At 34.8% G+C, this 72,089-nt stretch overlaps 1 pseudogene; it reads left to right on the top strand.

Annotated features, from left to right (window-relative positions):
• The first annotated feature begins 37,169 nt into the window (after window positions 1-37,169).
• On the top strand, window positions 37,170-65,288 carry LOC132520302 (malate dehydrogenase, mitochondrial-like; annotated as a pseudogene).
• Window positions 65,289-72,089: the final 6,801 nt, after the last annotated feature.

Genomic DNA, 72,089 nt, shown 5'->3' with positions numbered 1-72,089 from the left:
TTTACAGAACTCTTCCAGGACTTTTCTATAGTTTGTGTATCCAATTTATCTCCTCCTATTCTCTTTTAAACTCTGTCCTGTCAGATAATTCAAGAATTACAGCTAAAGTCCCCAGTGAAATTTAGTTGTTAAAGTAACTGGACAATTATTTGCCTTCATCTTAATTATCAGAAGCAAATGGCACTGCTGATCATCCCTTTATAGATACAGATTCTTTACTTACTATCCAAGAACCAAGCCCTCCTAATTCTCCTCCCACCTCATCTTTCAGTCACTTTTGCTGATTCATTTTCTACATTTAGTAATGCACAGATCATTCGTCTTTTCCCCAGTTATATCACTTTTTCAGTGATTGCATCCAGTTTCATAGCTTTAACACTCATATAAGTGTTGAAAATTTTTTTTTTCCTTTGCCTGGATCTCTCATCTCAAAAAAACCTACTCAAAACATTAACTTTTGTGCTTCTGAGTCATCACAACCATAGCATATCTAAATCTGAATTTTTATTTTCACTTTTCCCTGAACTTACTTCTCCTTTAGTCATTCCCATTTTAGTAAATCACAATTCCATTTTTCCTGATGCTCATACCAAAACTTTGGACTCATCATGAACTCATTTTTTTTTCTCTTTTTAGTAATAAAAACTAATAATAATTACTATATGGTTATACTCTCCTATCTGGTAAACACATATACACACACATATTAATGATGAACATTTACAATAACTAAGGTAGGTAATACATTCATTTATTTTTGTACAGATAAGGTTTCACAGTAAGTTTAAGTAGTACCTGGCTGTATAACATAAAACTAGCAGTTCTGATTTAAACCAAAGTAGTCTGACTCCAGTGTACATGCTCTTGTCTGATATGCTTTCCAAATATAGCCTGACTCCAATTCAATCAGTTTTCAGGGCCTTCACAGTCACTGACTTGCTCTAAAACACTGCTGTCTCTTAACTCTAGTATTGCAGCCTCCTGCTAACTAATTTCCAGATTTTTACTCTTACCCTTTATAGTTCAAATTCAAAATGCTTTGTTTTTTAACATCCACATACTGTCATATGTCTCTTCTTAAATCCTTTCATTTCTTTCTTACATTTCTCTTTTTCTCAAAACAAACAAACAAAAATCCACAATCCTTAATCTACAGGCATTGCTAGATTTGTCTGCCGGATGCATTCTTTCCTGTGTGACTTCACACTCTCTCCAGCCTCCAGGCCTCCTTGCCAAGTTCACTCCTGCCTTGGTGTATTTGCATTTGCTGTTCTTGCAGATTGGAATGCCCTTCCCCTAGATACCTGCTTGTCTTGCTCCCTCTCCTCTATCAGATTGTTCAGATGTCACCTTAATTGAGAAGCTGTCCCTGATCACCTTGTGGAAAATAACAGCAATCTCTCTCCTCATTGTTTGACCTTGTTTTCTTCATAGCCAAGTTCTCCCTTATGTCAGGGTGGGTTTTAATCTGGGTTGTGTTTTCTCTTTTTTCCATGAGGAAAAAAAAAAATAATAATGTTTTATTCCTAGAAGAGTACCAGATATAAGTAGACACTCAACAAATATTTATTGAATAAATTAATAGTCCATGCATGTAGTGAAAATTTTCTAATTAGTCCAGATACCTTTGTAGTTAACCTAAAGATTAAGCAAAATTCATGTTGTCCATATTCTTCTTTTAAATGAAAATTGACAACATTAACTGCCTATCTGAGTGATAAAATATTGTCATTCTTTACTGCATACTTTGATATGAAGTCTTCCAAAACTTGTTTGCCATATGCTATCCAAAGAGAAAGGTAGAACAGAATAACCAGTCCACATCCAAGTGTGGAATTAGACAACTTCCTAATTTTCAAAAGCTGATTTACTAGATTTACTGCTCAGACAGTTTGGAAGTCTCTGGACACCATTCCAAAAGCTTGAACTATACTCCTCCTTGGCTATGGTAAATTTGTTCTCTGCATTCCCCAAATTAGTTGTCTCCAAATCAAGGTATATGTATTACTACAGGAAGTGAGCCACATAATCCTTTGGGATGCAAGACAAAAATATTATAATAAATAACATTTAAACATAAATAAATTAATTAATTCTACTAATATTTAAGATGTAGATGAATACTGATCTTCTCACTCTATCCCAACACCAGTTGGAGAATTGCCACATGTTATCTAAGATGTTCCTTCAGGGAAGGGTGGAAGTTCAACTAGGAGAATGGATTTACAGTGACAAACTTTGTTTTCTCCCCTAACAGGATGTCATGGGTTGTGATGTACCTGTCTCAGGGTCAGTAAATTTCTGGATAGCGTTATCTAGTTTTAACAAAACTAAGTCATAAAATGGACAAGCAGCTGAAAAATATCTCTACAAGAAACTATGGATTGAAGATATTGATAGTAGTACAAGCACAAGCAAACTAAACATAGCAGAGTGTACATTTTCTTACTTAGCAAAGTACATACATAAGCTCTTCATCAACAACTGATAGAATAAAAACAATGCCAGTATAATAAAATTTAAAGGTAACATGACAAAAATTAAAAGTCAGAAAACAATTGGAAAAGTGCATTGAATTCTCATCTAAGTATGTGTTACCCCTGGAGATTATGGTTGATGACAGTATTAAGCCATCATCATTAGCTAAGCTGTTAAGAACTAAGTGCTGAGAAAAGTGTTGATTTTTACTGAGCCATAAATATCAATAATTATTTTGTTGAGAGTTTTCTATGTCAATAATAAATGATATAAGATACCAAATCATGCAGAATTATTGCATATTTATCATTATTCTGTCTTCTAAATATTTTTCTACTTTTTATTTTATACTTTGTGGAAATTTTATAACACACATATGAACATATCAGTATGGCAGTATAATTATATAAACTGTAAACAAATAATATTCATATATTGGGAGTAAATTCAAAAATTTTAATGAGAGGTGCATGATTAAAATGGTTTGGTAATAACTGTCTTAGGATATGAATGGTCCATTGTCTACATATTGTATTCATACAAATCTAAAACCACTAATGGAATTTTTTTATTCAAGCAATTGGTTAATTTGATAAATATTTAAAATCCATTAAACAGACTGGCACCATGCAGAAAAAGAAAATGTTGCATTAATGCTAAAAGGCCTGTATTCAAAAATGAGAATTTTGATAAAATTTTAGCTAGTTTTTCTTACAACATATAGTTAAATTAGGCTAATTCATCACATTACATGGACATGAGCATAGGGTTCTAAATACAATTTGAAGAAGAGGCTTCCAAAAAATAAGAAAATAAAAACAAACAATAAGAATAAAAGAGTGTAGTAGCAGTTAAACAAATTTAAAAGAAAATAACAATTCTGCATGTATAAATGAACTTATATGGACTTGCAACTCAAAAAGCTTGTTTTCTGTGTAATAAATTGATATACTTAACATAAACAGACTATATAGATGATACTATAATTATTAAATATTTTAAATAAAACTGCTTACATCAATGTGAGTTACAATTGTTCCTAATTAATACAAAATACAAACATTTTTTATAGGAATGCAACTGTGTATCTAAATTATTAACAATATTGCTATTTGAATGTACAATATATATTAAACTTGTAATAAAAAAGTAGTGTATATTTTAAAATTTCTGCTCATGCTAATAATTCATATTTAAGGCTTTCAAATATAAAATTAGTTTATAAACTCAAGAAAATCAGCTCAGTTTTGCATTCTACTTGAAGTTAAATATTTAAAAGTAATTTAAAATGGGTTTTTGAGAAATAATTTATTCTTATATGTTTATTATTTAAAAATCAATGATATCTTTTAAAGAATCAAAGAAATAGCCTCAAGGATTCTAAATCATACAGTCACACATTATAAATTGTATTTACCCAAAAGACTCTTTAAATTCTCAATTAGAATTAATGTATTTTTTGTTATTTTTGATATATTTTTAAATGAAAAGAATAAAGTGGAGCTATTGTACTTTAGAAATATCAAACTTTTTAAAATGTCTTGGAAAAATTCTTATACCATGTTAAATATATAACATTTAAATTATGATTTTAATTCTTTATTTGGAAAACAGTAATTTATACTTTATTTGCAAACAGTGATTTTTATTTTGATGTTTGGGGAATGTTGGGAAACTTTAGGGAAAGAAGAATCTTTTGAGCACTTGTGAAATTTTATTAAATCCAGTCGATTTTTCTCCTTTAATACAGAAACTAAAAGTAGACCAAAAAAAAAAGAAAAAAGAAAAGAAAAGAAAGAAGGTAACTGCCAATCTCAAAGAAAAATGTTTCAAACAGAGAGACATACACAATAGTTCTATTTCCAACTCCCCAGCTCAATTGGTATTTCAATTAAATATGAGGCAGTCAAGTAGGGTAGTCAAATAAATGTAAGATAATGAAAAGATGAAGTGCTCTTAATATAATCATCTTCAATTTAGTGTGCAGATAATAAAGTGAGCTAACTGATGACAAACCCGAATGCAAAGCAGTCCAGGCATTAATATTTATCATGTTCAAGGGAAGTTCAACAATTGAAATAACATATATGTAGGGTGAAATTTTTTAATACTTTAGAGACACAACTTACATTTCTGTAAAAATGTTTGCAGTATCTAATAATCAGGAGCAATGATAATTCACATGGTTGTAAGCATTTGACTCTCAGAGGAAACTTGGCAATAAGGAGATGCTGTGCTTTGGGTATTAAGACATAATACTTCCCACATCCAATGTGCCATGTAAATGTGTCAGTTTTACTTCCAAAGCATCTGTCTCCATATCCCACCTTTCTTTCCCATCTACAGTATACTGTAGTTCCATTTAGGTGAGATGATAATATATTTCAACTTCTCTATTAAAATATACCCCTTATGCTTAATCTTGGGTTCACACCAGTCACCACTGACACAAACTAAATTTTATTCCTTAAAAACAAAGATGCTACTGACATTCTCTACTTAAAATAAGAAAAATCACCAAAAGCAAGCAAATCAGCATGCCCAAACAAACTTGTGTTAGCTACCTGTTGCTTACTAGATAGACTTATAATTCTGGCTACTTAACGTCTTTCAAAATGTACTACCCAATTTCCCCTGAACTAGCTGTTTAAAATTCATGACACTCGAAGCTCAATCTCCTCCCAGAGCATCCTATGATCCTGCTACTCTAAACTCTTTAATTGTCACTCCTGGTCACGTTTGACTTGGTCAATGCACTGAACCTTTACAGATTTAAAGGCTAAAGAAGCCTCTAAGAAACGTGTTATATATATATACATATATATGTATACAATCTAAATGCATCTTCATCAAAATATATATTTCTCTTACTATGGTGGATTTAACTGTGTCCTCACATTTGTTGATACTCCTCCTTCTAGGAGGTGGAGCTTAATTCTCTTCCCAATGACCTTTGATTATGTCTCCAGTTCGTGCACAGACAACTTTAGAAGCTTATGGACATTTACAGGAAGTTTAGGTATATTTGTAAAAAGACAAATTTAATTAGATCTTGAACTTCCTATAGTGTTCTAAAAATGTCTACCTTGATTTGAGTAAATTCAGCTTTTTCTATGTAATTTATAAAAGGCAAAATCATAAAGAGCTGTAAAGTTACTAGAACATTTACTGAAAACTCTCTTAGTTAATAATATATTTTTAAGGACTGAATTTTGAATTTTTATTTGTAGCAAGATAAAAAAGTAAAGCAATTAACATTTTTTTCTCCCAAATTTAAATCATACTTTGTAGAGAGGCTATTGACTTTAAAAAAGCATAGGGGAAGAAAGTTACATTATTTTACATTAATTTTCAGAGTAAAACAATGAAATTAAGTTAAGAAACTCTTGCAAATTTGTTTAAATCACAGACCCATGAGCACATCTAGTTTCCCTCCCTAACCTCATAAATAACCAGTCAGCACAGACAGATGCTCATCAATTCAAAAGACAGTCCTGTGGAAACTCTCGCAAATTAGTATGCAATATAGTAAGCTATATAATAGCTTATTTGTAGTAGATTTTAGAGTGTTTTTTCCCATTTATATATGAAAATAAAATTACAACTGTATTAAAGTCCATTTCCTATTGTTCAGTCATCTGGGGACATGGAAAACTGCATCTCCCTCCTAATTACTCTACGTATGACTCATTTCTATAATCAGATCAACTTTGTCCTTTTCTCTAAGCTAAACAAATTTAATTTATTTAATGTCTGTTTGCCAAAGGTTAATTATCTTTGCTTCTCTTTTCTGACCATCTCCTGTTCTTCTACTCTTTTTTTTTTACATTTTAAAGTTCAGTATCCAAAACTAGATACAATTATAGAAACCTGATTGATGTAGAACAGTGAAAGATTACACCTACTTCTTCCATAATTATTTTATTTAATATTTCTTAGTATTTATTTGATTATTTTTATCATGGTATTTCACTGTAGATTTCACCAATGCCATAGATGCCATCTTCAGTAACCCTTTTTTTCCCCTAAATCTTATAACATTTCCCCCAGAGTTTCTCTTCTTAATTCATTCATATATCAATAATTTTGAGGCTCTGACAGTGCCATCTACTTCTGTATCTATCCTCTCCAATCCATCTATCTTAAACCATTAGATTGGCCATCCTAAAGTAGTATTGCTTCACTACATCTTATGGGAAACCACTTCCTGTTAGCTGTCCCATTAACCCTTCTGTCTACTTTGAAGATGTTCCTTATTACATCTCTGGACATGAAGTAAGCTGGATATTCCTGATAATTTCTCTTATAATACTCTCTTCCTCCTCTGTCGTAGTATATATAATACTCTTTTGTAATTTTCTATTTAAATCTTTGTCTTCCCTGTCTTAATCCAAATTCATTGAGAACATTGACTATGTGATGCACTATTTATCTTGACAGCATAGCACTAAGACTGTCCATACATACTTGTTATCAGAATATGTAAATGAATTAACATGCAAATAATGTAAAAATATGAAATCAATGTATTTAAATACTTTCATAAATAAAATTTCTCTGCAGCTCATTAGACATGTCTGAATCTAAACTTTTTGTCTATCCTAGAAAAAGGACAAGGGTGCATGTTATCTTGGAGGGAGGAGGATAAGACAAAGCAGTAGCTCCTGGGTAAAGAGACTCTAGGTCTAGCAAGGGAGAAATAGGGAGATGAAAGAAGTCAGACCTGAGGTTCCTGAATACTCATCTGGGTTATAACTTCATAGATAAGGGACCATGAAACTACAAAATTCACCTGAATAAAGGAAACATTTGAGTCCAGTGGGGCTTTTATTTATCTTCTCATTAGGGAATCTGGACCAGACCCCTATTACTTATACAATTTTAGGAGAAGAGAAATAGTGCTTGATTTATTTAGAGCCAGAGAGGTGTTTAAGAATATTCCTCCTACACCCAAGTCAATTCTTGGGCACTATGGAGGGGTAGTCGAGAGCTAGTAGGTCAATAGCTAGTATTGAGAGAGGATGATGATCCCATGGCAAAGGCTACAGTTAAAGAGCCTAGGACAAGTAGTCAGACATGTTGGAGGCCCAAGGGTTCAACAGTACTAGCAAAAGCAGTGGTGGGGATGGGTCCACAAGGAGGGTCCAGCAGGCTCTGACTGTGACCAAGACACCGATGAGCTTTCACAGCCATAGTTTGCACCATAAATGGCAGAAGGACACCCAATGCTGAAGAGTATCAATGTACAATCCAGTAAGGACCCAGAAGACAGGAGAAGGATCTCATACAAAGCTTAGGCTCAAGACCTTGTCATCATGTGGACAAATAAGCAGTCTTCCACACATCAGGCATACTGAGGAGCAGAAGACTCCCTGGAAGACTGGGCATTTCCCTAAAGGAGACTGTTTCAAAAGTTTTTTTTTGTTTTGTTTTGTTTTGTTTTTTTAAAGGCTTCTTTACTTTTAAGTGTAATTTTCCAAAACTCCCTTGTCCTCAGCAGAAATGGAAACTTTGGAGCCTAATGAAAAGGCTCATTGGAAATAATCCTAATGTATTTTCTAGAATACCTAAGGGATGTTATGAAAAAATTCTACCCAGCAACAGATAAATTTCATTTTTATTTATAAACAGACCATTTGCCCCATCATCACTGGGTTGGATTCATGGGAATTTCTTGCTCCTTCACAAACTCTAAGTAAACATTCTGAAGCTGCATACAGGGTCAGAGTGCAAAACCTGCCCACAAATTTCAGCTCTAATGTATTGGTACAAACCTATTATCCAGTTGGCCTTAATACCTATGCCTCCCATTATGGATTGAATTGTATCCTCCCAAAATTTATATATTGAGACCACACTCCCAATGTGACTGTATTTGGAGATTGGGCTTTTAAGGAGGTAATTAAGGTTAAATAAGATCATAAGGGTGAGTCCCTAATCTGATAGTACTGATGCCCTTATAAAAAGAGTAAGAGACACCAAAACTCTCTTTCCCCTTCTGTACAGAGAGAACATCATGTGAGGACACAGGGAGAAGGTGGTGATCTATAAATCAGGAAGAGAAGTCTCACCAGGAGCCAAATGTTCCAGTACCTTAATCTTGAACTTCTTGCCTCTAGAACTGTGAGAAAATTAGTTTCTGTTGTTTAAGCCACCCGGCCTGTGGTATTTTGTTACGGCAACCTGAACAGACTAATATACTACTCTAAATAAATTTTCTGTAGTCATATCTATTTCTTCACTGTGTTGCATAGTTTCCCATTTTTGTGTATTTATTCATGAATCACCTCACTTTTTATTTTTTTCTTCTATTCCTGCTACTACTGATCTTTAATAACTAAGTCAGCTTCTGCCTTCTAGGTCCTAGTACTCATTTTTCTCTCTCTATGCTAGGATCTCAGAGCTACACAATTTAGCTCTTAATTGAATCTATATTGCTCATGTTTATTTATTAGACTTTATTCAGCAATTTGACTTTGAATTTCTTGGGAAAGTTGGCAACATTTATACTTCTTGAATAAATCCTACTGGAGAACTTTATTCTAAATGAGAAAATTCCAGGAATAAAAGAAAAAAATCCCATAACAAGAACATCTTATTTTCCCTCATTTCTCAATTATCTCTTTTACCCTTTTCTCTAGAAATTAAAGATGTTTAAAATTCAAAAAAAAAAAAATCCTACTACATCATACAGTATGTTTGACTATTGAGTACATTCTTTCAAGCTTATGGTCAATGTGGACCTTCCGGGTCTATTTTACTTCATTTGTAGTTTCATGAGGTTATTTTATTACCATACATTTTAATCCCATACTAATAATTAATTTCCTTTTAATGAATATAATTTTCTTATTGATTTTGTACTACATATAGTTGTTTAGACTAATCTATGTTTTGAGTTTAATTTTTTGCTTTTTCTTTTGTTTTTTGGCTTTAATTTTTATTCTGTGACCACTTATTCAAAATAGCCGTATCTCTTATATCTGAATATTGTCATAACATGTCTAAAATATTGTAGAAAAATCGAAAGTCATGGAGTCAGAAGACCATTAAATAATGATCTCTTTTTTTCCTCTGAGCCTCTTAGCATCCTCTTAAAAATATGGAAAATCCAGTCTCTATTTAATTATAAAGAAGAACTAAAAAAAAAAAGCTACAATGTATAAAATAGATAACTAATGAGAACCTACTGTACAGCACAAGGAACTCTACTCAGTGCTCTGTGGTGACCTAAGCGGGAAGCAAATCCAAAAAAGAGGGCATATATGTATACATATAGCAGATTCACTTTGCTGTACAGTAGAAACTAATACAACATTGGAATGCAACTATACTCCAGTTAAAAATTAATTTTAAAAATATGAAAGTGTTTTTAAACCATGAATAACAATAAAAATATGCTATTCTTTGGAAAGATCAGAAATTTTAAAATTATTTAAGTTCCAACTAATTGAGAATACTTTATAAATAATTTAAAACAAAATGCTACATCATATTTTGCATACTATTGCAAATGTCAAATGTCAAATTCATTTATCATGTTATTATTTGGTTAAAATATAATTAAACTTTTAAATGCCTAAATTAGCATGGCAATGATATTGATAGTTTTGATACAATTATTCTCAAGTAAATTTGCTATATGGGCCATAACCAGCTTATGGTACTTACATAGGTCTAAATATTCATCATGGTCATCTCTTTAGTGTCACTAAATCTGTGAATTTAATTTTGCTGCTTGTCTGTCTTCTTTTGAAATAAAAAGACTGCACTAGGTTTAAAAAAAAGTAAAAGATTTAGACATTGGATAATGGCATTGAGACCAAAATCAAGGGGAAAGGGTAAGCCGGGACGAAACGAGAGAGTAGCATTGACGTATATACACTACCAAATGTAAAATAGATAGCTAGTGGGAAGCAGCTGCATCACACAGGGAGATCAGCTCGGTGCTTTGTGACCACCTAGAGGGGTGGGATAGGGAGAGTGGGAGGGAGACACAAGAGGGAGGGGATATGGGGATATAAGTATATATATAACTGATTCACTTTGTTATACAGCAGAAACTAACACATTGTAAAGCAAGTATACTTCAATAAATATGTTTAAAAATAATTTACATAACAACGTTGCTGTGTTCCAAGGGAAGTTACAGTGAATGGTACAAAAAGAAGTAGTGAGGATCCAAGAAAACTACCACTGACTCTGGTTGGGGCATGAAAGAATGTGTATACACAGATATACAAAAACATGCACAAGTACACACACATGTACATATTTAATAGTTTCTTTTTTTTCCCTATGAATGATATGTATTCTACTGTCCTCAAAGTGAGGGCTCTGGGAGATCATTTATTCTGCCACCACCCTATCCCAGCTTATAACTGATACCAAAAAAATTCTTACCCTAAAATATCTGGTATCTCAAGCTTGATTTACATATTTCCATTTCATAACTATCCTCAGATAATCATATCTAAACAAGAGAAACTTTTATTATATAAGATTTATTATATTATGTTGCCTTTTCCTTTTTGTTTTTTATCATCTCTAGAAAGTCTACTTTTCATAACATATTTTTAATCAAAATAAGACATTGTTATGTTGTTCATAGAATACCCCCCAAAAAAAACCCCTCATTATTTAAGGCAATTACAAAGTGTAAGTATCATTTCTATCTGGCTATTAAGTCTCTGATCAATATGAAAGTAGCCAGGAAGCATAGGAGGTAATCTATTCACCAATAAACTGTACATGAAACTTTGTGATTTATTATATTTTTAGAATTTAATGTGCACATAAATATTTCAATTTGCTCATTTCAAATATATTCAGAAACATACTAATAGATATTTGGATAACACCAAAGTCATGAAGTCTGAGATTTTAAAATTGAATTATTATATTAAATAGAAATAACCAGTGATGAAAGGTTATTTTTCTTATAAAGTATCATACTCTCTAGTTTTAATCATCTTTTACTCATATAGATTTTCCCAACACTTTCCACTGTCCCAAATCCTACAAACCAGAATAAAGCATTATTTTGTAACTTTAATTTCTCATTGTACATTTTAATCTCTTTTCTGGCACACCACTGTCTGTCTGAATTATACTCATGTGCCCATATACCTATGTTCTGTATTAGAGTCTATAAAAAAGGTATTTGAGGATATAATATGTTTATTACAATTTATTTTTTATAGAATCTGATACAGTTTCTTACACAAAAGACATATTCAATAATATCTCCTGACTCAGTAAATCTGTAACAGGTTGTTAAAGGAAAGTTTCCTAACTTACTTTTTTAAATTTTTATTGGAATATAGTTGCTTTACAATGTGTTAGTTTCTACTGTACAGCAAAGTGAATCAGCTATACGTATACATATATCCCCTCTCGATGTTACATTCCAAAGTAGCTTGTAAGATATAACTCTAAGCAGACATTTTATGGTAGATGATTGAGAACTAGTTAGAGGATTCACCCATATCTAATATATAAAAGGGTCAGATTTGTCTGTAGAATTTTGTGAAGAAAGTATAATCGAAAAGATCTGCACTAAAATTTCAATCTCCAGCAAGGAGTAGAATGCAGGCCACTATCCCAAGTCCTCAGGATGCAGTACCACTTGAAAGCTTACTATGTGTCTCCTGCCATTGAGATCGAGGGAGCTGATGTCTGACAAAGATGAGGGTGAGGACCTGGCTGGAGCAGAACTCTGTCTGGGAATGAACTGTACTTTTCTCTCAAGCCAGTCAAAGGGGTGTGAATTCCAGTGACCTCTTTAAAAGTATTCCAGTTTCTGATGAACTCTGCCAGAGACTGAGATGTCCTAGGAGTCTATCTTCAGATGCCAAAGTAGAAAGGGGTTCGGGAGCGTGCAGATGAAAGCTGGGCCTGGTCTACATTGAGAGAGTTGAAGCTGAAGAGGCCCTATATGGGACATGTGATCACAGACCACAAAAGCCCCAAAACACTTTAAGATGATACCTATTTGGTAAAGTCTTTTGATTTTTCTTTCCCTTCCTCTCTTCTTTCAGACCAGCTCTGAGAAGGATGAAAATCTTTTATTGAAAGGAAAATATCAGATAGAAGAGAGCAGAAAGACCCCTAATCTACTTCTAAAACTGTAGGTTCTCACCTGCAACAAGCCTCAGCAGGAGGTGACGGAGACAATCTAATTGTCTTGTTTTTAAGAGCTTTCTTGAGATGTAATTGACATAAAATAAACTACACAAATTGAAAGTGTAAAATTTAATAAGCTTGACAGATGCATGCTTCTGTAAGACCATAGCATAATCAAGATAGTCAACATATCATCACCTCCCAAAATGTCCTCATGCTACTTTATAATCCTTTCCTCCTTCTTATCTTCACCCCACCTTGCCATCCCTAAATAACCACTAACCTATTATACTAGAGATTAGTTTGCATTTTCTTGAATTTTATATGAATGAAATCATATAGCATCTATTCTTTTGTGGGGAGGAGAGGTCCAGCCTCTTTTATTCCACAGAATTATTTAGAGGTTCATCCATGGTATTCTTGTATCAATGGTTCGTATCAATGGTTCACTCATTTTTATTGCTAATATTTCATTTTTTAGGTATACCACAATTTATTCACCTAGTAGTAGACACTTAGATTAATTTTGTCTAGTACAAATATTTCTGCTATGAATAAATGTACATTTTTTTGTAGGGATATATATTTCCTTTTTTTCTCTTGGGTAAATGCCTAGGAGCAGAATGGATGGGTCATACGGTTGGTATATGCTTGACTTTTAAAAAAGAACAACCCGGCAAACATTTCACAAAGTGGTTGTATAATTTTCTATTCCCACCAGCAGTGATTGAAAGAGTTCAAATAGCTCTGCATCCTCTTCAGTTCTTGACACGAACAGCCTTTTTTAATATTAGCCATTTGAATGGGCATGTCATGGTATCGCATTGTGATTTTAATTTTCCTTTCATTAAAAACTAATGATGTTGAGCATATTTTAATGTGTATATTTGCAATTTACCTAAAACTGAACATTTCAAATTATAGAAATTAGACAGATTTTATGACTTTAAGTGACTCCAGGTCTCTCTGTTCCTTGATTAAACAACATTCCAGTCATAATTAAATGAACTTTTGTTCAGCTTATTATTTCAATAAACACCTTCTGGTTTAGTAACTCAGTAAACCTATAATATCTTGTTTAATTAGTTAAAAGTTGTATAGGTGTTAATGTGGCAGACTGTTAATCAAAGAAAGCTGCTTTTAGGAAACAATAGGGTAATTTTTTATTGTTATGGTACTAAGCAAGGCATTTGTGGGAAATTAAGCATATTACCAAAAATAAATGGTGAAACTGCAGGGTGATGTGAGGTTCACTGGATGTCTTTTAAATGTCCCAAAACAGGTTTCAGACAACAGCTTCAGACTGGAGGCACCACACTGAACATCACCCAACTAAGAAATGAAAATTAAAAATTAAAATCAATAAAATATGACTGCAAAGTTGATTTCAAATTCTTCAGTGTGTATTAAACACCAATGTTATATCTAGTAAGCTATGATAGAGTAGAGGCTTCAAATCCATCACATATGTGTTTTAAACAATCTTATATATGTTCGATTTTTAAATCTGGGACAAGAAGGAACTTGTGTTACATAATCTTATATTTATTATATTTCATTCTATTAACCAATTTTCCATACATTTTTTTCCCCAAACTACTTGCTAACTTGACTCATAAAATCTCCTATAGTTACTCACTGATTCAATACAAATTTTTTTCAGTAGTATTTTTAAAAAATGGGTTGGGAAGTCGATCCTGACAAGCAGCCACAAGATATTTCCAGTTTTATAAATGCAATTCCTTTGACATTACATTAGACCTTTTGCATTATTGAACTAATGAGGAAGAGAAATATAAGAATGGTGATTTAATATTAACCCTCAAAAGTAAGGTTTCAGCAGCATCCTTGCTGTCAGTCTATAAGGATGGTTGTAATAAATTGGAAAGAAACATCACTCTAAGAGCTCTCTTCATAAAAAAAGACAAAATTGTCACAAACTTGAAGTTTCTTTTTCCAATGTCCACATACTCTGAGAAAGCTTAATTCATTTTTTATATAATTTTTAATCAATTTTTATTTTGAGAAATGGAAATGCTAGAAAAGAAAAATGAATCCCAGTAGTTAGAACATTCTCAGAATTTTTTTTTCTGACCTAACATTGTTCCATAAATTTTATTAGCAAAATATTCAAAATTGAGTATGAGTTACTCTTTTCGTGTGGAAATCTGAGAATCATTGTCTTGTAATTAGCTATAACAAGCTGATACTTCCCCTTTCAATTCCACACTGGAAGATCTATTCTACTATCCCCCACCCCTTTCCATTACTGTTACTCCCTTTTTCAACAGTGAAATACCTTGCTGTAATTGTCCACAATGCATAATCTCATTTGTCAATCCCAGAATACGTAGAAAGCGGTTTCAAATTTACTAATCCATACCAATACAGAAATCTTGCTAACTAGATTTCAGAACCTTTTAAAAAATATTTTTATCTTTATACTGAAGGCATTATAGGCAAAATACAATGGTAATATGTTTACAAGTTACTTGGGTTGTTTCTTTGTCCCACTCATCACTCTGGTTGTGCTATTCATTTGAAATACAGTTAGGTTAATTTGTTTTCCATTTTAACGTTTTTTTTTCCCAGCATCATTTATTTTATTTTATTGACTATATAAAACCTTAATTTGTATCCAAATGTCAGAACTATACCAAAGGAAGGGAGATCTGAGATGTTTTAGAGCCATCATTCTTAGGTTTTGATTTTTAAAAGTAAAAACATATAAATTTCCTATTTCCCCTTCTTTCTTATGCAAATGGTAGCATACAATATACAATCTGTTGCTGTTTTTTTCTGACCTAATATTATTAAGTGAAATTATTTCACATTAGTTAATATAGAGCTTCTTCAGTTTTTCTAATAACTGTATAGACTCCAGTGTGCAATTATACCATAGATTTTTCACCCAATATCCTATGTTTGTGATTATATTTTCCTCCAGTATCTTGCACTTATAAATAATGCAGCAATAAATAATTTGGTGCATGTGTATTTTCATATAGTTTGAGATATTTTTTCATTATAAAAATTGAAATTCCTAAATCCATATATTGTTTTAACATATATTAAAACATTATCTTTCTTAAGAGTTATAAAAGCTTATATTCCTAGCAGCAATGTTTGAATGCTTGTATTTCTGTGAGAGAAAGACAGAGACAGAGAGATTTGTTTCAGAGATTTGACCTTTGCAGTAATTTCAGTGGTTTGACCTTATTCAGAACTGGTTAAGCAGTATTTATAAATCTGTTTTCTTGTGTCTGATGCTGGATCTTGAGGTACACAGCGACAGGTAGCAAGGAGGGGAGGATAGATGTCATGTCAGGGTGAGAGCAAGAACCCAAAGCACAAGCTATATAGCCCAGGAGGAGAAGCTGAAACCTGTGTCACTTGTCGTTGCCTCTGTCCTCAGTGGCTTAGGTGTTCTACAGAAGCTGGGCTTTGTCACAGAGCTAACACATACCCAACTTAGGAGTTAGTGAAGCCAAAAAAGGAACAAAGGAAAGGTGAAGCAACTGCAGGCCCAGCTACAGCCTTATATAAAAAAGAGGAGTCAGGCCATCAGCAACAAGGTGTGAGGGCTACAAAATGGCTGCCGCTTCACAGCCATCCTCGAATCTCTCACAGAAGTCTCTTCTATAACCCACCCTAAACAGAAACATACAGGAAAGGAAATCATAGTGAATGTATTTCAGCATAGCCATGTTGACACGTCACAAGACAACATAAGGATTCTATACCAGCGTTTTCTATTTTCAAACTGAGTTCTCAAGTTCTGTGCTATGCAATTATGATCAGAAGATGATTAGAGACTTCTTTCCATGACTTTTGAGTGTAAGTATAGTAGAAGCTGCCATGTCCAGGCAATTGAGGAAAATGCATTTGCAAAGAAATGATGTCTAACCAGAATTAGTAATATCTAGCATGGTACTTAGCACAGTGGCAAAAAGTAAGCACTCAGTTAGTACAAATTAAATGAATGACTAGATTGGGGAAAGTGGAGAAAGGAGAAGAAACAGTGATAATGGATATGAAAGCAAGGCAAATGGTATCAGAAACTTTATGGTCCTGGAGAGCCAGAAGAATAGCTGAAAATCAAATATCTTGAAGTCATAGCTAAAAGCCTAGTGAATCAAACCCTGGATTTTCACATGGTACTTGTAAAGACCATTTTCACATGGTCTTTTTGTTTGTTCATTTTAAACTTCCTTTTATATCTTTATATTAACAGGAATGTTTACAAAATATTTTGTGGATTTAGTGTTTTCTGAAATATGCACTGAAAAATTCTTGTCTGTTTTCTACATCACTCATTTGCACAGATTTATAAAATACTTGCATTAGTCAAGAAATTAACTTTCTTCTATTCAGTAAACATTATGAAGCAAACAACTGTCCTTTAGATCTATTGCTTGAATAGCAAAGAACAAATATTTTCTGGAGAATTTTGAGTAAATTCTTAAATTTATAATTTTCTTGGCTTATATTTTTTAGAAAGATTTTTTTTAGAAATGACCCAAATACCATAGTTTGTCTAGGGAGACTTTCAGTACACATGAAAGCTGGTAATACTTAAAATTTTATTGTTAATATTAGATTACCACAATAGGATAGGAGATATGATCAGAGACCATGAATTGCTCTAACAGAAAATACTATGAGATATCATTTTGACCCGGATTCCTATTTTGATGAAGTGTGCAAACACCCTGTGTCAGAGCAAATTTATTTTAAAAGTCAATAGTGATAAGTGATGGATGAAAAGTGCAAATCTATCTTTGTGAGCAATAGAGTTTTAATAGAACTAATCTATATGGTCAAGGGAATAACACGTGTCCCAGTAATGGTTCATGCAAGGTGAAAGATGGGAATTAGTTTTTCAAAAATCATAAAGAAAAAAATGAAAAGTTAGTCATATTTTATCTTAAATACCATAAAGTATTCTATGCATTAGCCTTTGAAGTTTCCTGTTTCTTCATTGATTATTCAGTGTAATTATAACCATGCATTAAATAAGGTCACTTAGGATATAACTGAATATAGTAAACTTGAATTTAGCTTTGGAGCTTCACTCCAAAATGGAAATGAGTGTGGTTACTTAGAAAAAAAATTCTCAAACCAATTAACATATTCCCATTGTTTCCTTTATGACATCAATTGCCATTAAAACACTGTGCAAAATTTTACTGCACATCACATAATGGAATAGAAAAGTTCTTGCCATCTAACTTTAAGATGTAGAAGGATTATCATTATAAGTATTTCCAGCATTCTGAATCGTACCTTAAACATTTCTCACCAAATGAAACACATAAACCAGTTATAACTGCCAAGGCACCCTTTTATATCTTATATGTTGATTCCACGAGGTGAAATAGCAGCATGATTACTCAAAAAACACTCAGAGAACACTTTTGATCAGTTTTTGATCCTGTATCTTCATTCGGTGAGAACTAAGACGCTTACTTACTTTCTCACTTCAATTGTCCTTATTCTGGAATACCAAACTCCATGTGGGCTGCCTGTCCAATATTGGGACTTTAATTGTATGTCAGTGATGAAAAGCCATTTCACTCCTTAACTCTTATTATCATGTGGAACGTTTCAGCCTTAAACATTTCAGTCCTGTGGGACTCATGGATGCGAAACTCATTGGCTTTCAGAGCTGGATGTTTTGGGCACCCATACCTCAGGAGAGAGGCTTAAAAGTTTGGGCTCTATGTGTGTTGCCCAAACTCTTTATTCTCCAGGGAGAAACTGGGAGTTTGGGGTTCCCTCCTAACTGTAAGACTCTGTGCCAGGAGTGGGATTTATGGCCAAACTATCTCAGCCTTTCCTACCTGCTTCCATGTGGGTGTTTCCTAGTCATCTGACATGTAGGAGTCTTTCAGTTAGTTTCTGGATTTCTCTCAGAGAAGATTGATCAATGGGTAGTTGTATATTCAGCAGGTCTGTAGGAAGAGGGAAAATTAAGAGCCTCCTATCCTGCTACCTTGATACATGCCCAGAACAAAACAAAACAGCACAAAGCTTCCCCTCTCTTTTTTACATTTTCTTTGGTAGTGCCTTCCCACTCTGATGCTAGATTTGGCTGTGGGACTTGCTAATGCGATAATAACAAATGTGATACAAGTAGAGCTTTCCAATTAATTGCATTTGGCAACTCTCTCTTGTGACAATTGAAATCATTTTGACTAGTCTATCACATTCATGTAAACAAAATCAGACTAGCTTATTGGATGATGTGAAGCATGTGACCAGTATCCCCTGTTACCTTGGGCAATAGTCCACAAATCTCCAAACATGTGAGAAAGACCATTCAAGATAAGCCATCCCCCAGCCAACTCTCCAGCTGACTGCAAACACATGGGAAAGTGCAGACCAAAAAAACAGCAGACAGACATATCATAGATTTGAGGGAAAAAAATATGGTTGTGGTTTTAATCCACTAAATTTGGGGGTGGTTTATGAAGCAAAAGCTAACAATTATAGCAGAGAGGCTTCCCCTTACCATCCTAGAATAGTATATCTGATACTCTCTAAAATGTCACCTTGTTTTAAATTATCTTCATAGCTTTTGTAACCATCTGATTTTTTGTTTGTTTCTTTTTTCTCTGCATTTTCTCCACTATATTGTAAGCTCTCAGAGAGCATGATTTGACCTGGCTTTTTCATTCATATCTCCCAGAACCTATAGCAGTTTTTGACAAATACTAAGAAGTCAATGAATATTTTTTGAAATAATAAAGAAATGAAAAGTGTATTTGTAATCATAACACACTGTCAATACCATTCTTTAATACATTTGCTCATTCTATATGAGTTTTCCCAGAAAAAATTTTGAATCTTTTCCAGATATAATTAAGGTGTTTGATAAGTATTATTACCTTATTTTTCTATAGATGAATTAATTTTTGTTTTGAAGCCCAACTTTACCAAGTAGTGAACACTACAAATTTTTTAATTTGTGGCTCTTGAGCCTCTGCATTTTGAATAAGACTAAAGAAGACTAAATGAATTTGGGCAGTACAAAGTATTAAAAAGATATATTTACTACCCCTCTTTATCTTTCATTGTCCAAGCATCATCTGAGAAGTTCCTTTTTATATCTGATCTTCGGATACAAATCAGTGTCAGTCTCAGAAGCACCCTCAACTTCTACCATTAAATTCCCTCTCTTTCTCTCTTTTTCTCCCTTTCTACTTTCTCTCCTAGTTGTGAGGCACTCTAGAACTGCAGAAAATTTGAAAATTCAGCAGGGTTGTGTTGGTCTTTTTACCCTCCCCAGTTTTTTGGGATTTTTAAAAAATAATTTATTTATTTATTTATTATTTATTTATTTGGGGCTGTGTTGGGTCTTCGTTGTTGCTCATGGGCTTTCTCTAGTTGTGGTGAGTAGGGGTTACTCTTCGTTGCAGTGCGTGGGCTTCTCATTGCAGTGACTTGTTGCAGAACATGGGCTCCAGGTGCACGGGTTTCAGTAGTTGTGGCACACGGTCTCAGTAGTTGTGGCTCAGGGGCTCTAGAGCACAAGCTCAGTAGTTGTGGCACACGGGCTTAGTTGCTCTGTGGCATGAGGGGTCTTCCCGGCCCAGTGCTCAAACCTGTGTCCCCTGTATTGGCAGGCAGACTCTCAACCACTACACCACCAGGGAAGACCATACCCTCCCCAGTTTTACTTTGCTTTACATAGAAAATTATTTTATACCCTATGTAGTCATGCTGCTAGGATGTGCAGAAAATCTGTGAAGTTATCTAAGAACCCACTTTATGGAAACCCAGTAACAATGTCTATCCTCTTCCCTTGAGCCATGTTTATGTAAGCAAAATCTCTAGGACCATGCCATTATTTTGGGCATAAGTCTGTCTTGAGATTCAGTTTCCTCTGAGTTTCCCAGTTTCAGTTATTCCCTTGCAGGCTTAGCCTAATGGATAAAGTTCTGCTTAGGGACAAGCTTCTTTTCCAACTCTTCCATTTTTCTTATAACTTTCCCCTTACTCACTTAGTCCAGGGGTAAGGCAGATTCTCTCCTTTTATCATTCCAATCTTTGTGAATACACATTAATTAGACCCAAATCACCAAATATTCTTATTTTTAATATATATGTATGTATCACAGATAAAAATCAAGATCAAGCTAAATAACTTTCCTCAACAGACTACTAAGTCTTCAATCAATTCAGCCACTCCAAATATCATGATAGGCTTATCTTAACAAATTATCCAATCTAACTAAGTCATTCTCAATACCAATGCATCCCAGAAAATTATATTTACATTTATGTGTGTTGGAAATCACAGATACTATCAATGTTTCTCAGAGTACAATACCTGTTTCACCTGTAATCATCTGGATGCTATTTCAGAATGCAAACTCCTGATTCACACCCCAGAAATACTTAGTGAGAATCACAAGGATGAAGGAAGAGGGATCTGATTCTTATACACTTTAAAAATGAATGCATTAAAAAATGTACAATGTACATAAGAGTCTTTTAAAAATGTTTAGATGATGCAATTAGCCCACTTACAATTACACATGTACTTGAAGTTGTTTACATGTGGTATAAAGAATTCAATTCTATTCTCTCCTTCAAGGTAGAGCAATGGCTTGCCCTAACAAAAATGTTATCCAAGTATTAAGAATGCAATAACCACAGAGTGCAGAGATGCAGTGGAGCCTTCCAGCCACTTGAACATAATATCATATTGCTACTGCTCTATGGAATTTGTAATTTCAGACACTACTAATTACATCTGAATAATTCAGTTTAGCTAATATGGGAGTTCTTATTATTAGTGTACTTGACTTGATTAGTTTCAAGATCCTGACCTTGGCTTACTTCCCTGGACTTCATATTTTAGAAACAGATTTAATTTATAAACTTGTTCTAAACAAATCTGTGTTTGAAGTAACTCCTAAAATAGCTAAACAACTAATTCTTAAAGTAATTTGGTTAATTGATCTGTTGAGATTACCAAATGTTCAATATTTTCCAATGGATTTTTACATAAATTTTGGACAAGAATGGACTTTTTAAAGCATATTACACACTAAAGTTTTTTTTCAATTTGGTTAATTCATCTGTAATATTTTATGCTTGACTAGTAAAAAAATGTGTTAGTCAGAGAACACTACTAATACAATTATTTATGCTTTTTGTAATACTTAAAAACAATTACGTGCATGCAATCATTCAACTCCCTGAATGATTGACATTAAGCATCATTTTATTTCTGGAATTGTCTTAAACACATGTGAAATTCAGACAAAAGTCTTTGAATAAAGTAGACAGAGTAATTATGGAAATACTTGTTGAGCTTGCAATATTATTTATTTAGTCTCTATTACAGTTTATAGTCTAAAGCCAGTCAACACAAGCCGTTAGGAAATGGGTTTTGGATTCACACTTCCTTGTTGCAGATTTCAGCCATGTCACAGTGTTAAACTTCTCTAATTGTCAATTCCTAATACAGATGGTTTGAGGACAGAGTGAGTTATTAGTGAAACGCATAGTTAATGCTCACTCAATGATAGCTATTACTAGGCCCTGGAGGTGTTTTCCTATAGTTATATTCTTTATATATTCCAAAGTAGCTAATATAAATATATTTTTTTAATATGGACACTTCTAGCTCTCCCATTGTGTGTCACACACATATCTGAGCTTTCATTGACTATGTTCCCCTCATTTGATGTAATAAGAAACAAAAATGATGAAGCTGTAAAGATTTTTCGAAGGACAGAAGAGAATCTTACATAAGCCCATGACATCGAGTTTTTTAAGGACACAATGACTATTATTGGAAGTATAAGTATCATTTATATTTATTCAGGTACTTTAAAACATCTCAAAAAAAAAAAGCACCTCTGTTTGCTTCAGTTTCCATTTTACAAATGAATGCCTTAACAAATAATCAGTATCTTTTATAAGCAGAGACTCTGATCATCACAGCTGTGGCCACAGAGCCAACAGACACAGTGGGCTACTCTATTACCATGTGATGTGCATATTCAGGTGTAAAAAATCCAAAAGGTGAAATTCATCTAGCTTCCACTCTGAAGTGATGGTGTGTTATAATAAAGAAGAACATGATAAAGAACTACAGAACCTCAACCATCTTATTAACTACATTAAAGGGAGAGAATTGTAATATCAGGTAACAAGAGGAAAAATATGATATTCGTCAGTGAATTTGTATAAAATGTAGTAGTATGTATTATCATGTGAATGAGATAGGATTTTTTTTTTAAACAAAGAACAGGGCTTCCCTGGTGGTGCAATGGTTAAAAATCCACCTGCCAATGCAGGAGACATGGGTTCGAACCCTGGTCTGGGAAGATCCCACATGCCAGAGCAACTAAGCCCGTGTGCCACAACTACTGAGCCTGTGTGCCACAACTACTGAAGACTGCATGCCTATAGCCCATGCTCCACAACAAGAGAAGCCAGCGCAGTGAGAAGCCTGTGCACCACAACAAAGAGCAGGCCCCACTCACCGCAACTAGAAGAAAGCCCGTGCAACAGCAAAGACCCAACATAGCCAAAAATAAATAAATAAATAAATTTCTAAAAAAAAACCTAAACAAAATAAAACAAAGAACAATGTAGACTTCTAATTTTGTAACCTGTGACTTAAAGTAAAAGAAATCACATTTTTCATTTTCCTCAGGCTATTCCAACTAACTTCTTCTAATTTACCAGCCAAATTGGTTTCCCAAATTCAAATGTCTGCCTATGCTAACAGAATGTATAGAGTAATGTAATTACTTAATCCATTCATTATATGGGATAAAGATAGTACAGTTAAAATGTCAAATAGAATCAAGGCTATCTGAATGAGAAATACTTTCAATTGTAATTTTTCCTTTCCCAAAAGAGACATGAAGGTATAATTTCCTGCATGCATGAAATGTTTTATATTAGCTTCTGAAAATAAAAGTATCAGGAACCATTTCAAAGTACAAAGTACTTCATATTCGTGACTTTGGACAAGTTCTGTAATCTTTCAGGGCCTCAGTTTCCTCATCTCCAAAGTGAGAATAATAAGCCACTGTCCTCTCACCATATTATTAATCAAAAGTTTTATGAGTCCAGAAAACAATCAGTTTTTTAAGTAAGAAAAGATGCAGTGAGATTTTTCAATTTAATGAGATTGAAGCAATTACAATATTAAATTGATTGACCTTGAAAGCTGCAATTTAATTAAAAAGTGTTTTATAGAAAAATGGTAAAAACCAAAACTCAGTAAATATATTTTGCCCACATATGCTTGGAGCAACTCTGCTTTTGTCTCCTGCAGAAACTATGCATCTCTTGGAAAGCACGTGACCCAGCAGCAAGGAGGTGTCAAAAGGAAGACAACCTGTCCAGAGCCCATCCAGAAAGTTTTCAATAGCAATATATCCAGCCAGGATGGAGACTGGGAATGAGAAAGAAAAGTGAATCAACATTTTATCTGCAAAACACATACAAATATACACATACACACACAGAGTAGATGTGATTTTAGTAATCTCAGTAGGTCAAAAATAAAACAGTTTTCTGTAAAACCCATATAATATGGATAATTTGAAGACGAGAACCTAAATTTTAAGTGACACATAGTATTGATTCTTTCAACAGATATCTTTGAGTGTTTAATATATTAGACACTTGACATATATCTGTGAACAAAACACCAAAGATCCCAGCTCTTGTAAGGATGTACATTCTAGGAAAGGAGGTAGCTAAGAAATAAATAGTAATCACAGTATACAAATTATATATAATGTTGAAAGCAAATAAGTACTTGGAAAATAGAGGGAGAGAGGAGAGAGAGGAATGAGAGACAGGGAGAGAATGGGTAGATGAAGGGGATTGAAAATATACTTTCTGACCACAATCAGCTGCATGCAATATAGGCATGGAATAGTCAGGGAGGTAAATTTAATTAGGTTTTTCAAAATGTGTATGTGAAACCAGAAAGGGAAAGTGCTCTGGGGATGTAGGCAAAGGATGATTATCAAGACTGATCATAGGATTAAACTTAGTTAGCAAGACAGAGAAATCATCAAAGCAGCAAAGAACAGTTGAAAAAAAGTGTTGTGTAGAATCCATGAAATATATGTTTTGTAGATCAAGGAATATCATAAATGAGGGAATAATAGGGAATACACTGCTCTAAACCTGAATCCTTACATAAAATGAAGTTTGCATATATTGGTAATGTATAACATAATAAAGATTCTTGTCTAAAAAGTAAAATTGTTTGTATTAATATAAAAATAATAAAACAATAATAAAATAAGATAGTACACTACTATTTTCATTAGGAAAAATAAAATTATTAAAATCATGCCAAATTGAACCCAATACATGAAATAAACATTTTAGTATTTTATTTGTAATTTGACATTGGTCACTGAGATGACATTGGAAGTTTGCATTTGTTTTTCTTACTTATATTGGCTGGCATTTTGCAGATATGGAAACAAAGGCATGGATAAAGAAATGGCTTGCTGATAGAGATTCCAGGACTTAGACTCAGAGATTGACCCTTGCTAGTGCTTTCGAGAAAAAAAAAACACAAGTCCTCCCTGATAGATATGTTCAACCTCATCTCTTTGTATCACTGTGTGAGAAGAGCAACAGACATAAGAAAACTTAATTGTAGTGCCTAATGATAGGAGTTCTCCTATGCAGATGACTTAAACTATTATTCATGTTATTGTTTTATGTAACATTATAATTGTATGTAATATTTAAAGACATACCAAAAATAAATAATAGTTAAAAAAATTAACACCTTGAGGGAATAAAATTCTGAATATGCTATTGTTATTTTAGATGAGCAAAGAGGAACTCTCAAATACCTTGAAATTGACTTTTGATTAATTGCATTTTTGCCAATCTCCATAACAAAAAGTGCGATTTTTCTTATAGCAAAGATGTCAATGATTGTTTTCCTAACAGATGCAGTGGTCCAGCTTCATGCAATCCTGACACCCTCTCTGAATACAACACAATATATCATTTTTCAATTTTACTATAACAAGAATCCTTCAATGTAAGTTTTTCTTTTTGGAATGTGCTAAATAGAGGTGAAACTATTTTGTTTCCTAATCCACAGTGAGTTTGCATTTAAAAGAATAAAGATTAATATTAGACCTTCTGATTGAAATGCAGTTTAACCTTTGTGTCATATTTTGAAACATACTAAAATCTTCAGATAAAATTGATATAACTACATATTTTTATTCAGCCAAATAATTTTAAAAAGAAAAAAAGTAGTCTTTTTTAGTGCATTTCGAAAAAACTCTAAAATCATCAATGACAAGGTTAACATTTCAGGGCAGTCAATCTGTCTTCTGAATATGCATTGTCAGGCAAGCCCTAGATACCACCAAAATATGTTTCCCTAATAGTAAATCATCATCATGATTGCCATTATTGATCTGTAGAACCAGTAACTGAATCTATCCATGGGATTCAGCACCATCTATCTTGATATTATATAGTCCCATCCTCCTGCCTAAACCCATTAAACTGTCATCTGTGGGTTTACATCATTTTTATTTGAGGGCCCTAGTGAAACTTTACACTTTTCTTGTTTTCTAAAACACTTCTAAGACCAAACTGTCTCATCAGGAAAATTTCATTGTTTCCTGTTATTATCTGTTACCAAGATTGGAGGTCATAATAACTTTTAATGTAAGTATAACCATTAACACAACACAGCATGGTATATATAGTGTGCATGTTTATTTTCATGTCTATACATATACATATGAGTGTATAATGTGATGCTAATTTAACCTATTGGAACATGGGAAATATTACGTATATATCGAATCAATTAAGAATTGGAGAATACTATTTAAACACTGTAACCTATCTCTCCAAAACCATTAAATAGTAATAAAGGAAAGATATTACAGATAAGTTATGTAGTTAATACATTTTTCTGGAGTTAAAATAAGATATCATGGAGTATGAAATCAGGATTTTTCCCTTCCTTCATTTCCAAAGACTTTCAGGGATTCATTAATGGATTTCAATGTGTGCATGGATATATCGACAATGCATGCGAAAGATATTATCTATGTGTATCTCTGCTAATTGGTGAGGAAAAAATCAATAGTTTTCAATATCTCAGGAGAGATCATGATCTATAAATTATTAAGAGATACAGGATAACTAAAACCATTTTTAATTTAAAGGATAATTATAAAAATCAATTTGCTGAAAATTAAAATGTAGCATATTTTACTTAGTTTACACTAAAAACATTGAAAGCAATGACTATTGGTTTAATATCAAAATGAAACATAAAACACTGCACAGCTGTAGCCTAAAGCTCACTGCGTGAAATGTGTTAGAAGTGTTCAGAGTAAAACAAATAGATATTGCAAGTAAAGAAAAAGAAATGTATCTATATCTCTATATCATCTATCTTTCCATCTATCTACGCATCTATGTAAAAGTTAGTATAATATATAACCTTTGGCTTATGAGTAACTTTTTATGGTTTTGCCTATATTTTCTCCATTCCATGATTATAAATTACTTTTTATCCTTATAAAAGTATAAATATTGCCGCTACAATACAGTGCATTTGTCAATTATATTTCATAGGTGATGAAACTTTGAATTTTTATTTTATTTATTTATTATTTAATTCTTTAACATCTTTATTGGAGTATAATTGCTTTACAATGGTGTGTTAGTTTCTGCTTTATAGCAAAGTGAATCAGCTGTACATATACATATGTCCCCATATCTCTTCCCTCTTGCGTCTCCCTCCCACACTCTGTACCCGGCCACTCTACGTGGTGGAGTGGCCGTACAAAGCACCGTACAAAGCACCAAGCTGATCTCCCTGTGCTATGCAGCTGCTTCCCACTAGCTATCTATTTTACACTTGGTAGTATATATAAGTACATGCCACTCTCTCACATCATCCCAGCTTACCCTTCCCCCTCCCTGTGTCCTCAAGTCCATTCTCTATCTCTGCATCTTTATTCCTGTCTTGCCCCTAGGTTCTTCAGAATCATTTTTTTTTTTTAGATTCCAAATATATGTGTTAGCATATGGTATTTATTTTTCTCTTTCTGACTTACTTCACTCTGTATGACAGACTCTAGGTCCATCCACCTCCTTACAAATTACTCGATTTTGTTTCAATTTATGGTTGAATTAATATTCCATTGTGTATATGTGCCACATCTTCTTTATCCATTAATCTGTTGATGGACACTTAGGTTTCTTCCATGTCCTGGCTAATGTAAATAGCGCTGCAATGAAGATTGTGGTACATGTCTCTTTTTGAATTATGGTTTTCTCAGGGTATATTCCCAGTAGTGGGATGGCTGGGTCATATGATAGTTCTATTTTTAGTTTTTAAGGCACCTCCATACTGTTCTCCATAGTGGCTGTATCAATTTATATTCCCACCAACATTGCAAGAGGTTTCCCTTTTCTCCATACCCTTTCCAGCACTTATTCTTTGTAGATTTTTTGATGATGGCCATTCTGCCCAGTATGAGGTGATACCTCATTGAAGTTTTGATTTGCATTTCTCTAATGATTAGTGATATTGAGCATCCTTTCATGTGTTTGTTGGCAATCTGTATATCTTCTTAGGAGAAATGTCTATTTAGGTCTTCTGCCCATTTTTGGACTGGGCTGTTTGTTTTTTGATATTGAGCTGCATGAGCTGCTTGTAAATTTTGGAGATTAATCCTTTGTCAGTTGCTTTGTTTGCAAATCTTTTCTCCCATTCTGAGGGTTGCCTTTTGTCTTGTTTATGGATTCCTTTGTTGTGCAAAAGCTTTGAAGTTTCATTAGGTCCCATTTGTTTATTTTTGGTTTTATTCCCTTTTCTCTAGGAGGGGATTCAAAAAGGATCTTGCTCTGATTTATGTCATAGAGAGTTCTGCCTATGTTTTCCTCTAAGAGTTTTATAGTGTCTGGCCTTACATTTAGGTCTTTAATCCATTTTGAGTTTATTTTTGTGTATGGTGTTAGGGAGTGTTCTAATTTCATTCTTTTACATGTAGCTGTCCAGTTTTCCCAGGACAACTTATTGAAGAGGCTGTCTTTTCTCCACTGTATATTCTTGCCTCCTTTATTAAAAACAAGGTGACCGTATGTGGGTGGGTTTATCTCTGGGCTTTCTACCCTGTTCCATTGATCTATATTTCTGTTTTTGTGCCTGTACCATACTGTCTTGATTACTGTAACTTTGTAGTATACTCTGAAGTCAGGGAGCCTGAACCCTCCAGCTCCGTTTTTCTCAAGATTGCTTTGGTTATTGGAGGTCTTATGTGTTTCCATACAAATTGTGAATTTTTTTGTTCTAGTTCTGTGAAAAAATGTCATTGTTACTTTGATAGAGATTGCATTGAATCTGTAGATTGCTTTGGTTAGTATAGTCATTTTCAAAATGTTGATTCTTCCAATCCAAGAACATGGTATATCTCTCCATTTGTTTGTATCACCTTTAATTTCTTTCATCAGTGTCTTATAGTTTTCTGCATACAAGTCTTTTGTCTCCTTAGGTAGTTTTATTCCTAGGTTTTTTTATTCTTTTTGTTGCAATGCTAAATGGGAATGTTTCCTTAATTTATCTTTCAGATTTTTCATCATCAGTGTAGAGGTATGCAAGAGATTTCTGTGCATTAATTTTGTATCTTGCTACTTTACCAAATTCACTGATTAGCTCTAATAGTTTTCTGGTAGCACTTTTAGTATTCTCTATGTATAGTATCATGTCATTGGCAAACAGTGACAGCTTTACTTCTTTTTCTATTTGGATTCCTTTTATTTCTTTTTCTTGTCTGATTGCTGTGGCTAAAACTTCCAAAACTATGCTGAAAATACTGGTGAGAGTGGACAAACTTGTCTTGTTCCTGATCTTAGAGGAAATGTTTTAAATTTTTCACCATTGAGAATGATGTTGGCTGTGGGTTTGTCATATATGTTCTTTATTATGTTGAGGTATGTTCCCTCTATGCCTTCTTTCTGGAGCTTTTTATTGTAAATGGGTGTTGAATTTTGTCAAAAGCTTTTTCTACATCAGTTGAGATGATCATATGGTTTTTCAACTTCAATTTGTTAATATGGTGTATTACATTGATTGATTTGCATATATTGAAGAATCCTTGCATTCCTGAGATAAACCCCATTTGATCATGGTGTATGATCCTTTTAATGTGCTGTTGGATTCTGTTTGCTAGTATTTTGTTGAGGATTTTTGTGTCAATTTTCATCAGTGATATTGGTCTATAGTTTTCTTTCTTTGTGACATCTTTGCCTGGATTAGGTATCACAGTGATTGTGGCCTTGTAGAATGAGCTTGGGAGTGTTCCACCCTCTGCTATATTTTGGAAAAGTTTGAGAAGGATAGGTGTTATCTCTTCTCTAAATGTGTGATAGAATTCGCCTGTGAAGCCATCTGGTCCTGGGCTTTTGTTTGCTGGAAGATTTTAATCACAGTTTCAATTTCAGTGCTTGTGATAGGTCAGTTTATATTTTCTATTTCTTCCTGGCTCAGTCTTAGAAGGTTGTGCATTTCTAAGAATTTGTCCATTTCTTCCAGGTTGTCCATGTTATTGTCATATAGTTGCTTGTAGTACTCTCTCATGATCCTTTGTATTTCTGCAGTGTCAGTTGTTATTTCTCCTTTTTTATTTCTAATTCTACTGATTTGAGTCTTCTCCCTTTTTTTCTTGATGAGTCTGGCTCATGGTTTATCAATTTTGTTTCTCTTCTCAAAGAACCAGCTTTTAGTTTTATTGATCTTTGTTATTGTTCCCTTCCTTTCTTCTTCATTTTTTTTCTGATCTGATATTTATAATTTCTTTCCTTCTGTTCACTTTGAGGTTTTTTGTTCTTCTTTCTCTAATTGCTTTATGTGTAAGGTTAGGTTGTTTATTTGAGATGTTTCATGTTTCTTGAAGTAGGACTGTGTTGCTGTAAACTTCCCTCTTAGAAATGCTTTTGCTGCATCCCATAGGTTTTGGGTCGTTGTGTTTTCATTGTCATTTGTTTCTAGGTATTTTTTGATTTCCTCTTTCATTTCTTCAGTGATCTCTTGTTTTTCAAGTAGTGTATTGTTTAGCCTCCATGTGCTTTTATTTTTTACAGTTTTTTTTCCTGTTATTGTTACCTAGTCTCATAGTGTTGTGGTTGGAAAAGATACTTGATATCAGTTCGATTTTCTTAAATTTACCAAGGATGGATTTGTGACCCAAGATATGATCTATGCCGGAGAATGTTCCATGAGCACTTGAGAAGAAAGTGTATTCTGTTGTTTTGGGATGGAATGTCCTATAAATATCAATTAAGTCCATATTGTTTAATGTATCATTTAAAGCTTGTGTTTCCTTATTTATTTTCATTTTGGATCATCTCTCCATTGGTAAAAGTGGGGTGTTAAAGTCCCCTACTATGATTGTATTACTGTTGATTTCCCCTTTTAAGGCTGTCAGTATTTGCCTTATGTATTGAGGTGCTCCTATGTTGGGTGCATAAATATTTACAATTGTTATATCTTCTTCTTAGTTTGATCCCTTGATCATTATGTAGTGTCCTTCTCTGTCTCTTGTAATAGTCTTTATATTAAAGTCTATTTTGTCTGATATGAGAATTGCTACTCCAGCTTTCTTTTCTTTTCCTTTTCCATCCCCTCATTTTCAGTCTGTATGTGTCCCTAGGTCTGAAGTGGGTCTCTTGTAGACAACATATATATGGGTCTTGTGTTTGTATCCATTCTGCCAGTTTATGACTTTTGGTTGGAGAATTTAATACATTTTTATTTAAGGTAATTATCATTATGTATGTTTCTAATACCATTTTCTTAATTGTTTTGTGTTTGTTTTTGTACGTCTTTTCCTTCTCTTGTGTTTCCTGCCTAGAGAAATTCCTTTAGCATTTGTTGTAAAGTTGATTTAGTAGTGCTGAATTCACTTAGCTTTTGCTTGTCTGTAAAGGTTTTAATTTCTCCGTCAAATCTGAATGAGATCCTTGCTGGGTAAAGTAATCTTGGTTGCAGATTTTTCTCCTCCATCACTTTAAATATGTCCTGCCACTCCCTTCTGGCTTGCAGAGTTTCTGCTGAAAGATCAGCTGTTAACCTTATGGGTCTTCCCTTGTATGTTATTTGTTGTTTTTCCCTGTTCCTTTTTTTTTTTTTTTTGCGGTATGCGGGCCTCTCACTGTTGTGGCCTCTCCTGTTGCTGAGCACAGGCTCCAGATGCGCAGGCTCAGCGGCCATGGCTCATGGGCCCAGCCACTCCATGGCATGTGGGATATTCCCAGACCAAGGCACGAACCCGTGTCTCCTGCATCGACAGGTGGACTCTCAACCACTGCACCACCAGGGAAGCCTTCCCTTGTTGCTTTTAATATATTTTCTTTGTATTTAATTTTTGATAGTTTGATTAATATGTGTCTTGGTGTGTTTCTCCTTGGGTTTATCCTGTATGGGTCTCTCTGCACTTTCTAGAGTTGATTAAATATTTCCTTTCCTGTATTATAGAAGTTTCCAACTATAATCTCTTCCAATATTTTATCAGTTCATTTTTTTTCTTCGTCTCCTGGGACCCCTATAATTTTAATGTTGGTGTGTTTAATATTGTCCCAGAAGTCTCTGAGACTGTCCTCAATTCCTTTCATTCTTTTTTCTTTATTCTGCTTTGTAGTAGTTATTTCCACTATTTTATCTTTCATGTCACTTATCCGTTCTTCTGCTTCAGTTATTCTGCTGTTGATTCCTTCTAGAGAATTTTTATTTTCATTTATTGTGTTGTTCATCATTGTTTGTTTGTTCTTTAGTTCTCCTAGATCTTTGTTAAACATCTCTTGCATTTTCTCCATTCTATTTCCAAGATTTTGGATCATCTTTACTATCATTACTCTGAATTCTTTTTCAGGTAGACTGCCTATTTCTGGTTCATTTGTTTGTTCGGTGGGTTTTTACCTTGCTCCTTCATTTACTGTGTATTTCTCCTTTTGCTTAACTTTCTGTGTTTGGGGTTTCCTTTTTGCAAGCTACAGGTTTGTAGTTCCCGTTGTTTTTGGTGTCTACCCCCAGTGGCTATAGTCGGTTCAGTGGGTCATGTAGGCTTCCTGCTGGAGGGGACTACTGCCTGTGTTCTGGTGGATGAGCCTGGACCTTGTCTTTCTGGTGGGCAGGACCGCATCTGGTGGTGTGTTTTGGGGTGTCTGTGACCTTATTATGATTTTAGGCAGCCTCTCTGCTGATGGGTAGAGTTGTGTTTCTGTCTTTCTTGTTGCTTGGCACAGGATGTCCAGACTTCCTGGTCATTGAGTGGAGCTGGGTGTTTGTGTTGAGATGGAGATCTCTGGGAGAACTTTCTCCATTTGATATTATGTGGAGCTGGGAGGTCCCAGGTGAACAAATGTCCTGAACTCAGCTGTCCCACCTCAGAGGCACAGGCCTGACACATGGCCAGAGCACCAAGACCCTGTCAGCCACACGGCTCAGAAGAAAAGGGAGAAAAAAAGTAGGAAAGAAAGAAAAAATTAAATAAAATAGTTATTAAAATAAAAAGTAATTATTAAAAATAAAAAAGTTAAAGTAATTTAAAAAAAGAGAAAGAAGAAAGCAACCAATCCAAAATACAAATCCACCAATGAAAACAAGCACTAAAATCTATACTAAAATAAATAAATAAATAAAAATAACAAAAAAAAAAGGACAGAAAGAACCCTAGGACAAATGGTAAAAGCAAAGCTATGCATACAATATCACACAAAGAAGCATAAACATACACACTTACAAAAAGAGAAAAAGGAAATATATATATATATCTTTGTATATAAAAAAAGGAGGAAGAGAACAACTAAATCAATAAGCAAATCTACCAATCATAATAAACTCTAAATACTAAACTAAGATAAACATAAAACCAGAAACAAATTAGATGTAGAAAGCAAATCCCAAAGTTTACAGTTGCTCCCAATGTCCACTGCCTCAATTTTTGGATGATTTGTTGTCTATTCAGGTATTCCACAGATGCAGGGTACATCAAATTGATTGTGGAGATTTAGTCCACTGCTCCTGAAGCTGTTGGGAGAAATTTCCCTTTCTCCTCTTTGTTCGCATAGCTCCTGGGGTTCAGCTTTGGATTTGGCCCCGCCTCTGTGTGTAGGTTGCCTGAGAATGGGGTTAATGTAGCTGCTGATTGGGGGCTCTGGTTCGCTCAGGCCAGGGGGAAGGAGGCGTACAGAATGCAGGGCTACCCGGCAGTGACAGAGGCCAGCTTGACATTGCAACAGCCTGAGGCTTGCTGTGTCTTCTCCAGGGAAATTGTCCCTGGATCATGGGACCCTGGCATTGATGGGCTGCACAGCCTTCCGGGAGGGAAGGTGTGGATAGTGACCTGTGCTTGCACCCAGGCTTCTTAGTGTCTACAGCAGCAGTCTTAATGTTTCATGCCCATCTCTGGTGTCCGTGCTGATAGCCACGGCTCACGCCCATCTCTAGAGCTCGTTTAGGTGGTGCTCTGAATCCCCTCTCCTTGCACACCCTGATACAATGGTCTCTTGCCTCTTAGGCAGTTCCAGACTTTTTCCCGGAGTCCCTCCAGCTAGCTGTGGTGCACTAGCTCCCTTCAGGCTGTGTTCACGCAGCCAACCTCAGTCCTCTCCCTGGGATCTGACCTCTGAAGCCCGAGCCTCAGCTCCCAGCCCTCACCCACCCCGGCGGGTGAGCAGACAAGCCTCTCAGTCTGGTGAGTGCTGGTTGGAACCGATCCTCTGTATGGGAATCTCTCCGCTTTGCCCTCTGCACCCCTGTTGCTGTGCTTTCCTCTGTGGCTCCAAAGCTTCCCGACCCCCACCACCCTCTACCCCCATCTCTGCCAGTGAAGGGGCTTCCTAGTGTGTGGAAACTTTTCCTCGTTCACAGCTCCCTCCCAGGGATGCAGGTCCCATCCCTATTATTTTGTCTCTGTTTTTTCTTTTATCTTTTGCCCTACCCAGGTATGTGGGGAGTTTCTTGCCTTTTGGGAGTCTGAGGTCTTCTGCCAGCATTCAGTAGGTGTTCTGTAGGAGTTGCTCCACATATAGATGTATTTCTGACGTATTTGTGGGGAGGAAGTTGATCTCCATGTCTTACTCCTCTGCCATCTTGAAGGTCTCCCCGAAACTTTGAATTTTTAAATTATAGAAGCTGTGTGCAATTGAACATACTCTTTATAACAACTATTCTAATTGTAAAGTAAGAAAATAAACTACAGCTAACTGAAAATAATTATTCCCATTTTTGTTCCATGTTTTTTTCCCACATCAATGCCTCTGGAGAGACAGATAAACAATTTATTTTAACTTAATAGAAATGGCAATGTTTGGTCAGAAGGAAAACAAAACCTTTTCTGCTCATGGTCATCTTCATTGCTGTTTCTCAAATCCCTGAGAACCAAAGAGTAAAGTTTTAACTAATCTTTTTTTTTCAGTCTTTCTTTTGGCAAACACAATCCTTTACACTATGGTAAATTTTCCAGAATTCGTGAAAACGCTAAAAATAACAGTGATTAAAGAAATTTAAATATACACACACTGCACCTTCTCGAAGAAAATGCATGTGAAATAGTATATATATATATAGTTATAAATGCATTCAACAATCATATAAGGAATATACAATGCACTGGATTCTAGGCATCAGAGAGGGAAGATGATAAGGCTATCTTTTATGTCTATCTTCAAGGAACTCACACTCTGGTGAGTTATATAATGATACTATAACACAATGAGTTCACTGCAGTGATGGAGAGGTTCCCTAGGCAGTATGAGAGCACATCAAGTGATACTTTTCCATACAAGACTAGCAGGATACTAGAAAAATTTTCCAGGAAAACTGATAGCAACACTACAATGTCAACAGTTGCATACTGACCTTCAGCACCACTGTCCTGTGAGCTCCTTGGTCACAGTTACATTGTCTTCCATAACTGAATTTAACACGTGATAAATATATAACATGGTGTATATCATATGGCATATAGTACTTGGCAATGTACATTGTATGCACTGGGTTCTTTATGAATACTTGACAGTGAATGTAGCTAAGGAATATACTAACCCACATTTTATCATTTTTCACTGTAATTAGGCCTAATTTGTTTTTTTAAAAAACTGGGTTACACATAAGCATGTTTTGAAGACAGAAATATAACATTAATGAAAACGTACACATCTCAATATTTTCAAGATTTCTAAGATATTGGTCATTGAATCAGTTCCAGCCATGATGAATTCTGCAGTCACAGGCACAATTTTGTGCACAATAGACACTTGCTCTCTTTCTCTCTCTCCCCACCCCAATCTCTCTCATTATTCATTTATATACTTATAAATATAGACATATAGAAAGTGATGAGGAAACCAGTAAAAAATATGTATAAATAATACAGTAAGATATAGAAAGTTGAAAGGGATCTCGTTAGTTGCTATAATCAGAATATAACAAATAAACTTTTCACAATAGGTGAGTTTTATGGATTTAAAACATCTCTGAAGATGTAATTAAACATAGTTACTTGTTTTCATGTTTAAACTATCTATTTGAAACTTTTTGTAACAAACATAAATGTGTTTTGCTCCAACAGAATCCCAGTTCATACTTTTTTTTTAACCAAAAGCATTTACTGAACATATGGTGTTCATATTCTTCACACCAGAGATTTGAAGAGGAATAAGACTGGCCCTAAAGCTGTAGACCCAGAAAAGTGCATTCTGTGTGAAGGATGTCAGGAATATTCTCAGATGAACGGGTATTTTTTTCTGGGCCTTAAATTTTAAATATTTTATCCTAACTTCCTCACACAAAATTATTTTTCTAATTAAAAAAAAAAGAGCAACGTGTGCAAGGGCTCATAGGTGTAACAGAACCTGGGACACATGGCTGACAGAGGGAGAGATTGTGAGGGTGGGGGAATGGGGATTTGGGTGGGGGGAGAGGGAACAGACAGGAAAGATTTTGCACCAGGAATTTAAGGCATTATTCTACAGGCAGGAGGAAACAATTGGAGGATTTGTGCACAGATTTGTTTTACAAATCTGGGTTCAGTGTCAGTGGTTGACTCAGCACACAAGAGACTGGAAACAACAGGAAATTTTGCAAGGGCTAATAAGAGAGATGCTGGCTGCCCTGATTCAACCTTTCAATTTCCCACAGTAAAAATGAGAGAAGGCTTGTGTGTCACCATTCAGTTGTATGCCAAGAGTGGGGTAATGAGAACAGTCTACTTTGGGTAAAGGCAATGTGGGTGTGTGTATATTGTAGAGAAAATGAAAACATAAAAACACCAACTGAAAGTCTGTCAGCTTTGTTTTCTCACCGTGATTTAACAATGCTAGACAATATCAGAAACTATCTTTTGTTAGCCTAAGTTCTAAACAATTACTGAGGTTAACATTTAGTTTCAGTAATATATCTGTAAGCTTCATCTTATTACATTTTTATTATTTGTCCTTTAATAAACATTAATACAAAGAATTTCTATGTGGAAGTTAATATGGAGAATTTCTAGTTACTCAGACATCCCCCAATGTTCCGAGACTTCGCTACACAAGCTCATCTTGAGAGTAAGTTTGTAAGAATTCACAATTATTTTACCTTCTTTCAGTGCATTTTGTCTCCAACCTCAAAAGTGTTATGCAATTCTTTTTGCAAGAACTGTATGCAATTTTTCTTTTATCAGTTACCTTTCCCCCCTAAGTGAAGCTTTAAATGAGGTTAATCAGAAGCAAAATATATTCACAAACAGCCAGAATCAGCCTTGAAAAATGTACAGTGAAACACTAAGCTTTGAAATCATTCTTTGAAAATCTGGGCATGGAAATGGCAGAGTTGGCCATTAATTATGTAACCACAAAAGTAAGGAAATGGAACCTTCCAAACAAAAGTAGATTCAAATTTCAAAGAAGAATGCCTGGAGAACTGACAAAAGATGCTCATCTTATACTGCCAAAGACTTCAAAAGAGAAATATTTTATTTCCTTGATTACTTTCATCAAACACTGGATGCTCATTATGAATTAATGAATCAACAATGTTAACGTTTAGCCATTTTTATTAATTTTTGTAGAGAAAAATAACTTTAGAATTTTTTAATAAATATAATTGAAATTTATGATGTATTTTTGTATTTTAAGATATTTTAATGGAAAATTTGTTACAGCAGGAAAAGAAAACACTATAATAGATTCCCAAGTAGGGGTTTTATGAATCTTTACACAACTTATATTTAAGACTTTTCTTAACGATTTGTATATGTTACATCATGTGAAAGAATAATTTGAAAATTAAAATGTTTTTTCAAAATTAAAATTAATAAGAAACACACTGACCAATAAAGAGAGAAAATAGATAGAGAAATCTACCTATAATAGCTATTGGACATGAAGAAGATTAATTTTAAAGAAGTCACTGACAAATTTGTATAAGTTAAATGTCAAAAACAAAAAAAAAATTGTAATGTTATTTATTAATGCAACAGAGTAATAGAAAGACATATGTTTTTCCTTCTTTACAAAAATTATACATAATGCAATTGAAAGGTAAAAATCCATTATTTTTCTCTTTATTTTATATACGTTTTTATTTTTCTGCAATAATTTCATACATATGAAGTTTGATAAAATAAAACTATCCTTTTTCTGGCCATTATTGACACTTGTTTCATCTTATTATTATTCCTAAAAATAATTGTGTCATATAGATAAGGTGGACGTTAAAAAATGATTCACTCTGGCTGTCAAATAAGTCAGGCATGCCAATGCCTTCATTAGACCTCCAAAAATCTCATTTTAAGTCTAACCTTGTGCCAACCTCTGGGAACATTTAAATAAAATCTATGAAGAATTCATTGTATAAATCAGATACTAATGATACTTAGGAATTTTGTTAGATATGATAATGGCATTGAGATTAAGAAAATGGTCTACTTTTTATAGTCACATGATGAGTGAAAAGCTATGAAGGACTGAGATTTGCTTAGAAATACTTCATCATAGAAAAAGAGGGAAAAAAAAGGAAGGAAGAAGGGAGAAATTGAAAAGAGATGAAACAAGTTTAGAAAAATGTTAATCATTTTTAACCTGAATGATATATATTTAGAGGTTTATTATTCTATTCTCTCTACCTGTCAAATTAACAGAATTCTTCATAATAAGAGACAGTCAAAGAAAGAGCTCATTTTGATATATGGACTTGGATTGACACATTGTGTCACTATATTTTCTAAGAAAAGCTGACCTCCAGTATGACTGAGTAAAAATAAAAATGTTTTACCTTCTTGTACTTGCTTCAAAGACCCGAGGTCTACACCAAAACTGTGTAGCTACCCTTCCAGAAAAGAGATACAGAGATATTTATTTTGTCAGGAGATACAATATTTTGTTCAGTCTCTCTCTCTCTCTTTCTCTCTCATCAGTGTACCTTATTCTCCCTCTATTCAGAAATTTCACCTTGAATAATAAGCAGATCTGAAAGTTGAAAAAGTACTGTAAGGGTGGTCACAAAAAGTAAAAGATAGAGAGAGCTCTTGTTGTAATGCATAAAGAAAATTATGAATTAGTTTATTCACCAGGTCAGAGATTCAGTGAAATATTCAATGGAAGTAAGCATAGAATCCAACTCAATGTAGTAATATCCCACCAATGATATAACTAGCCTCAACTGATTAATTTTTATAGATCAAGATCTCTTCCAGCTAATTTGTGCCTTCCATTTCTATTTCTAGTTCATTAAGAAAATCCTCACTAATGTGAAGAGTGTAGACCAAAAAGAAAAAAAGTTAGGAAAATGTTTGCAACAAATAGGAAAACATTTGCAAAAATGAGGCTATGGATTTGGGAAAAGAAAGTGAAGCACTTCATCCATTACCATGGAAGCATCGTTCACCACAACAAACACAAAATAGATAATATGTGGAATTAAGGTTGATGAAGTAACTAGTTGTGTCACAAGGACAAGGGCCATATGAAAGCATGAAAACAAGGTGGTGATACCGAGCAGGGCCCTGTGGGGCTTCTGGGCATAGAGGTTTTTTTGTCCCCCATTTCTTGTAGGCAAGACTCCAACCTCCAAGAAATTCCCTGAGTTCCAAAAGGCAGGTTTGAACTGTTCCTAATCAAGGGAGGAGCAGCCACAAAACCACCTGAGGCAAAATTAAAGGGACCAGAAAAGCTCTTCAAGATTAGGAGACCATCTGAGACCCTTCACATACCCTAATCTTGTCAGCAACCCCATCCTTTTGAAACTTTGTAGAAGAAAGAAGAATGTAAAACAGTTACTGCCTTGATCCTTATCACATACCTCTGACCACTACCGGACTATATAACCTCTCCCTATTCCTCAGTAAGAGGGGCACAGTTCTTGAGGCACTAGCTTACTGTGTTCCCCCTTTGCCTGGCAAAGAAATAAAGCCACTCTTTCTTTCTCCTCCATAACTCTGTATCCATATTTCTGTTCGGCATCGGTGCACAGAGAGCCAAGATTTTGGCAACAGTGGGAAAACTTATGTATATATGGTAATTCAGGAACTGATCTGTGACTGGAAATGTAGAAGGAATAAGAATAGACTAGTTCAGCAGAGGAGCAGGAAGTCTGGATTCATGAAGAGGCAGATTTCATGGCTGGCTCAGTTATGACCTGGCATGAGATAGATAGGAATTTAGACAATACAAGACTGTTTGCAACAATGCCAGCTTGGTCATACAAGATAGCCTTGTTGCACCACGAAGGTAGATTCAGCAAGGTTAGTGGATATAATCAGCTTTATTAGAATTGATCAAAAGTGAAGAATAAGATTATATGAATAATTAAAACTAGCAAAAGCCTGAGAGCAAATAACTAAGGGTAGAACCAAGATTTGAGGCAAAAACTAGGTAAGTTCCCAGGCAGTGTCAAGCAAAAATTGAAACTATAAAAGTTAAACGGATAATGAAGACTATTAAATACTATTGCAATAGGGAAGAGAAAACAAAGCAGTCTGAACTTACCTCCGTTCGGAAAAGCTAAAAAAAGATTGATGAGTTTTTAAGATGTGGGGTGAAGGATAGTAGACTGTTCTGTTTTTTAATTGATGCTACCTATGGAAAAGTCAACTTTCTCCTATCTTCAAGGCAGGAAGGAATTTTACAACTTGGAATTAGACTGGAAGGCAGTAGCTCTTTCTTCCTTGATGATTACATTTCAAAAAGATGCCTCCCAGGTCCTTAAGAAAGGCAGTCCTTGGTTGCAAAACTGGAAAGATGATTCTTAAAAGATTTACATTTCAAAAGGAAAGAGAAAGAATTTTTAATTACAGGTTTTCTAAAGTAAATGTTCTAAGCAAAAGGAGGTCAAGGGCCTAAAGTCAGGAAGAAGCCTTCTAAGGTTTAGTCAAGCTAAGGGAAATGGGAAGGGTATTTTGGTCTGGAGGCTGTTGTTACAATGGCGAACTGAGGAATGAAATTATCTCAAGTTATTTCTAGATACTTTGGAATATTTTGGAAGTAGACCCTTCTGTACTTTAAAAGAGTCTCAGCTGTTGAGCTCTAATTACCAGAAAAGTAAGGCTTCCTTCATTTGATACGTTGTTTTTTTTTTCAATCAAGGCACATTTCTCTTTTAAGATTTTGGCAGAGGTATCAAATGATCCTTTACCAAGGCCTTCAATAAATCTAGAAACCCAAGCATAACTGAAAAGCATTAGAGTCCAGCTGTATCTTTTTTCAAACAAGGCATATGAAATTCAGACCAATGAAATGTCTTAAACAAAGTCACAGAGTTAATTAGTTATAAAATTAAAACCAGAACGTTTCCTCATCTATAGCCCTTTATTCTTTCCCATATATTACTTTTAGTATTTTTACTATTCTCTGAAGATTTCTAGAAACTGTAAAAAATTTCAACTCTAATGATTGAGTTATAGTTATAGGGAGAGGCAGGGGATGCTGCATCCTGTTCTGTAAGTTCTTTAAGCTGTTATTTTCTGTTGCTTCCACTGTAAAGATGCTTGGAAACCATGCTAATAAGCATAACCTTTTATATGTTTGAGTATAGTTATTAAATCTGTCTAGGCCTTTCAGGCAAGATATTCCCAATTCTTCTACTCTTTCTTTACATATCATATTTTCCATCATTCTTGTATTTGCTCTCTTATGAAAACTCTCCAAGTCTTTTCCATGCATTTTTATGTTGGATAATCACAAATAGAAGATATGGTAAAAACTCTAGTAAAATATTCAATTCATGAAGCATTTTCTATTATTTATTCTCTACCTCTGTAGATATTTCACTTATGCAATTTCTTCGATCTCTCTAAGTTTGAAAAATCATACAAGTATTCATATAACTGAATGCAATACTCCAAAATGTTTTAACACAAGTTTTTGAGATTTTTATGATATTTCATAGCAGTGCAGTGTAGTTTAAGAGAATAGGCTATGTAGTGTTTTTTAAACTGCTTTGAAAGCCTCTTTCCAACAATTAATTAAATGTGTAACATCGAGTATTTTTTTTTAGTTTTATGAGTCAACAAATTATTCTTAAAATTATTCTTACTCTTAAAATGAAGATATTAATACAGAGACTGAAGATTTTTAAAAAACTAAATGTATTAATGAATTAGATTTAAATTTAAATTTAATTTAAATTTAAATTAGATTTAGATTTAAATTTCCTGAAACTCTCTTGAAAACTGTACTTCCTCATTAAAACTTAGTGTATCATTTGAAATATATATTAGCATCTTTACTCAAGGTTATTCATTTATACTAAATGAAGGCAAAGCACTGGTGTTTAGATTCATTTTATCATTTGTATATATCCTACATTTTCTTTTCCCCTGAGTTTTTACAATGTTACTGTTGAACTGCACAAATAACCTACTTCAGTGTTTATCAGTCTTATTTAGCTGTGAAACTCCTGGTTCACAGGGAATCCTTGATGACCAAAAGGTAAAATAAATAAAGTCAAACCTGCTATCATTTAATCATAGGTTGATAGTTCAGTGTTTCATTCTCTCATTTTACCTTCTCACCCCACTTCTATAACCTTCTAGAGAATTTATTTTAAAAAAGAGTTGTTGGGGATATACCTATTTATAGGAGGACTATATTTGAACTCTCTATATTTTCCTAAGTATAAATTTTATTTTCTACAATATTGTAATATTTTAAAGATATAAAGTGTGTTTGTTCTTGTGTGTTTTTGTGTGTGTCTGTGGTCAGAGGTGGTGGTGCTGTGTCCATCTTCAGCCCTAGCATACAGGAATGATATTATAAGTTCCTTCTAAAAAAATTATTTTTAGTTCCCCAACTCCTTATTATCCCATTTACTTTGCCTAATAATTTACCTCTAAGGGATAAGTTTTTTAAAAGTTTGGAAAAGAGAAAGCAAAATGGTTTTCCATACCTGTACTATTGTAAATCCCTTCTCCCACTAGCCTGAGGAACACAGATGAAAGAGAACTAGGACACTATTGTACAGTCAGTGCTTTATTAAAATAATATATTCACATGTTCCAGGATCTCATTAGCTTGAAGCTCTTTGCTTATTTTATTTATGTATTTGCTTATTTTCACAAGTTAATTTAAAATATGTTTACTAGTATATTATGAAGAATCCCAATAAATAATTGAAACTACTACTATGGAAATAGATATATTTTGTAGTCTGAAATATGCATATTACATCTTTTTGCAGGAAATGAGAATACTATCTTTTTCTGGATAAAGAATAGTAGTCACATAAGCTAGTGTCTGAATTACAGTATAATATAGCACAAGGTACCATAATATGTCACAATAACAACAATGGGTACAATGTGCCACTGTGCTATAAACTTTTAGTTGTTTTATTGATAGCCTGGCACTGTAAGCATGAGTATCTTGTTATAATTTAACATGAACAATATTTCTGCAGGCATTTTAACAGTGGACAATTTTATTGTTAGTCAAATCTGGGCTTATCCAAGGCAGGTAAATATAAAACAACAAAGACATGTTACTTCACAGTTTAGTGGCCAATATATAAAAAACATTTTTTTCCCAAATACAAATAGCTTCTGTATTTTTTATGCCCAAAGAGATATAAATATTTGTCAATATTGAATTTAATGAATGCTATGTGCTTTACATGTAGTTTTTTCACTATTCTGTAAGTACATTGATTTTAACAGATTTAACTCTTCGTGCTTAAATATATATATATATATATGCTGTATATGTAGAGAGAGAGAGGAAAAAAATATATATGTATTTTATTGAAATAATTCTGAATTAATAAAGAAAACATATCATGGCTCTTGGAGGCATAATGAGTTTAAGCATATTAGTACCTAGCAAGTGCCTGGTACTCAATAGAAACTTATTTAAAGAAGAAAAATCTTTCCTTTTTTATTAATTTTAAATTTATAATTTACTTTCTACAATCTTCAAAAATAATACTTTTATTTACTGTCAACCCACAAATTACCAGTGCAGGTCAAAATTCTCCCCCTTATCTTCAAAGTTAAAGCAATCCCTTATTCTTGGACAGTCTCTTTCACTTGTCATCTCTAAGCAAATAACTCACAAATTTTAAAGTATATCTTATTTTTCTTTCACTTCCCAATCTAGTCACAAACACATATTGTATACACATATCACTCTAAGTACTATGATGGATATGGAAAACACAGTGTCAACAAGAAAAATACATTTCCTGTCTTCATGGGCCTGATACTCTAATGGCAGAATACAGAATATAAACAAGTATATAAATAATATAATTTCAGAGATTACTATGTGTTTTGAAAAACCACAGCAGAATTATTAGTCAGTGAACAACAAGAGGAAAAGCTACTTGGGTAGGATGTTGAAGCAAGGACTCAGAGGGGTGGCAGTCCTGAAATCTTATTGATAAGCCACATGAAAATCTGGGGCTAAGACCATCCAGGCAAAGAAACAGCAAGCATAATGCCTTGAGACTAGAAACAAGTTTGATTCAGTAAAGGAAAAGAAATTCAGCCATCTTTGTTTACATTAGAGGAAAAATTTCCTATTTCTATCCTTGCCATCCTATATTCAATTCTCCAAACATCAGTGTTTGTTTAAAAATTTCATCACATACTCGACTTGTCTAGTTAAAGAACTCCAGTAACTTCTTTTCAAAGAAAAATAAATTCCATTCCAAATGTCTTACCTAGCCTGCATAGCCATGTCAGTCTGAATTCTGATTGTCTGCCTGACATCTTTCATCAGACTTCTCACTCAGCAATAAGCTCCAACAATATTGACTTGATGGCAAAGGGTAGAACATTAACACATGCATCAAGGTACTGATTTGCAAGCAGATATTTTTAATCACTAAGATGTATTGATAAAGGTGACAAGAAATGGTTAGATTTGGGATCATTTTATCTGCTACTCTGTAGAGTTGTTATAATAGAGAAAGAAAAATCAAGGATGTGCCCAAGATAAGAAACTAGATAAGAGGCTGAATGTAACAAAATGTAACCTGGCAAAACTGAATCTATTATTCGCTCCCAATCTGAAACTTTTTGTCCATTACCAGGAAAGTAATTCATTTGGAGTCTTTGCAGACTCTATTACCTACATACTTCATATTGGATCAATAATTATATTCAGTTGATTATAAGGTCTTAATATGTTTTGTGTCTGTTTTCCCTACCAGAGTCAGGCATTATCCAAGTTAATATTGCTAGCTATATGTACATTGAACTTCCAGCGTTTAATCTTCCTCTCCTTGAAATTATATTTCTAAAACATTCTAAAATGCAAGTACAGGCATGCCATGTCCTGCATTAAGTCTTTCATAACTTTTTTCTCACCTTCAATATCAAATCTAAACTTCATAGTGGGATATATATGTACCTCCATCTTAAGATTTCCGATCTTACCTCTGACCTATCTTTTACTATGTCCTTTCTAGGACTCCTGCTTCAGCTATTCTAAACTAGTTGTAGACTTTTAAATCTGAATTTTTCATATTCTTTTCTATGCTATTTTTTTTTCCTTTAATATCCTCATCCATCATTGGACACTTATTCACCTTTGAAGATTCATTTTGAGAGCATTATCATAATGAGATTCACCCACCCTTCATTTATAGATCACAGTCTCCTTTGTGAACCCATTCGCCATAGGATACTCTTGTTTCTCTTTAGCTTTTTTGATTGCAAGAAATTGTGGTTAATGGTGACAGAAATTAGTATTACAAGAATACAGATGGTGCAGTAAGGAAGAGGTAGTTTTCATGGGGATTTAAATACATGATTCACAGAGAGCCAGCCTTCATGGAGGTTAGCTCTATAGCAACTTCTGGCTTCAAGGTACTGTGGTAAACTTAAGAATATGAATTGTTTTGGGGCTTCCCTGGTGGTGCAGTGGTTGAGAGTCCGCCTGCCGATGCAGGGCACACGGGTTCGTGCCCCGGTCCGGGAAGATCCCACATGCCGCAAAGCGGCTAGGCCTGTGAGCCATGGCCGCTGAGCCTGTGCGTCCAGAGCCTGTGCTCCGCAATGGGAGAGGCCACAACAGTGAGAGGCCCGCGTACTGCAAAAAAAAAAAAAAAAAAAAAAAAGAATATGAATTGTTTCTATTTATTCTCCCTGCTCTGTATGACGCATTCACATTCTAAAACTCTCTTACTGTCTTCCAATTTGCTCAAAATTTCTCTTTCTCTTCTTGGTAAAGCCCCCATAAATTTAATATGCATAAAACTCAATATGTCCTGCTCCAGTTCCAATTGCTTTTTTGTGCAACCAGAAAATCATATTTTTAGTTCAAATCTGGAAAGCTAATCTGAATAATCCAGCTAATTTTGGTATGAACCATGTCACAAAATCTATATTATGGGTCCCAAAGAAGCTTCTGGATTTCTTTCTCTTCATTATTTCTTCTGGGTCTATAAGTACATGGAGTAAACCAAGCCTGCCTAGATAAAATGGGCTATGAATCAAAAAATTTCCATGATAAGGAAGTATGGATGAAATGAGCTCCAATCCAAAATGTGTCATTCTCTAATTATTATTCATGTTTCTATTTACTTGACACTCATCAGTTATAAAGATGTTTGCTAAATGTGATCTAACCATCTTACATAACCACTGTAATCATCCTTATAACCACCTCACAAAAAGTCTGATCAGAAACATAACCTGTTACTAAATCGAGAGGTGAGGAAAAAAAAAAAAAAAACTTATTTAAAGGCACTTTCCAGTTTTAGAATCCAGGATTTCCAAGCTGTGTTCATTAATTTCCTAGTTCAGTCATAACCCCATCCTAATGTTATTTCCTGTGAATCAAATGGAATAAATAGTAAATACAACCACAACTGACAAAACTTAAGTACAGTAATGGGATAATGGCAGGAAAACTGCAATAGCAATTCACATTTATAACAGGAATAAAAAAAGATCAAGGATAACACAATGTATTAGTTGCTAGTTATATCCATTGCTTCATAAAGACATCACAAAACTTTGTGGACTAAGAGAACAAAAATCATTTATTTTGTACATGTATCTGTAGTTTGGGCAGGGTTTGGGAAAGATTCAGAGGGAAGCTTGTCTTTATTTTAAGAGGTTCAGCTGAAGCAATTCAACTAGAGCTGGAGGATCTACTTTCAAAAGGTAAATTCACATAGATGTCGATTTAGCACTAGATATCAGCTGGGACCTCATCTATACTGTCAGCAAATACCCATACACAGACCCTTTCCGTGGAGTCTCTGCTTTTTCAAGAGCGAGCATTGCAAATGACCATGGTAGATGGGCATGGCATGATTATGCAATATACTGAGACAGTCATAAAGAGCCATTCAGTTTCAAGGGGAGAAAATAAATTCTAAGTCACTATAGAAAGAACCTATGGAATGGAGATATTGTTGTGTTCATCATTAGAAAACTCAATCCCCAGCAATGGTTTTGACTACATACCTCACACACCAAAATACATCACTGAAATTTCTGGCTCCCATTCTAAAGCAACCAACAATTTGTGAGTGATAGTGGATTTATAAACTCCTTAATCACATGGTAAATAATATTTTCCCTCATTTGGTTCCCCATTTATAGATGGTGTGTTTTATACTCATGCCTAGAAATGGCATGGTGGGAAGAGTCTCAGTTTACTCCTCGTATGAACCACACACAGAATAATGATCACCAAGCTTGGATTATTTTGGTATTCAACTTCTTCCCAAAGTAAGTCACCAAGATTATAGGGTATTCCCCAGTGGTCCTGTGGTTAGGACTCAGCACTGTCACTGCCAGGGCCTGGGTTCAATCCCTGGTCATGGAACTAAGATCCTGCAAGCCGTGTGGCACGGTCAAAAAAAAATTAAATTAAATTAACAAATTAAAAAAAAAAGATGTTAAAGTCTTCCCAGCCTTGTTTACTTGAATGATGGCACCACTGAGAATCCTCTTCCTTAACAGATTCCCAGGGCAACTAACCCCAGATCACCTGTCACAGTCCTCAAAATATCCAACATACCTCAGGTACTAATAGGAAGTATTGTTCTCTTCCAATGCAGGGAAACATGGCCCATAATACCTTGTCTAGCCTAATTCAATCTTACTACCTTTCAGAAACTTCACCACTCAAAGTCTTTACATGGTCTTAGTTCAAATTTCTTTGCAAGAAATTGTCCTAAGTTAGTATCATCTTTATAAGCCAATTTTGCATAGACTGTAGGTGATGTAAATTGAATGCTTTGGTGATGCATCAACATCCTGATGGAATCACTATGACCCTAAAGTGGAAGGTCTGGGTCATTTAGCATGAAGCTTGACCAATGAGGCATATGGAACTGAAAGGATGCAAGGTGGGGATGAGGCAGGAGTAGGCAGCTTCCAATGCAAAAGCATATGGAGAGCAGGCATAAAGATTAACATATCCAAAATGACATAATGGAACTTGCAATTGCAATATCAAGTATCTTATTATATTGCATCTTTTTTGCATTCAGGGTACATGTCTGATTCATACTCTGTGCACTATGGCTGACACACAGTAATAATCTACTAATGTTATATACATTAATAAATGACAGAATGAAGGAACCAAGGGGTTATATTCTTTATTATGGTCACTATGACACTGGGATATTGTAAATAGAGTTTATGCCAACTCTTATTGAAAATAATATGAAACCATACTGCATATGGTGAAAAGTCAGACAATTTTCAAGCACTGAGTCAGGCACTTTTCTATACAGTGGAAAAGAAATGATCTATGAAGCAACTTGCTCATTTGTTTAGTTAATCATTTATTTAAGTCTATCCTATTATATATGTTATCAGGAGATATGTGTGCTCTAACCTGTCTACTAAAGAAAATATTTCAAGCTTAATACCTAATCATGAGCCAGACACAATACTTTTAAGTGCTTACTTATGAATGGATAACATGAATTCTCCTGTGTAAAACACTGAAAGACTAAGGTAGGAACTCAAAAAACTGGTGACAAATTTTAGAAATATTCTGTTCAACTCAGATACTCTAAACATTTTAATGCGTATTACCTGGCTATCTTAGTTATATATGAAGATGGGGGCACAGAAGAGTGAGAAAGCCATGGTGGGAAAAGATGATGGAGATAAAATGATATGGATAAGTTGGGAGCATTTGTTTTGTGTTGTTAGGACCTGAAAGAGGAAATAAAGAAGATCAGAATACAAAGAAACAATTTTTTTTTCTGACAACATGATGCACAAAATAGCACTGTTATTTTTCATTAAATAGGGTTCTCTTAGTGGAACAAAAAAAGGACCACTAAATACAAATTATAACAGAGAAATAATTTGCATCAATGTTTCATATAAAGATTGGAATTCTGTCCCAAATTAGGATTTACAGAACTGGATAGTGGACATGAGATGGAAATCCTGACCCACAGCATTATAACTGTAGAAACAACATAGAAGCTGTGCCTCTAGGAGAAGGTATGAACAGTTTCAGATTTTCGGTTATAGTTTTGCAGATATTGACGGTCCAATGAAAGTTCACTTTAGCAACACAATATTTCCTCTGATGCAAAACGCTCATAAGTCTCAGAATCATCTAATTCTGGTCTTAACTACTCTCCATCCCGAAGTCTTGAAAGGGTGTTTATCATCTTCTGCAGTGCTTTTCTCGTTGTGCAGTGATACATTGTGTTGTAGGGACCACAGCACATGAACTGTTTGCTGCCAGGTGTGCCTGTGAATGTGAACATTCTACCGAATTTAAGTCATCCCTGGAAAGACTTGGAGAGATGGAAACGCCCTCCTACAGAGAATTTGAGAATGATCAAATTTACTGTAGCAAAAATGCAATGTGTGGGATCATTATATACCTTGTTTTGAATTTTCACATGTTTAATGCAAATCTGTGATAGTCAACAATTCAACATAGAAATACCTATTTACATACAAATAAGGTTTCCATCTCAGTGCTTTCAAGCATTGAAAATATATATATAAATATGCACACACATATATATATGTGTGTGTATATATTTTTGATACAGAAAATCCAGTTTCTCTGTAGCAGGATTTCTGATTTACAGAAACTGTGAGATACTAAATGTTGTTTTAAGACACTAAATTTGTGGTAATTTCTTACGCAGCGTAAGTAATTTCTTACGCAGCGTAAGGTAATTTCTTACGCACATGCATTCATGTGCCTGCAGCTTCAGTAGAATGCAGTAGTCTGCATCATATGAAACCAGCCATGAGTTATTTTTTAAAACTTCCATATTTAGTAATTATTTAACATTTTAACGAGAAATATTTAACAAGGAAATGATTTCATTTCTATTTTGTGCCCTGTATCCATTAAAATGAGCATAAAAGTAGACAGGAGAAAAAAAACAATTCTCCCCCGACTTACAGTCCTTAAATGCTTTGGTTCTAAAGTAGTGTTGTAACTCAGAATCATCCGTGAAATTTATTAAAAGGCTACAAGAATAATTAAAACCAATTCTCAGCTCCTTAATATTTGGGCCGACTGAATAAGTATCTTCATGTTTTCTATCTTTAGAAAGAAGACACACACTGGCGAGGGATCAAGTAAGAGTTAGTATCTTTCTTCAAAGGGAAGTGGCCTTTTTTAAGGACTGTTAAGTTAAATCTGTTGTACACCCTTAAACAACAGCCACTACTTTAATGGGCTTTTGGTTCCTCCAAGACAGATATGGTCTGACAATCAAGGCTGTTCACAGTAGGAATCCAATTACCTTCCTAACAACATCCTGCCCTGAATTCCAGATACACTAAAATGTTCAGTTCTCCAAACAGGTGGTGAAATCTAATGTTATTTGGTCTATGATCTACCTGCAATGCCCTTTCTACTTTGTTCCTTAGCCAGTTTTTTCCACTCCTTCAAGCATGGCTACCTGGGCCTATGTCAGTGGACACTCCTTTCATGCTGCAATCGTGCTGCAGAATTCATACTTCTTTTAGCACCAAGAATGTTACACTGTGATGCTTTGCACATATATTTACCTTTTTCATTAGACAACAACTTTTTGAGCTCAGGGTCAGTGTGTCATTCATGTTTACATGGCCAATGCTATAAATATATATGCATAAAAACATATATGTGCATATATGTGTATATATATATTTATATATATATATATAATGTTACATAGTAAATATCTATGTGGTAAGCACTCTATAATTATTGAATCAACAGATTTAATTTTAAAATGTCCTTAAAAAAATAATGAGTCCTTCCGATGAAGCTTTTATTCCATAATAATTTCCATAAATGGGATGGTTATCTTTATCTGTCAATTTGGGTGAGCCATAGTAACCAGTTTTTTAATCATACTCTAGTTTAGATTTTCTTTTCTTATAAAAGTAGTTGCAGATGCTATTAACATTTACACTCAGCTGACTTAAAGTAAAGCAGATTACCCTCCATAATAGAGGAAGCAATTCTTCCTCAGTACTGCAACATACAAACCTTGTCTGAGTTTACAGACCACTGGTGTACCCACAGATTTTGTATTTAAGACTGAAACATCAACTGTTACCTGAATTTCTAAGCTGCTAGCTAATACTGCAAATTTCAGATATACCAGCCGCCACAATTGCTTGAGCCAATTGCTTAAAATGAATCTTTCTTTAGATAGGTATATAGACGAGAGATAAATAGATAGATATAGAGATAGAGATATATCTCTTAATGGTTCTGTTTCTCTGGAGAACTCTAACAGTAAATAAATTTTTATTGATGACGGCTTAATATTTACCCTGTCTTAAAAATGGTAAACTCAGCAGGAAGTGTACAGGAGTCTTCCTAATCACTTTATTTTGAATCTTAAATAAGATTTTGAATCATAAATAGCATTTGTCTTTTGAAATATTTTTAAAAAATTTCTCTTGTCGGTGAAAGTAAAGTAAAAATGTCAGATCTATAAAATTTGCCATGGTTAAAAGAGGAAAAGTATAAAGCCCAAGGTAAATCTTACTTCTTAACTTTCCTTATGTGTCCATGTTAATGTGTAAATCTAAGCTTTGATTTAGATAGAGGGTTAAATGACTTAAAGATGTCATAATGAGATAAACTGCTTTTAAAAAGGTTTTTGATTGATAGATGAGCAGGAATTTTTTAATGCCTTTACAATGTGTTCTTCGGCAGAATATCTTTATGAAATGAAAAGACGAGAATTATTCCCTTTAGTAGACATATGTCCTGTGGAAATGCTCAGAGCGATAGAGGTTGTGGCATGCAGAGTACTGCACCCCTACCCCCACCTCTCCAAAAAATATTGTTTACATTCTAATCATGAGAATTTGTTTGTTACTCTCTATGGGAAAACAGATGTTGCAAATGTGATTAAGGTCCTCAAGATGCTTACATTAGCCTGGACCCAATTTAGTCACATGAATTCTTAAAAATGGAGAACTTTTCCCATCTGTGATCAAAGGGAGACATGACTAGGGGAGAAATGGTCAGAAAAATAAAGGCACTGGCTTTGAGGGTGAAGGAAGTTGGCTAGGAGCCAGGGAATGTAGGTGGCCTCTAGAAGCTGGAAAAGATGTGGAAACAGATTCTGTCCAGAGCCTCCAGAACAAAATGAAGTAGGCACTGACACCTTAATTCTAGGACAATGAGGCCCATGTCAGACTTCTACAGAAATGCAGGATAATAAATATGTGTTGTTTTAAGCCACCAAGTTTGTGGTAATTTATCACAGCACCATTTGAAAACTATACAGAGGCTTTCAAAATAATTATGATATCGAGACATATCCATAAAGTTTAAACACGAAAGAAAGAAACACAAGGTTAATTTTGAAAGTATTTTTTTCCATATTCTGCAACATTGATAGCCCAAAGTGGGCAACTATTTGTTACACTGATAGTCTGTCTAGAACTTCCCTTTCTCTCCACAGTTCAAATAAGGCCATCTAGCACTTAAAAAAGTGTTTGGTCACACCACTGATGGTTTACCACCAGCAGGCCATTGTGAGCCCACCTCAGATGGTTTAGTTGGTGACTGTGCACAGCTGCAACTTCCATATTATTTCCATGAAATAGACCTCAGTTCAGCTGTAGCCAATTTATTTGCGCTATGGGGCATTATTTGAGGAAAGATAGAAAATTTGGACTTCATAATACTGCCTTCCTTCCTAGCCTACCACGGGCTGAAATTCTTGTCTTTCATATTTCTAAGAAGTAGCTTTGCAATGGCATTGTCTCCAAAGGGCCACAGATGTAATATCCAAGGTGAAATGCTAGCTTAAGGAGGCACAGTGAGTTCATCTAGATGGATAAATAGCCTGTGGAACTCCAAGAATGATACTGGAGACAGCCAATTTTTCAAGTGTATTGGTTTTGTGAAAATAAGATAAAAAAGATTTCTTAACTGTAAGTGTTGAATTAATAAACTATGAGTTATTCACCGATGAACCGTTGTTCTAAGCTGCCCTGTTCCCTAAATAGAGGCAAATGAGTCAAGGAAAGGTAAAGATAAAATGGAGATAATGTCTGTTATCTCACAGGGTTATAACAAGGATAAAATTAGATAAAGGTAAATTTTTTAAAATATATATATGGAAAAATATGACTTTATTAAAAACAGCAAAGCTACTGAAAAGAAGCAGAGATGAAAGAAAAATCTTATGTTTTTCGTAATGCTAATTTATACAAATTTTAAAAGGATTCAATAATAAAAATAGGTTTAATGCATTTTCTTCTTTAAAAAACTTCTGGGGCTTCCCTGGTGGCACAGTGGTTGAAAGTCCGCCTGCCAATGCAGGGGACACGGGTTCGTGCCCCGGTCCAGGAAGACCCCACATGCCACGGAGCAGCTGGGCCCATGAGCCATGGCCACTGAGCCTGCACGTCTGGAGCCTATGCTTCGCAACGGGAGAGGCCACAACAGTGAGAGGCCCGCGTACAGCAAAAAAACAAAACAACAACAACAACAAAAAAAACAACAAAGAAAAAAAAACTTCTGGTTCAATCTCAAAAAACTGAGAGTTCAAAAATAATTCATTGCCACCATGCTCTATGCATTGTTATTCTCTGATGTTCTCTAATGCCCAAGTGTTTTGAACCTAGTACTGTCCATTAAAACAAAATGGGAGATACATATTCAATTTTTAATTTCTAGTATCTGCATTAGAAACATTAAAAAAGGAAAAATTAATATAAATAATATATATCAGTTAATGCTGATATCATTTCAACATGGAATCAATACTAAAATTACTATCAATGTATTTTACCTTTTCTTTTTACTATGTCTATAAAATATGGTGTGCAGATCGTATTTTGAATGAGCCACATTTCAAGTACCTAATAACCACATGTGGTTAGTGGTTACTATATTAGAAAGAATAGTTATAAATGCAATGCTTTAACCATCCTCATATTAAAAAAAAAAAAAAAAAAAGCTGGCCGTCCAGTGCAAAGGTTTATCCATTTGATTTCTAAGAAAACAACTTGATATACTCTCATCTAGGGACCATCAATATGTGATGGAGGTATGGGCAGTTGTGGGCACTGACCTTCCTTCACAGCTGCACAGCTTCAACTAGAGTCATTCCAGTTTATTATAATTTGTTATTTTATGTTTCTATATCATTCTTTTTGAACAAACTTTCCTTGATTAAAAGAAAAAAAAAACTCAAATAACAATGCTTTTAGGCAGTGATCATAAAACAGAACCCATACTCAGAAAGAAACACATGGATATCATATACTTTGGGCCTGTACAATATTTTTATGATTATTTTTCACATCAACAGCTACATTTGTAGCTTTTTTTTAAAAAATGACACATTTTTTGCATGCCCGCTCCTCAGTCATCCATACACTCCTCTGCATTAATACCTTATATTAGCCCTCAAAACTTATTTGTGTCACCTATCAAGTTCCTGCAGAAAATGAAATTTTTAATTTGTGCTCTAATTAATTTAATTAGAGGTAGCTTCCAAGACCAGACAACCAGAATATCTGTTCATCTAAATAGAAAGTCTGCAATTAGTTTTTATCCAGGTACTTGAGCAACAGTAAACAGTACATCTGTTCAGGAAATCTCAAATTTTATCACAACCAAATACAAATCCCCTTCTTAAATAATTCTGATAGCTGTACCAAAGACAGTAATCCAGCTATATGTATCAGATTTTAAATGAACACTAAATAAAACAATGTTATTTACTATCTAGTATTGCTCGATAAACTGAATTGCTAAGATCCAAGAAAAATAATTGTTATACCAACGTCATTTCAAGGTAAAAAGGCCGCTATGTAATTGAAACATTGATTAGTAAGGGGAACTTTCACTTTTGAACAAGGGAGAGTAACAAAGAAAGGATTTCCTTTCATCTGAAAAAACTAAAAATCAGAATAAAATAAAAGAAAATGTGTTTTTAAAACCACTGGCCAGGGCTTCCCTGGTGGTGCAGTGGTTGAGAGTTCGCCTGCCGATGCAGGGAACACGGGTTCGTGCCCCGGTCCGGGAAAATCCCACATGCCGTGGAGCGGCTGGGCCCGTGAGCCATGGCCGCTGAGCCTGCGCGTCCGGAGCCTGTGCTCCGCAACGGGAGAGGCCACAGCAGTGAGACGCCCGCGTACTGCAAAAAAAAAAAAAAAAAAAAAAATCACTGGTCATTGGACAATGAAGGATAACAAACCATGACATATGGAAACAACTAGAAGAGCACTGGTGTTGTCCTAAATCACTTCCTTGAGCAGGGCTGGCTTCACAGCCATGAAATGGGTGTTGCTGCACAGTCTGATACTTGGTGTAGCGCCTGCTGTCACTGTCTTGAAATTATTCATAATATTTGAACAAGGGTTCTTGCACCTTCCTTTTGCAATGGACCTGCAAATTATGTAACGGGTTCAAGACTTAAGACATTCTGTATCACAGCACAGAATGGGGGATCCCAGGTGGGAGTTTAATGGATTTCCCATTTTGAGAAGATGGAGCTGAGAGTGCAGGGAAGCAGGGGCACTAGAAGTGACAAAACAGGACACCAGAGAGGAGAGGTACACACAGATAGAGAACTCCAGAAAATTGCAGATCACCTCATTTGACTATTCAGCAGACATATGAAAAAACTGCAGGAGGCTCAGGAAGAAAAACCTGAAAGAATCAGAGGAAATAGTGATTTGATCTCACACCTGTCTGAGAATATTGACAATTCCCACCCGTCGGAGTTGAAACCAATATAATTCATGGGCATTGAGTCGAAACCTCAGATAAATTCTGCTCTGGTCCAAGCTAACAATGTTGAAAAGCAAACCCAAAAACATCAGACTGTTTTCAAGTAACTTCAATGCATCTTAGAACAAAGCACAATATTATTTAAAGGAGTATGAAATAAAAATTCAGCTTCCAGGAAAGTAAACTTCACAGTGTCTGGTATTCAATTTAAAATGACCAGGCATACAAAGAGGTAGGAAAATTATCTCCACAATGAAAAGAATGATCTATCAATCAAAACCTACACAGAATTGACACATATGCTATATTAGTAGACAAGGACATTAGCAACAGTTATTATAATTTATTTCAGATATTCAAGAAACTAGAGGAAAGAATGAAAATTTTTAGAGAGACATGGAAGGTATTAGAAAAGGTGCCAATAAAGCTTTAAGCATGGAAAACCACAATGTTCAAGATGAAAAATATAGTGGATGGGGTTATCATCAGGTTAGACACTGCAAAAGAAAATATTAATGAATTTAAAGACATAGCAAAAGAAACATTCTAAAATAAAGCTCTGAGACACAATATAAATAGTAATATATGAAAAAGTGATGTTTTACAACTGCAAAGAATCAGATATGTATGTAGGTAGAGTTACCAAAGGAAAGGAGAAATAGGAAAAAAAAAAAGTTCAATTGTGTTTCACAATGCAAATTAAAGTTCTTACAGGGAAGTGATATAAGTCAATTCTGCTGATAACTGTTGGCCAGAACTGATCACTTAGTCCTACAAGGGGATAATTTAGAGTGTTATGTTTCCTAAAGACTGTTAATATTTAGCAAACAAAACAATGACTACCACACTGGAAATTCTTTGTTATGATGTAGTTAAGTCCAAATTGTCTTAGTGCATCATTTAGGCAGATAGAGAAACACTAGTCACTATAATAAATAAATTCTACAATTTCAGTAACTTAACACGATCAGGGCTATTTTTCTATCCTGTAAATATCTGTAGCAGCTGTAACTTTCACTTAACTGTTTTCTTCCACTTGAAAGTTCAGGGATTTAGGCTATTTTCTTTTTGTATTTCTGCATTTTCAAAGGGCTTCAGAGTATTCTTCATCTAAGTTTAAAGAAAAAGAGAGGGTAGAAAAGGCATCCATGCTTCCTGGTTCATTTGGCCTGGAAAAAACCCACATCATTTCCAGTTATATTCTAGTGGACGTGGCCTCAAGTTACTGCAGGGGATTGGGAAGTGTAGTTTCCACATTACAGTTTTATAAGGTTTACACATTTTTGATAGCTATCTTTTTGAAAATACAAAATGAAAGGAATTATTTCTTGACATACACCAGGATACAACAGTATACTTCCAATTTAAGATTAGATAACCACAAAACAGGAAGTTCAGGAATGGAGCTGGAACATCTTAATAACTTTCCTCCCGATCTCGTCTTCTTTTTAGTGCTTTTCTTTTTTTGGCATTTCTTCAGCTTTGACTTCAGACCATCCATCCCACACGGTGAAGAAAGCAGTCTCACAGAATCCAAGTCTCACATTTGCTAGAACCTCAAACCAGAGAAAAAAATGACTCCTGGTTATTCTTATTTCAAATTACAAAAGCCTTGGGGAAGGGCTGTAACTAGTTTCAGTGGGGTCAGGTACTTAATTCTGGACATACAACTTGACCAAAAGAACAAGGCATATGAGAACATGAGCACACTATATTTTTTAATGTAATGCTTAAAAAAACAGAGGGGTTTCCAGAAGTAAGAAAAGAATTCATGGTTAGAGCAAATAACAGCAAATAGGCACTTTCCATTGGTGATCTTCTCTCCTTTTTAAATGATTTCTCTCACTTAGAAATTCCTAATTTCTACCAGCACCCCACTACCAATTATGCCCAGTTATACAGTTCAATAGCTGAGAATGTTTTCCTCAAGTTCTTTACTCCAATTTTCTCTTTCTCCTCTGTCATTGCAGGCAGCACAGCCACTCCTTAGCAGAGTGAATTGAGGCAATTGTGCATGAACATTCCAGCTCCCTGCTATTTCAGTGAGATTGTATTTATATCTAAATTGTTCATTACCTCCTTTCCTTTAGTTTCAAGAATTATATCTTTTTTAAATTTGAACTTTAGTGTCTCCACCTGCATTCTTCATCCTAAAATCTCCAGGTCATTCATTCCACTGTTATTTATTTTCTTATATTTTCAATTTATTTTTCTCTCTACATTCTTTTTTGGCACAGTCTTATCCACATTACATATCTGTTTCCTACCTAGGAAATGGCACAATTATCTATAATAATGGTGAATACCTAACTGGGCTGGACCTTGGGCTCATGTGGGAATTACAGCTGCTACCAAAGATTCTGGATTAATTGCAAGGGGTATGAACTGTGTACCGAAAGTCTTAATAGTTGTTCCCAGAAGATTCTAGTAAACAAAAGTTTGAGAACCACTGATTTGTATAATTTCTTAGCCAAAATCTGATTCATCCTTTATTTAGTCTCTAGCTACACTAGTCACATAGAATTAAAAAAAATAAAAACAAAAAAGTCCTGTTACTCTCTCTTGTTGACTACCTGTCAAATTTATTCCCTCTGTATATGCATATTGCCACCTCTTTACTTGAGGAACTCCTCATTTCTCAGGATTAGTTTATTAATAAAATTAATATTACTAACCTTGATCTGCTTCCTGGTCAGTAAACCCTGCAAACTATCAGACTATTCCTTGTAAATCACAAAGCAGATATTTCATACCTGATCAAAAAACATTTGGAAATTCACTATTGTGATCAGCATGAAGTCCAAATGTTTTGGTTGGATACATAAAACTATACTTAATCTTGGGCTTCCCTGGTGGCGCAGTGGTTGGGAGTCTGCCTGCCGATGCAGGGGACGCGTGTTCGTGCCCCGGTCCGGGAGGATCCCACATGCCGCGGAGCGGCTGGGCCCGTGAGCCATGGTCACTGAGCCTGCGCGTCCGGAGCCTGTGCTCCGCAACGGGAGAGGCCACAGAAGTGAGAGGCCCGCGTACCGCAAAAATAAATAAATAAAAAACTATACTTAATCTGGTACCTGCCTAGCTATTCAGTCATCTACTATAACATGCGCCCTCCATCCCATGCTTTACCAACCTGATTCCTATGTTCTATCTGATTAGTATAAATTCTTGGATTTCAACATTTAGCTGAAACATCAGCTCCTCTATCCAATTATTCTACTTTTCAATGTTTCAACTTTCCACTGCATACTCCAACTCAGGTAGAATTATTATCCTCTGCTTTGATGCCATATATACTTGTTGTCTTTTTGCATAAGGTCTATAAGCTTTGTTGCATTATTTGCTTATAGATTTAGTTTCATTCTCTAGATTTTAAGACTCTTAAAGCCAAGGGTCATATATTATTCATCTTTGTATTACACTTTTGTCCACTGAAGTGATCATAACTGGATGAATAGATACTATATATCTTCCAAAATATTAATTCCACTTGAGAAAATATAATAGTGGAAAGTAATGATTTTCTAATGATGAACTTTCAGACAACATTTTGTCAATGATATCCTCAAATTAGGTGACAGTCTGTACTTATCTATGTATAAGTAGCACCTACATTTCATTCAGCAAGGCCACATTATAACTTCATGGGTTCCTTCACATATCTGATCTAGAACAGCTATTCTCAAAAGTGTGATCGCGGCACCAGCAGCATCATTGGCGTCATATAGTCCTTCAGATATTTCTGATGTCCCAAAGTTTGAGAACTACTGTAGAGGTCAGGGAAAGAGCTCATGTTTGTTGCCTGACTTACTTTTTTCCCTTTATATCATGTATGGTGATTGGGAAAGCAAGCTCTAAATGTGAATTATAGCCAACGTGCATCATCTGGGTAGTATAAGGAAGTGGCTTAATCTTTTGAAGCTAAATTCTCTAATTTATATGATGGGGTAAAACACTGCCTACCTCTGGAGTTGCTGTGAATATTAAATGAGTTAAACCCTAGAAAATGTCTACCGTGGTTCATGGAGAAAATGCTTAGCACAATGCTTGCTCAGAAATTTTAACTGTTTTTTTTTTCCCCTTTTGATATTATTGCTACTATTTCCACTATTACTATTACTTCTACAGTACTATTTTTAATACCATTACTACTATTATGATTAGTTTTACAGTTCTTAAAAAACAGTTGTGGGGAGGGAAGCATGGGGGCTGGTGGTGTGATGAATTGGGAGATTGGGATTGACATATATACACTGATGTGTATAAAATAGATAACTAATAAGAACCTGCTGTATAAAAAAATAAATTAAATTAAATTTAAAAAAATAGCTGTGAAGTGTTATATTTAGTCTCATATCAGAGAGGTGGAAACAGACTAGAAGAGGTAGATTAATAAGATCACACAGCAATTACGAAGTGAAACCAGGATTAAACAATGAGTCAGTATGATGAAACCAGAGAACATAATTTTCATAGTAAATGTTACTACTTAAATAATTTGCATTTCAAGTGACAATGAAATACTTTAAGAAATGTTTAGTACATAAGTGAGAAGGAAGTTTGGTCATTTGATAAAAACTTAAATAATGCCAGGTTAGTGTCTTTTCAAAGAATAGTAACTCAGCATGTCAAAGTGGAAGCACAGTTAAAATATGGCAAGAAATATACAAGCCTTAAAGGCCTATTGCTTGTTTTCTCTTTTGACATTTGTAGGTATGAATGTCAACACAAATTCAACTGTATAAAAGAAATAACATATTTTTTCCTGATGATTCAACTTGATTTCTATTTTGAATGCCCATAGCACTGAGGTTGAAAATTTTAACTCACTCAATCTAGGGTTTTTACCCAGTGCTGAGATTTTGCTGGGTTCACTTAATCCTTGATGTAATATCTCAATAGGGGAATTTTGAGATTTTCTTCATCCCATCTAGTCTTCAGTCATTCATTCATTATGTTATCATTGAAATATTCCTCTTTCTTATCTGCTGACTTTATTCAGATTCTATTGTTCTTGCTGCTATTTTCATACCAATCCTAAAGCCACAGGTACATTCTGTGGCTTCTTTGCCACCCTGGGGATGGAAATCCTGGGAAGGTTATTTGTGGCCCTTACGTGTTTAATGCTGAAAACTTCCATTCCCAGTTATGGTGGACACAGAATAGCCTAAATGCTTTGGAATGACAGAGAGTGAACTACAGAGAGAACAAGGACAACAACAAAATCAACATTTATCACATGCAAAAGAAATTCAGCCACATTTTTACACACTGCTTATTTTCTGTACTATTGCAAGGCTTAAATCATGTCCTTAAGTTCACCTTCAGTCTTCGAGCACCTAAGCTTTTTAGCTCTACTTCACAAAACAAGTGAATAGGTAACCATTCAGCTGATAAGCTAATTCAATTCACTGGAACATGAACTACACACAATTTTAATATCTGTAATGTGTTTGGCAACAATGGGAAAAATCTGTATGCCCTAGAACAGACGTTAAAATTTTACCCCAGAGAAAGACAAGGAGAAACATATGGTATTCACAAGGTTAGTGATTAGATTTCAAGAAGCAAAGAAAAGAAACATTAAACATTCCTGCAAAATGGAAATAAATAATATCAATAATGGTTCATACAGTCATGAAGAATTACATGGAAGAAACAGGTTTAAAAAGAAAATGTGAGTTAACATTGGCAAACATATCCCAAATGGCAGAAATAACTTCAAAATGTCATTAAGTCCAAGTCTCAGCTGTTAGTTCTGAAGAATTGGCTGATAATACAATAATTGGCTTTGGGACACTACACACACACCAAACATATCCACACATACACACAACCATGCACACATGCTTTATTTTTTGATAGATGATTGTAATAAACTTTAGGTCATAGTTTTAATTATGTAGGCTTATTTATTGCACCAAATAATTCATTCATTCATTTCAAATTTGTCTTAATAATAAAGTTGATATTTTCATCGTTTATGTAAATGAAGTGGTAGTTTATCAGATTGAACAAGCTGACTTCATGATCTGAAACTCAAATAGTTAATTCCAGTGTTAAGCTAACTCATAAGACTGTTACTGACCCAGAAAGAAAACAGAAATTTTCACAGTATAGATGCTTAATGAATATTTATTTTTTAATGAATAAATTTTAAAATAATGAGGAAAGGATAAAGGGAGAAAACAAGGAGCAACAAAAATGAAGGTAGGGAGAGGAGGGAGGGGAAGGCAGGAAGGAAAGCTGGAAAGGAGAGAGGAAAGGAAATAGAGAAAGAAGCAATGAAAAAGAAGAATTTTTAGAATCTTCAGTGATAAATACATAAAACTACTCCTTGATACTGTTCTCACTATTACCATTAGTAAATTCTTCCTTCAACATAAACATAACTCTGTACTGTGGTATCAGTCAATTTTTCACAGTAGAAATGGAGAATCCTGTTTCTTTCCATATTACCATATTCTTCCATGTAGTTTAATCCCAGAAGCTATTTTTAGAAATTCACTTTTCTTTGACACAAATATCAATAGCTCCATATGAACTATTAATATATTTTTCTAAAGCATCCATGATACTTTTAAATTTCTGCTTCTACCACCCTATTTAGATTTTTATCTCACCACATTTTTTTTGCGGTACGCGGGCCTCTCACTGCCGTGGCCTCTCCCGTTGCGGAGCACAGGCTCCGGATGCGCAGGCTCAGCGGCCATGGCTCACGGGCCCAGCCGCTCCGCGGCATGTGGGATCTTCCCGGACCGGGGCACGAATCCTTGTCCCCTGCATCGGCAGGCGGACTCTCAACCACTGCGCCACCAGGGAAGCCCTATCTCACCACTTTAATAATTTCCAGGCATTAGACTCTCTCTGTAGACCAACCAAAAAGGCATTTAAAAGCTATCCCTGGTGGCGCAGTGGTTGAGAGTCCGCCTGCCGATGCAGGGGACAAGGATTCGTGCCCCGGTCCGGGAAGATCCCACATGCCGCGGAGCGGCTACGCCCGTGAGCCATGGCCTCGGAGCCTGTGCTCCACAACGGGAGAGGCCACAACAGTGAGAGGCCCAAGTACCACAAAAAATAAATAAATAAATAAATAAATAAATCATTATGGATCCATGGAAACTTTTATTTGAATTTTTATAATGTATTACCCTCAATCCTTTTCTTTCTGTGTTTTTCTTTTTTTTTTTAAATACACAATCTGTATTAAGTTTGGCCCATGGGAACACCTTTTCACTAGTTTCTTGTTCTTTTCACACTTTCACATCAGAATTTGAACACATACTTGCTTCCTAGAACAACATATTACATGCTTATCTTGTACTTTGTCCCAAATATAGAATCAGCCATTTCTCCAAAGAACATTGGTGCCTTTTATTGGGAACACATTATGACTTTACTTTTAATGCAGAAAAACTGGAATAATATTTTCTACCTTGCTGAAGATATTTGTTAAGAAGTTATATTAAAAATATTAATAATCTTAACATTAAAATTCTGTAATAACTAAATAATCATTAGCAATATAACATATGCCTCCAAATTACTTAATAATTTTCTAAGCAGTCACGGGTTTATTGAACCACGTTGATCTCTGTACTTACCTTTGCATCTGTAAATACACATGAGTATTATTGGACTACATTGGTAAAACAAAACAGGTAAGAATTACAAGGGACAAAGTTTGTTCAGTCACATGTTTCCTTACAGAGACTTTCCTTTTGCAATATAGTAGTAAATAAAAATAGAAATATCAAATTTTCTTTCTTCTTTTGTCCCTCGCGGGCTCCTTCCCGTGCTGGTCCGCGCCCCACCTGCCACTGTCTGGCCTGTGGGCGCCGCTCTCCGCCGCAGCTTTGGCACCTCAGCCCAGAACAGTGCTAAAGCAACCGTGCTGGGGGCTTGGAGGAATCCGGCAGCCGCTTTCGCTTCTCCTGAAGAGCAGCCCCTTGGTGAGCCGCCCGACCCTCCACGGTATTGCTCATACACCCGGAGTGGCTGCCGATGGGAGCCACATCGAGACCAGAGCGATGGTGAAAGGCCACCTCGGAGCTGGGCAGCTGCCAGACTGCCCGGAGGGCTGCGACAATGTGGCTATTACCGCGGGAGTCCCAAGAAAAGCAGGCATGACACGGGACGACCTGCTCAACACCCACGCCACAATCCTGGCCACCCTGATTGCTGCCTGTGCCCGCACAGCTCCGAGACCAGGATCTGCGTCATTTCAAATCCAGTTAACTCCACCATCCCAATCACAGCAGAAGTTTTCAAGAAACATGGAGTTTACAACCCCAGTAAAATCTTTGGGGTGACAACCCTGGACATTGTCCAAGCCAACACTTTTGCTGCCGAACTGAAGGGTGTGGACCGGCTCGAGTCAACGTTCTTGTCATTGGCGGCCATGCTGGGAGGATCATCCCCCTGATCTCAGTGCACCCCCAAAGTGGACTTTCCCCAGGACCTGCTGACTACCCACACCGGGTGGATCCAGGAGGCTGGCATGGAGGTGGGCAAGGCTAAGGCCACAACAAACCCTGCCACCCTGTCCACGGTGTACGCTGGAGCCCGCCGATTTGTCTTCTCCCTCGTGGATGCGATGAACTGAAAAGCTGTCGAATGTTCCCTCGTCAAGTCCCAAGAAAACAGACCATCTATATTTCTCCACACCGTCGATGCTGGGGGGAAAGGGCATCGAGAAGAATCTAGGCATCGGCAAAATCTCCCCCGTTTGAAGAGAAGGTGATTGCCAAGGCCATTTCTGAGCTGAAAGCCTCCATCAAGAAACGAGAGGAGTTTGTAAAAAACATGAAATGAGAAGGTGGTTAGTGAGCAGTCCGTTTCCTTAACGAATTAAGGCGTCATGTCAGTGTAAAGCCATTTCAGACACCTTTGTCTTTTCAGTTTGCTTTGATGATGAGTATTGTATGAACAAAACACCCCTTCCAAATCTCGGGTCAGTCTATCAGTGCATCAATAAAAGCAGGCTTTGATTTTCTTTTTCAAGTTCTCATCCAATTAAAAAAATATTTTTTCTTTCAAATTTTTGAGTGTGGGAGAAAACAAATTCAAGAGAAGAGGAAAAAGTAAAAGTATATGTAAAAGTTTTGAACTACTCCAGGCAGAGAAAATAATTGCTAGTAGTCATACTGGGAAGACTTTTGGATTTAATAAGATAAAAATTAGAAGTTTTATATGAAACAAAGATTAGAAAATAATTAGATTAATTTAATTATCTCAATACTCTGTGTGAGAATGATGCAGGATGACCTAAACAATAGACTTTTTTTGTGTTCTAACTGATACATGATGAATGAGATAAAATTTAAATAACACACAACATATAACAGGCTTGTAAAATAAGAAAACAACAGCATGACTTAGAGGGAACTTTAGAAATCAATTAAAAGTTGAAAGATTTATTAAAATAATTTTGCAATTTAAATGTGATCTTTTTTATCTTTTAGGTCAAACCGATCATATATTTCTAACATACTGAACTATCAATAACTCATGTAATATTCCCCTTAAACAGATAAAAAATTCTGCTACAGCAGTAAATGACTGGGTTGCTGTGAAATGATGTTATAATAGTTTCAGTTGGCTTGAAGGAATTGATGTTATATTTATATTAAAAATAATTATTTATTATGAGAGTTTTCTACATTATTTCGAAGCTTCACGTTCTCTTTTAAAAGAAGGACTTTAAAAACATTGAAAATGTTGAGGGCAGTCATCAAAATGGAATTGCCTTTAAAAATTAAATGCATGCAGTTGCTTTATTTTTTTTTAAGTCAACCCTGATTTTACTGGAAAAGTCACTGAAAGTGTTATACATATTAAAATATAAAATCAAATGATATAGGTGATCTTCAATTGATGAATAAAGAAAAAAGTTAAAGTAGAAATTTCATCTTGACCTGTTTTCATTTCTGTCAGGCACATTTATTGATTTAAGGAACCTCTATTTCTAGCATATACTGAAAATGGATTAGAAGAAGGAACATGGAATTGTGTTAATAATAAGAATTGCATTGCACATTTACTGTGTGCCTGACACTGTTGTGTTTAACTAACTCATCAATCTTTCTGACAGCCCTACAAGAGAGATACCACTACTGGCACCATTTTGTAAAAGGGAGAACTGAAGCACAGGTTAATAAAATAATTCACCTGCAGTCACTTAATCTTGAGTGATGGAGTTAAGGCCCCAAACTAGGCAGTATTACTACACAGTTTCTTGTTCTAAGTAGTGAGGTAATAAGCCTTAAAAATAGATTCAGAGCAATTTATTTTAAAAAGAGATAAATGCAAGTTATAATGTTGAAATGTCTATGCATTATAACGTAAAACCTTTTGTTTGAAACATACAGAATAAAACTTTCTTTAAATTTAAATGATTCGCCAAAAAACTGAGAAAGAGTTGGAATTGGGAATAGATTCAAATTTTCTGAATTTAAATTCAGTTTTATTTTTGTAAGAACATAAATCCTACTAATAAAATTATTAGAATTATGACTGATGAAATTAAGGGAGAAAAGGTATTATAATAACAATAAACTCATATATAATTCTTACTGTGTGCTATCTACTTTCCTAAGTATTATGTATTTTAATACATTTAATCTACAGAACAGCCACATGAGATGTTACTATTCACACTTTTGAGATGAAGAAACTAAGGTACAAAAAGAATAAATACACTTCTCAAGGTCACAAAACTGATAACTAGCAAAGCCAGGATTCAAACTCATGAAGTTTGGATCCAGAGTTCTTGTTTTTAAGTCCAAAAAAATGTCCACATTTCAATTTTGTGTCTGGGAGGATTTCTATTAGTAGAAATGAGGAAGGCAGAAAAAGCAAATGCTGTTTCATATTTTTCCCCCAAGAAATGGGGGAGATGAGTAAAAGTTTTACATATGCTATGTTTGAGTTGTCGAAAGGTGTGCTATACAAGTGGAAATACTTCTGAAATAAAAAGTAATATGTGGGACTAAATCCTAGCCCAGAAATCAGAATAGCAATTTGTAATTCAGCTACTGGAGGGTTATTTAAACCAAGAAAGTAGAAATAATAACATTATTAATAATAATAATTGTTATTACAATTATAATATGTACTATAATAATTCATTCTTATATTTAGGTTGTAGCTGGAGTTCTTGTCACATATATTATCTTATTTTTTTTTAACATCGTTATTCGAGTATAATTGCTTTACATTGTTGTGTTAGTTTCTGCTGTATAATAAAGTGAATCAGCTAATACGTATACATATATCCCCATACCCCCTCCCTCTTGCGTCTCCCTCCCACACTCCCTATCCTGCCCTCCCTATCCCACCCCATATTATCTTATTTAAACTCATATATTATTTAATTTAATGTCAGAGATTAAGCTCTATATAGCACAGAGAAGAATATCAAGACAACTCAGGAAGAAGAGTCAGTCAAGGAATAAGAAGTGTCTGTAGAGATGAGAACTGATCCAAATATAAACCAAATTTCAAGAGTTTCAGTAGTGAGTGAATGATGAGCTAGCAAAAGCGACAAGATATTCTGTACTTTCAAGAGGTTTTCAGAGAAAGAAAAGAAAGAGTTTAAAGAGTTGGTCAGGATTAAATGAAAAAATAACTTTTAGCATAGGACAAGCTAGAACATATTTAGAGATGGGGGAAGAGAACAGATGGAGAAAAAGAATTAAAGCACAGAATTGGGGAAGGGATGGTGAATGGATTGTGTTCTCTGTGACATGAGCAAATGAGATCAGAAACCCCATCTTTTCATTAGAGATCACAGACAATCTAGTAGATGAGGAAGTTTCAGTAGGAATTATGGGATAAGGAGCTAAAACATTTTGAGCTGGATAGCTGCAGAAAGATAGCCAATAAATTAATATGCTGAGAATAAGGACTGGGAGCAGAGTATTGAGAAGAAAAAAATGGCATAGACATGTAAGGAAGTGTATTAAGGGGTCAGCAAGAGAAACATTTTCAATGAAGTCTATGGCATCTACTGGTCAGCTTTATGTCTCAAGCACTTTTAGGAAGAATATAGTTCTTAACCACTTCAATCTTTTAAAGTTAAAATATAAGGCTCATATTTCACTATCATAATACAATTATTTGACATTCATTTCATTGTGCTAAGTAGGCAGACAATGGTAAAATCTAAGACTGAATGAATTCTCAAATGGGCCAATAAAGGATTTTTGTCATCATAAAATGTTAAATGGAAAAGGATTTTTAATCGTAATTACCATAATCTACATTAGAGCTCAGAGAAGGCAGTAAAGTCTATCATTAAATGATTTATCAGCAATGAATGTTTTAGTGTCCATAGGATTCTTATGATTTTTAAAAGTTAACTTTTAAAAATCTCATTTAATTTCTCTAACTATTTAAGTTCTATTTATTTTAATCTTTAATTTGTGAAGCTATTTTTTACGTGCTTGAGTGTCCAAAATATGCTACACAGTTCTTGAGGGAAAACAAAATAAGAAAATCATGAAAAAATGAATAAACAACAACTCTGCTCCTTGTAATATATAATTTCTTTATGAATTATGGATTCCATGAAAAGTACTAGAAAAATGTATGCTTGTGATTTTTAAAGTTTCTATGGAATGTAGACTTATTGGGGTGCTTTAGAAAAACACTTGTTTCTGGAATCCCCCATGGAGTTCTAGAAACATCTAGACACAAATCTTGCACAAGAATCAAAGAGATGAGATGAAGAGGAATATCACCTAAATTCTTTGCATCAGAGTCACAGATGCATTGTCTGTGTGCAATAGCATTTATTTTGGTTATTTCTTCAATGTAGGATTATTCTATATACAGGATAGTTATCTTGAGTATGTATGAGAATTCTTTATCAAAATTCTACCTGAGTATTATCTGAAAAATTATGGTAACAAACAAGAAAAACCCTTTAAAACCAAAATAAAAATTAATTCTTTAAATATAATATGGCCCTCAAGGACAAAGTTCACTGTGGTCAACTATTATACAGCATGCAGTTTTTATACAATTTCTTACGTCATGGTATAACAAATTACCACGAACTTCATGGCTTAATGCAATACAAATTTATTATCTTACAGTTCTAGAGGCCAGAAGTTTAAAGTCAGTTTCACTGGACTGAAACCAAGATGTCCACCTGGCCAAGCTCCCTTTGGAGGAACTAAGGGAGAATTTGTTTCCTCTCCTTTTCCAGCTTCTAGAGTTATATTTCTTGACTCATGGACTCTTCCTCCATCATCAAAGTCAGTGGCATAGCTCCTTTTCTCTCTGACTCTGCTTCCCTCTACTTCCTTCACATGGCTTTCTTCTTCTGTAGTCTGTGTCAAATATCTCTTATATAAGGGTACATGTGATAGCATTTAGATCTTGACTTTATAATACCTGCAAAGTTTTTTTGCCATATGGTAACATTCACAGGTTCCATGGATTAGGGTATGGATATCTTCTGAGGATCCATTATTCAGCCTACCACAGCATATAAGGCATAAAATAATCTGTAACACAGTATCTAATGTGTTTTCCCTTTAATGTATGAAAAGGAAACTGTCAGGAAAACCATTAATAATTAAGAACTTACATACTTAAAGGAGCATATGGTGTCAAAAAATCATGCTTCTACAAATCCTTGGTAAACAAGGCTGAACTCAAACTCTAAAAGCAGTCACTTTCTTCACCCACAAATCTCCAAGAATGGATAACTGTGAGGACATATCCCAGCCACAGCACTTTTCTGTCAAAAACTCTACCTAGCAAGTGTTTGCCCATGGATGAAAGAGTAGGAATATAAGCAGGATATCATGAGATCAAATGAAAATCAAGAACCAGGTATATCCAAAATGAAGTGAGAATAATGTATAATTCTCTCTACAAATTGTCTAGGATTCTTTATATTTTTGTATATATGTATATATACATAAATATATATATGTATATGTATGTGTGTATATATATATATATATATATACACAACTATATATATAAACTATAGATAGATAAATAATTGATCATTTTATAAGTATGTGTGACATGACTGATTGGATCCACTCTACAATTGGTAGAAAACAATGGCAGAAAACATAAATACTGTTTAAAATATTTTGTTAAAACCACAGATTAGTAAGAGCAGGTGGCATATACTTAGCTTTAATTTCAAATGAGAAAGGAAAATTGTGCCTTAGCAAACAGAGACCTAGCCATATTTTGACATGGCTTATTGTGGCAAGACAACTGTGCCAATTCAGATCTTCACAAGTTCTTAATCAAGACATGAGTCTCAGTGTCTATGTGCCACTAATTGGGCTATTATGTGCTGTCATCTTTGTTAGTTAACTCTTTGTATGTTTATATAATATCTCTTCAACTAGAATTTTCACCCTTGATGGGATATAGCATAGTTAGGCGTTAGACACAATCATGCATAGCAATACATATTCTAAGAAAAATGTTGTCTCCTTTTTGACAATGGTAAACCCAGGAGTTCAAAATTCATTGTCATCTAAAGTCACTCAAGCAAAACTTTTTCACCTATTCTAATGGTTAGTATAGCACCTCAGACATAGCATGTAATCAGTAAAAGTATATAGAATAGAACTCATTAATGTAATTTGTAAAAAAAAAAAAAATCTGTACCCAGATAATTTATTTTCGAGATGAGTACACACACACAAAAAATAGTGCTTCAACATCAGGAAATGCTTAGTCAAATAAGGTGTTGTCACATTTTTCTGTGGAAAAATAATAAGACTCAGCTGTGATTTGAAGAATGTACCCTCCTTATTTTTCATCTATCCTTTATACTCAAGACTTGAATTCACAGACATTGCTGAGATGATTTGCCAAGGCTTAAGACAGCTTCTTATAATGAAGGAGGTAAGGTGGATGTTATAGAGACTGTTCTACCTGGGGACTGTTCTATCTTGGCACATGGCCAACCAAAATAAAAGTTATATTTGTAAGTCTAGTTTTCAGAGAGGTATAGTTTTGAAACTAAGTTCAGGACACTAAGATATAAGCATGCATAACCTTGGCAACTACTGAAATGAATAAGGAATGAGTCTAACCCATATCCTTTTCTTCCCTTCCTTTTTGCTGGCTGGAATGAGTACATAATGGTTATAGCTGGAGATGCCATGCTGGACCATGAGAAATCCTTGTGAATGGAGACTTCACAAGTCTCCCTAAAGTTGAGTCCCTAAAGCAGACACTGAAATAAAGTGTAACATGCAAGATATTTATTAATAGTGCCATTTGGGCCATCCACACTAGAAGTTAGGAGAAGGAAACAGGATTAGACAGAGGGAAAAGCTGAACTGAGATGGAGGTCCCACAATAACCTCCAGAAATCTTATGAGATCTTTGGAGCTAGACTTGCCCTTCAAAATAGTCCTATGGCGGGATGAAGTGGCCAGAGCTTTACATTCATGTATTGATCAATCACTGGCTGTGGGTAACGCTGGGAAGGCATAAGACCTTGAGTGAGGAACTTCTTTGAAGCTGAAGTAACCGCTCAGAGGTTGACAGCTGTGTATTCACAGCTCACCAACAACTGGGAAAACAGATCCTTCAGTGGTGGGCACCTGAAAGTACATCGCGTTGTTCAACACAGTGGCCAAGTCCAGTGAGTAATAAGTAGGGAAGTATTGTGAGTTCTGGAACCCTGAGAGAACTTTCCAGACTTGTACTGCCAACCTCTGGACTTTGACATGAGAGAAAACATTCAAACACACTCACTGAACCATCTCCACTAGCATGGCTTTTATTACCATCTTTATGATCTTGTG

Source organism: Lagenorhynchus albirostris, chromosome 5 (genome assembly GCF_949774975.1).
Source record: "Lagenorhynchus albirostris chromosome 5, mLagAlb1.1, whole genome shotgun sequence".
Lineage (NCBI taxonomy): Eukaryota > Metazoa > Chordata > Mammalia > Artiodactyla > Delphinidae > Lagenorhynchus > Lagenorhynchus albirostris.
This window is presented reverse-complemented; position numbering and strand designations above follow the sequence as displayed.